The sequence below is a fragment of the Vigna umbellata genome, chromosome 6, assembly GCF_029865625.1.
Source record: "Vigna umbellata cultivar VRB3 chromosome 6, Vumbellata_1.0, whole genome shotgun sequence".
Classification (NCBI taxonomy): domain Eukaryota; kingdom Viridiplantae; phylum Streptophyta; class Magnoliopsida; order Fabales; family Fabaceae; genus Vigna; species Vigna umbellata.
In genome coordinates this window covers 1,277,305-1,349,393 of record NC_142170.1, presented here as the reverse complement: position 1 = coordinate 1,349,393, position 72,089 = coordinate 1,277,305, and the positions used below count along the sequence as shown (strand labels likewise).

The 72,089-nt window shown below is 36.6% G+C and overlaps 3 protein-coding genes and 1 pseudogene across 4 annotated transcripts; 2 read left to right on the top strand and 2 right to left on the bottom strand.

The window, feature by feature from the left end:
* Positions 1 to 38,803: 38,803 nt before the first annotated feature.
* LOC124825355 (olee1-like protein) lies at positions 38,804 to 39,767 on the top strand. The gene is made up of 2 exons (XM_047297954.2): positions 38,804 to 39,005; positions 39,290 to 39,767. The coding sequence occupies exons 1-2, from the start codon at positions 38,846 to 38,848 to the stop codon at positions 39,619 to 39,621; spliced, it is 492 nt and encodes a 163-aa protein (XP_047153910.1). The 5' UTR covers positions 38,804 to 38,845; the 3' UTR covers positions 39,622 to 39,767.
* Positions 39,768 to 39,896: 129 nt separating this feature from the next.
* On the bottom strand, positions 39,897 to 41,810 carry LOC124825354 (AAA-ATPase At3g50940-like; annotated as a pseudogene). The gene is made up of 2 exons (XR_015780384.1): positions 40,573 to 41,810; positions 39,897 to 40,316 (listed from the first exon to the last, which is right to left on the bottom strand). The product of XR_015780384.1 is annotated as an AAA-ATPase At3g50940-like (transcript).
* A 2,329-nt stretch (positions 41,811 to 44,139) lies between these two features.
* Positions 44,140 to 45,548, top strand: LOC148196557 (uncharacterized). The gene is made up of 3 exons (XM_088092861.1): positions 44,140 to 44,169; positions 44,251 to 44,542; positions 44,731 to 45,548. The coding sequence occupies exons 1-3, from the start codon at positions 44,140 to 44,142 to the stop codon at positions 45,546 to 45,548; spliced, it is 1,140 nt and encodes a 379-aa protein (XP_087948987.1).
* A 77-nt stretch (positions 45,549 to 45,625) lies between these two features.
* LOC148196556 (uncharacterized) lies at positions 45,626 to 68,569 on the bottom strand. The gene is made up of 3 exons (XM_088092859.1): positions 67,549 to 68,569; positions 57,977 to 58,177; positions 45,626 to 45,636 (listed from the first exon to the last, which is right to left on the bottom strand). The coding sequence occupies exons 1-3, from the start codon at positions 68,567 to 68,569 to the stop codon at positions 45,626 to 45,628; spliced, it is 1,233 nt and encodes a 410-aa protein (XP_087948985.1).
* Between the last annotated feature and the right edge of the window lie 3,520 nt (positions 68,570 to 72,089).

The following is a 72,089-nucleotide window of genomic DNA, read 5'->3' as shown; positions in this document are numbered from 1 at the left end:
AAAGTGACAGGTTCCACTAGTGCTTTTCCTATCTATCTTACAACCTCCATAATTAGCATCAGAAAATCCTACAAGACTAGGCTCAGCTCCAGAAGGATACCATAAACCAAAGGATGTTGTCCCCTTAAGGTATTTAAAAATGCGTTTTACTGCAGTAAGATGAGACTCTCTAGGGCTTGACTGATACCTAGCACACACACATACACTTTGCATGATATCAGGTCTACTAGCAGTAAGATATAATAGAGAGCCAATCATACCTCTATATTTGGTCTGACTTACCTCTTTACCTGTCTCATCTTTGTCTAAGTAGCAGGATGTCCCCATGGGGGTTGATGCTTCTTTGGCATTGTCCATCTCAAACTTTTTAAGAATTTCCCTGCAATACTTGGTTTGAGATATAAAGGTTCCTTCCTCCATTTGTTTGATTTGAAGTCCGAGGAAGAAAGTAAGTTCTCCCATCATTGACATCTCAAATTCTCCCTGCATGGACTTAGCAAAATTCTCGCAGAGAGTTGCCACTACTACAAAAAAGTGCATAGATAGCGCTTTTTTTTATCATAAATAGCGCTTAACCGCTATCTATGCGTACGCTATCTATTAATAGATAGCGCTTCTAAAAAAAGCGTTATCTATTGTGATGAACCAATATTTTCCTCACTTCACTTAGTTTAATGTGCTAGAATTAGTTGGGGAATTATGCATAAACGTCCGGTATTTTCCTGTTTTTCCTAATTGTGCTTAATTTGATCGGAAATTCTTATTTTAACTAATTTGAATTATCTGAGCTTATTATTTTGCATTATTAATTATGGGAAAATTTTGGATAACTTTTTGGGACATTTGAAAGCTGGTGCTCAAGATATCCCCAATCGGTAACGGATCTCAGAGGAAGAGAGTCCTTCCAATCCTTAGCTGCTCCTTGTAATGAATGCGGAAATGCGCTCAAGAAAATGTAATCAAGAGGGACATCTGGAGGTTTCATTGAAGAGCACATGATGTGGAGCTCCTCCAAATGTCTGTGTGGGCATTCTCCTACAAAACCATGAAACTTAGGCAGCAAATGTATCAGTCCAGGGGTGAGATCGCAATGAAGATCATCCTCTTTAAGTGAAACCGGCTCACAAAGAGCACTCTCAGAAATTAGAGGATGAGTCGTATTGTTCTCAACATAGAAATCAGCAGAATATGAATTACAATCAAAGTAACATGCAGAAGGAGAATCATAATCAGAGGCACTGGCAGAATAAGCAGTATTCACAAAATCAAAATAGGTAGACATGGAAAAAGAAGAATACTAAAAATCACGAAACAAATAAAACACAACACATTTATACATGCAACACGCACACACAAAACAGAACATCACATCACATCACATCACAACACAAGACAAAACACAACACACACAAACACAACAAAAACCTAAGACCGAACCATTGGTCCCCGGCAGCGGCGCCATTTTGATGAGAGGGTCGCACCTCCCACAAAAGTTGATTGCAAAATTAATGCAGTATAGACTAGGAAGTGACTCCTAGGTCGTCTCTCAAGGACCAAATGTGGTTCGAGTCTTAGGTCTAACACGAAGTGGGGGGGTTTGGAAGTTTTGTTTTTGATGCGGAAAAATTAAATTAAACTGGAAACTAAATAAAACCATAACCAGAATTGAAAGCATTGAAATAAAAGAAGACATTAAAATGAACAATGCAAATTAAATACTCAACATGACAAATTAAAATGCAAGAAGTAAGCTTGTGGAACTCTCATAAAAAAGGCTGAATGTGGTAGCCATGCTCTTTTTCAAAGATAAATCACTCAAATTGAATATACCAGTGTGCTTTTCCTCCCCCAATACGTAACAACACCTCCAAAGTAATGAATAAGAATTTTTTTTTTTACTAAAAGCAAAAGTGAACTAACACCTCTTTTTAAGGCCTCCATAACCGTGTGTGCATTTCTTAAGGAAACAAAATAAAATGCATCCTAAAGCTAATAAATAAAATGCATCCTAAAGCTAATAAATTAAATGCATGTAATAAAGGCAATGCATCCTAAAGCTAATAAATGAAACGCTAAGTTATCACCTGAAAAATATAAAGAAAAGGACATAGAAATGGATTAGAATTATGGAAAGTTAATGATGAACATTGAAAAACGTGAACAGTGATTTATAACAAATAACTTCAAAACCGGTGGCCCATTGCTTTTAGTAGTTCAACAATTGGAAATTAATATCAAATTCATTCTCAAGCAAATTGGTTCAGCGTTGCAAAGAAAAAAAAAACACTTAATACTAAATAAAATAAAATAAAACAATGCAAGGTTTTGACGTGACCATAATGAAAAGAGAGAAAACGTTACTTCCAATTGAAAATGAGCACCCTTTTTTTTTTCGTTCCAGCCATGAAGTAGTGACGCGCTTCGATCAAAGTGCATAGAAAATAAACAAAATGAAAAAGGCAGAGTGTGCTTCCTCCTTCCAAACTCAATCACAATTCTCTGCCTTAGCCGTCTGGACCGTAACCCTCAATGCATGCTCCCTCAGTGTGCTTTCAATTCATCCTATGTGTCTCTTTCAGCTAGCCGTAGCCCTCCATGAATTGATGTCTGTGTTTTCTTTCTCCAAGTTTCTTCTTCTCCCAAAAAGTGAATGAATCCTCTCTCCCCTTGCTGGACCGTGTGCACTACACCCACAAGCTATTGTTGGACTCCTCTTCCCTCCATGTGTTGCTGTGCTGGAATGATGGACACTGCTGGAACGTGGTGAAGCCCTTCGTGCACCTCCTATTCTCTCCCCGCACCCCTCTAGAGATGCTGGCAGCAGGACCGTGAACGTCTGTTGATGGGCTGTGTGGACGTGGCAGCATGTGGACGTAGCAGCTCCTTTTGGTCTTCAGCCCGTGAGCGTGCACCTCTCCAATCACACACCTCCCTTGCTGCCAGCGTGTGAATCTCTGCTGGACACATGAATGAAGATAGTTGGGCCTGCTGCCCCTTGTTTTGCTGCACCCCATCTGCTGGAAGCCAAACCCGTGTGCTGGACCACGTGAATGAGACGTGAGTGCCTCCCCATTCACGTGTTGGACCGTGAGTCTCCCTGTGCACCCTCCACTTTCTCCGCGTGAAGCTGTTGTCCGCGTGGATCCAATTGAAGGACGTGAAGGCTTCCTCTGCTGGGCTCTCGTGTTGCTGCTTTCCAGGTGTGGGCCGAATCTCTCCAAGCACACACCTCCCAGATGCTGATGCACTTCCTGGACGCGCTGGACGCTCCCTCCAAGCTGCTGGACGTGAAGGCTTCTACTAGACCAAGCTGCTGCTTCTGGATGAGAGTTGGTCCGTGTGGTTGCTTTCAGCCCATCTTTTTCTTTAAAGTGAAATGTGCCTCCGCATGTTCTTATTTCTACTATGTGCACCCCATAAAAAAATTAAATCTACGCCACCTCTCTTGTATTTGATGTGGCATTTTCTCTTTAAATCCCAAAATATTATCCAACAATTTTCCTACAATTAATAATGCAAATAATTAGCTCAAACAATTCAAATTAATTAAAATAAGAATTTTTGGTCAAATTAAGCACAATTAGCAAAAACGGAAAAATACCGGACATTTAAGCACAATTCTTTGATTAAATCTAGCACAATAAGCTAAGTGAAATCAAGAAAATATTGATTCATCAATTATTTAAGACTTGTTAACGATTGATTGTAGGGTTTAAATGCAAAAGACAGTAATTAAACATGTATGCATGAATTTGATCAATGGAAAAGAGGAAAACAAACACTTTAATGAATTAGATGGATGAGTATGTTGTTGGGGTTATCAATTTCATCTTATCCACTCTCATATACTTTTAGGAATTCATCATTCTTTTCATCAATTGCTAATGCCACTCTCTAAATCACCTTGCAAGAAGGCCTATCCTTAATTATGAGTTCATACAATTCCTAGCATTCCTAGTAATTAGTTCTGAAGTGCAGGAGCTTAAAGGCAACCAATATGCTATTGGGAGAAATTCCCCGGATCTAGATTTCCCCGTACGTTCCCATATCGACAAAATCAATAATCACGGCAATGAATGAGTTAAACAAAGCAAGCATTAAGCAAAGAGGAAAATCCCTAACTAAAGATGAAAGAAAGCATGTATCTTAATATAAGATGTTAAAACAAATTCCATATATGAGAGTTTCACAAGACTACATTGATTCCCCAACAACAATACAAGGTTTAGTTCACCATATTCATGGTGAAACTAGATGAACAATAATGAAAGAATGGAAGAGATAGAAAAACCCTAGAAAGAGAAGAGGAGAGCTGTCACCATCTCCCAGTCTACCTACCCCCAAGGGGTGAAAAGTGTGTTTCTGCTTCCTCCCAGCCAAAGATACAAGCCGTAGGACGTCCTAAAGCTTATATACTATTCTAAAAATACAGAAAATTAGGCCCAAGCCCATAAAAACAAAAGAAAACTGGTCCAAGCCCACTTAGAATGGCGCTCAGCAGTATTTTACCGTTGAGCGGTAATAGCGCAAGATCCATTTTGCCCCCAGCTGCTGTTTTTGCCCCTCAGCGGTGATTTTGGCACCTGAAAAGTGCCGCTCAGCGGAACTTTTTCTGCATTCTGGTTGACTTTTCAGCATTCTGGTTGACTGGTTGACTTTTCTGGTTGACTTATTGACTTTTCTGGTTGACTTATTGACTTTTCTGGTTTCTGGTTGACTTTTCAGCATTCCAATCATTCGGTATTTCAATTCTTCTTTCAAATCATTCAATTAGCCTACAAAATCAAGGGAATCTTGCAAAAAACCATTAAATTCACCTTTAACTCTCTTATTCACAAAACTAAAGAAAAAATATGAGTTCAAGCTAGTTTCTAAGTCTTAAAGGTTGCTTTTGGTATCAATTTTAAGCATAAAAATAACAGTTTTTCAACTGTTATCAACCATCAGCTGCCAGTGCGACCTATCACGAAGGACAAATAATTATTCAACTAATTAAGGAAACTATAATAATGAACTGACCACATATAACAACACCTACCCCTCAATGTATGGCACAGGGTATACCTCTCTTTTTGACTCATCCATCCATGTTTGCAAATAATGTTGTCTGTTTTGAAGTGTGTTACCAGACGGTTGAATGGTCTGAGGTTCAACAAATCCGTACATGGAAGACCGACCTTGGTCTACAACGATTGTGTCCATGTACCTAAAACAACAAAGTTAAGTTGTTAGAAACTATAACAATGTAAATAGAAGTAATATGAAAGACCAAATTGACTATCTTACATGCACCACAGCTGAATGATGGAAATATTTGATAATAGTTGAAAAACTGTTATTTTCATGCTTAAAATTGATACTAAAAGCAACCTTTAACACTTAGAAACTAGCTTGAAATCATGCTTTTGGGTATATTTTTAGAAATAAGAGAGTTGGACAGGTTTATGCTTGATTTCAGTGTTTTATGCAGGTTTTAAGGTGAATTTGGTGAAAGAAGTGAAGAAGGATAGAGATGGAATCAGAAAAGACATCAAAAAGTGCAAAAGGAGAAGCCGCAACTGCCACTCAACGGCAGTTTACCGCTGAGCGGCACTCAGGCAGTCATGTTGGCTCCGTTGAGGGGTGAAAAGGCCGCTGAGGGGAGAAAAACAACTCACGCACTTACCGCTGAGCGGCACTATTTTGGGCTTGGGCCTAATTTTCTGTAATTTTACGAATAGTATATAAGCTTTAGGTGTTCCTAGGGTTTGTATCTTTGACAGAGACGAAGCAAACACTCTCTTTTCCACCCCTTAAAGGAAGATCTTGGATGCTCAGGCTACCTTCTCCTCTTTCTAGGGTTCTATCTTTCATTCTTTCATCATTGTTCATCTAGTTTCACCATGAATATGGTGAACTAAACCTTGTATTGTTGTTGGGGAATCAATGTAGTCTTGTGAAACTCTCATATATGGAATTTGTTTTAATATCTTATATTAAGATACATGCTTTCTTTCATCTTTAGTTAGGGATTTTCCTCTTTGCTTAATGCTTGCTTTGTTTAACTCATTCATTGCCATGATTATTGATTTTGTCGATATGGGAACGTACGGGGAAGTCTAGATCCGGGGAATTTCTCCCAATAGCATATTGGTTGCCTTTAAGCTCCTGCACTTTAAGAACTAATTACTAGGAATGCTAGGAATTGTATGAACTCCATTGATCAAATTCATGCATACATATTTAATTACTGTCTCTTGCATTTAAACCTACAATCAATTTGTTCTTAAGTCTTAAATAATCAACAAATCACATAGCTAAACTAGGCTGTGAGTCCTTTGGGAAAACGATACTTGGTCTTACCTTGTTTTATTACTTGATACGATTCGGTCACACTTGCCGATTGTTAAACAAGTTTGTGGCGCCGTTTTTCGGTGTTCATAAATTTGTCATCAATCACCAAACCAAAAATAAAAGTTCTTAAATCACTGGGTTGCCTCCCAACAAACTCTCTTTTAACGTCACTAGCTTGACCAAATAAAGTTCAAGGATCAGCCAACTTCATCACTGTGGACAACCGCTCTACTTCTCCTCCCAGATAATGCTTAAGACGTTCACCATTCACCATCCAGCTTCTCTGTTGATCACTAGTAGATGGGTCAACCAATTCAAATGTTCCATGTGGACGCACACTTTCAATATAAATGGTCCTGACCATTTTGACTTCAACTTTCCAAGAAAAAGCTTCAATCTTGAATTGAACAATAACACCTGGTGCCCTAGATTAAAGACTTTTTTTTATCAATTTCCTGTCATGATAGAATTTTACCTTTTCTTTGTAACTCCTGGATGAATCATATGCATGCAACCGCATCTCTTCAAGCTCCAGCATCTGCCTTCTGCGCTTGTTTTGAGTTTCAGCAGAATCAAAATTCAAAACTTTTAGAGCCCACAAAGCTTTATGCTCCATCTCCATTGGCAAATGACATGCTTTCCCATAGACTAGCTGATAAGGTGATAAACCCATAGATGTCTTCATTGCAGTCCTGTATGCCCAGAGAGCATCATCCAGTTTCTGCGAGCAGTCCTTTCTTGATGCAACAACTGTTTTCTCTAAGATTCTCTTGATCTCTCTGTTAGACACCTCAGCTTGCCCATTGGTTTGTGGATGATAAGGTGCAACTACCTTATGTCTCACACCATAATGTTTGAGTACTTTTGCTAGCTGATAATTACAAAAATGAGAACCTCCATCACTAATAAGTACTCTTGGAGTTCCAAAGCGTGAGAAGATCTGTGATGGACAAATTTATGAACACCAAAATATGATGTCACAAACTTGTTTTTCAATCGGCAAGTATGACCGAATCGTTCAAGTAATAAACTTGGTAAGACCAAGTATCGTTCTTCCCAAAGGACTCACGGCCTAGTTTAGTTGTGTGGTTTATTGATTAGCTAAGACTTAAAGACGAAATATTTGGATTTTTATATGCAAAAGACGAAAATTAAATATGTATGCATGAAGTTTTGATCAATGGCAAAAAGCAAAAGATAAACACTTTCAATGAAATATATGTATGAATATGTTGTTGGGGATCAATTTCATCTTATCCACTCTCATATATTTTAGGAATTCAACATTCAAATCATCGTTGTTAATGCCACTCTCTAAAGTACCTTTCAAGAAGGCTTCTCCCTAATCACGAGTTCATACAATTCCTAGCATTCCTAATGATCAGTTCATAAGTACAGGAGCTTAACGACAACCAATATAATATTGGGAGAAATTCCCCGGATCTAGACTTCCCCGTACGCGCTCGTATCGACAAAACCAATAATCATGCATCGAATGAGTTAAACAATGCAAGCATTAAGCAAAGAGGAAAAACCCTAACTAATGATGAGAAAGCATAGGTCTTAATTAAAAGATGTAAAAACAAATTCCATATATGAGAGCTTCAAAAGATTACATTGATTCCCCAACAAACATACAGAGTTTAGTTCACCATATTCATGGTGAACCTAGATGAACAATAATGAAAGAATGAAAGAGATAGAAAAACCCGAGAAAGAGAAGAGGAGAGCTGTCACCATCTCCCAATCTACCCCCAAGGGGTGAAAAAGAGAGTGTTTGCTTCGTCTCTGCCAAAGATACAAACCCTAGGACGTGCAAGTCCTTAAATAGTGCATAAAAATAACATAAAACAAGTCCAAGCCCATAAAAACAAAAGAAAACCGGTCCAAGCCCACTTAGAATGGCGCTCCGCGGTATTTTACCGCTGAGCGGTAATACCGCATGATCCATTTTTCCCCCAGCTGCTGTTTTTGCCCCTCAGCGGTGATTTTGGCACCTGAAAAGTGCCGCTCAGCGGTATTTTACCGCTCAGCGCCACTCGGTCACACGTTTTCTGCGTTCTGGTTGGTTTTTTAGCATTCTGGTTGACTGGTTGACTTTTATGGTTGACTGGTTGACTTTTCAGCACTCCAATCATTCGGTATTTCAATTCTTCTTTCAAATCATTCAATTAGCCTACAAAATCAAGGGAATCTTGCATAAAACCATTAAATTCACTTTCAACTCTCTTATTCTCAAAACTAAAGCAAAAATATGAGTTCAAGCTAGTTTCTAAGTCTTAAAGGTTGCTTTTGGTATCAAATTTAAGCATAAAAATAACGGTTTTTCAACCGTTATAACAACCCCAAACTTAAAACTTTGCTTGTCCTCAAGCAAACAAGATGTAACTCAATCTTCCATCAATCCATATAATGGTTCACCACATTCAAAAATCCTTCTTTCAAGACAAGTAAATACTCAATTTAGCTCATCATCAAGACTTCAATCAAGATGTGCACATGCTTTTAGTGATCACTCAAACACATACTATCCAACAAATGCTATTTTCATGAATGATCAATTAACTAAGCAAAGATGTTCTTATGTGTTCATGGAATCTATCCTCACTAGATAAAGTGTTTCACTCAAACACACAAGTGTATAGGAGATATTCACTCATTCACTCTACTATTACAATATCACATGAATCAACTTTGCCTTTCATTTAACCACAATCAAAAACACTTACCAGCAAGCATCATCACAAGGACTTTTCTATGGCTTATAACGTGGCTAGGCTAACAAGAAAATTGGTTTTTCTAGATCACAAAACCCTTGAGTTAAGAGAAACATATAAACACAATCATTCTTATTTATTCCCAACTTTCTTTTGCATTGAGCTTTGTTTTTTCTTTTCTTTTCTTTCTCTTTTTCTTTTTCTTTTCACATACTTAATTATTAGCTCTTAGCTCAATGCTTTCAATTTCCCTTTCTATTTTCCAACAACCCCAAACTTGAACATTCATCAATACCACAAAATATTTTCTACTTAACTCAAGGTAAAGCTTTTCAACAAGGGTTTTCAAATCATGTTCAAGGCTAGAGGTTCAAAGGATATAACACATAGTGTTCTCTTTTAGTGGGCTCAATTTATGAATTTGGCTAATAGAAGGGTTATCAACAAATGGCCTTGATCATATGATGCAAACAAGAAAGTAATTCAATCATAGAAAAACTTGGGCAAAGTCATTCATGCTTTCACAATAATAGTATTCAACAATAACAACTCTGGAGCTCAAAACCTCACATATAAGCTCATTCACATTCCACATATAACATCCTGCTTAGAATCATAATCACAATCATAACATCTTGAATTTGTTCACAATGCTTGTGAACCACCTGTATAAGCATATAATGTGCACATTCTCAACATCAATCAATATCAAAGCATCATTAGGTATTACTTATCAAACAACAATCATAAGCAAACCATCATAACATACAAAGTTTCCAATTGAGTACATCAAATCCTATTCCAAAAACAAAAGTGATTGATAAAACAAATCCTACTCTAGTGCTTTGAAAAACTCAGACCCATCAATGGTGCTCTCTCCCAACCCCAAACTTAGATGGAAAACTAGTGAGAAAGTGAGTGGAAGGGAGATTTTCTAAAGAGGAATGAAAGGAAAAATGTAGAGAACCTTTGGAAAAATGTTTAGGAGTGTGTGTGCAGAGAAGAATCTAAAAATAGAGGCCAAAGCGTGACTTAGGGTATAAAAATACCCTAATGGGCTCGGGTTCCGCTAAGGGGCAACCTAAGCCCCTTTTACGATACCACCGCTCAGCGGCAATTTGCCGCTCACCGGCACTTTCGTGTTGTGCTTTTCTTCTTCCTAGCTTACCCTAGGTGCCTTCTACTCATGCCCCTCACTTGCTCCCTGCAATTAATTTCTCAAATCACTCCAACATTCAATCCCTATCATGCAACTAAAGCATAATCAAAACAAACAATACAGATAAAATCAATCAACTGGGTTGCCTCCCAGGTAGCGCTTGTTTAACGTCACGAGCCTGGCCCAAAATCCTCCAGCACCCTTCAGTAGATGCAAATCTTTCTTACCAACACCCATCAGTAGATGTATACAAACATAGTATCCTTCAGTAGATACTCTTCCGCCTAACATCCATCAGTAGATGTAAACCCTGTAACAAACTTATAACAAAAACAAAAATACCCAAAAGTTCAAAATTACATCACCAAACCAAAAATTAAAAGTTCTTAAATCACTGGGTTGCCTCCCAGCAAGCGCTCTTTTAATGTCACTAGCTTGACCCAATAAAGCTCATGTTCCATCTTCTTTTTCTTCTTTCTACTAAACTTCTTCAGAAATTTGATTAAACCAGGAACCTGTTGCAGTGTCTCAATCATAGGAACTTTAATCTCCAATTTCTTGAAGATTTCCTTGAGGCACTTAAATTTCTTTTCCTTCCTATGATACTTCTTTGGATGAGGAAGAGGTTTTTCATATGATTCTTTCTTTTTTTCTCTCGTCCTCTTTTTCTTTTCTCTCACTTTCTTTTTTTCTTTTCTTTTTCTACTCACTTTCTCAATCTTCACACAAATTTTCTCTTCTTCTTTCTCTTCTCTCTCTTTTCTCTCTTCTCTCTCTTCTTTTTCCAACTCAACTTTTTCAACATTTACACTCACTAGCACTTCACACTCTTCCCTGGGGATAACCTCAGTATTAGCCCCAAAATTTTTGTCAGGCCTTTCTTCCAATTGCTTGGTAATCTGACCCATCTGAATCTCCAAATTCTTGATAGCAGCTTCAGTGCTCTTTTGGGTAGACTCAGTTTTCTGTATGAAATTATTAAGAGTGTCTTCCATCCTCATGGACCTTTCATTAAGCATAGAAATATGCTGCCATAAGGTGGGTTGCTGCTGCTGCTTATTAAATTGACCAGCTTGCCCAGTTTGCCCTTGACCAATGCTTGGGTGTGGTTTCCACCCTTGATTGTAGTTCCCTTGACGGTATTGATTGGTCATGTAATTCACATCCTCCACGGCTTCTGCTGGAAAGGCACATTGACCATTGATATGGTCGCCTCCACATAATTCACACAACTGAGATTGAACCTGTGCAACAGTCTTTAACTCTTTTGGCAGTTGTGCAAGTATCTTTGTGAGATTCTCCAATTGTTGAGTTAGTATCTTGTTCTGTGCAAGCAAGGCATCATTGGTTTGTAACTGTAGAACTCCTTTTTGTTGAATAGGAGCTCCTCTTTCACTGTTTAGTTCATTATCACTTGTAGCCATATTTTTAATGATTTCTGTAGCTTCCTCTGGAGTTTTCCATTTGATATTTCCTCCAGCTGAGGCGTCAAGCATCATCTTGGTTTGTGAACCAAGACCTCCAAGGAAGATTAGGACTACTTCCACTTCGTCAAATCCATGCGTGAGAGTCTTTCTTAATAGGCTTTTATATCTGTCCCATGCATGACCTAGTGATTCCTCCATGCCTTGCCTGAAAGATGAGATCTCTTGCTTTCTTTGTTGACCTTGGAAGAATTGAGTGCCCATATAGTCAAATTCTTGACCGAATTGCATCCTGCAAGCATTAGGCACAAAACTCTAAAAAATATTTGTTAGCACAAAAAGATAGAGAAGATACAAAGAATAAATGATAAGAAGATAAAAGATAGCAAGATAGAAGATAAAAACATAAAATAGAAAAATGAAAACAGAAAACAGAAAAAAAATAAAAACAGAAAATGAAAAAAAAATAAAAACAGAAAACAAAACAAAATAAAATAAAATAAAATAAATTTAATAAAATAAAATAAAATAAAATAAAATAAAATAAAATAAAATAAAAACAGAAAAAATAAAAACAGAAAAATAAAAACAGAAATTCAAAATTAAAGTCAAAGATAATCAATAATCACACAAATTAACCAGTTAAACCACGAGTCCCCGGCAACGGCGCCAAAAACATGATAGACAAATTTATGAACACCAAAATATGATGTCACAAACTTGTTTTTCAATCGGCAAGTATGACCGAATCGTTCAAGTAATAAACTTGGTAAGACCAAGTATCGTTCTTCCCAAAGGACTCACGGCCTAGTTTAGTTGTGTGGTTTATTGATTAGCTAAGACTTAAAGGCGAAATATTTGGATTTTTATATGCAAAAGACGAAAATTAAATATGTATGCATGAAGTTTTGATCAATGGTAAAAAGCAAAAGATAAACACTTTCAATGAAATATATGTATGAATATGTTGTTGGGGATAAATTTCATCTTATCCACTCTCATATATTTTAGGAATTCAACATTCAAATCATCATTGTTAATGCCACTCTCTAAAGTACCTTTCAAGAAGGCTTCTCCCTAATCACGAGTTCATACAATTCCTAGCATTCCTAATGATCAGTTCATAAGTACAGGAGCTTAACGACAACCAATATAATATTGGGAGAAATTCCCCGGATCTAGACTTCCCCGTACGCGCCCGTATCGACAAAACCAATAATCATGCATCGAATGAGTTAAACAATGCAAGCATTAAGCAAAGAGGAAAAACCCTAACTAATGATGAAAGAAAGCATAGGTCTTAATTAAAAGATGTAAAAAGAAATTCCATATATGAGAGCTTCAAAAGATTACATTGATTCCCCAACAAACATACAGAGTTTAGTTCACCATATTCATGGTGAACCTAGATGAACAATAATGAAAGAATGAAAGAGATAGAAAAACCCGAGAAAGAGAAGAGGAGAGCTGTCACCATCTCCCAATCTACCCCCAAGGGGTGAAAAAGAGAGTGTTTGCTTCGTCTCTGCCAAAGATACAAACCCTAGGACGTGCAAGTCCTTAAATAGGGCATAAAAATAACATAAAACAAGTCCAAGCCCATAAAAACAAAAGAAAACCGGTCCAAGCCCACTTAGAATGGCGCTCAGCGGTATTTTACCGCTGAGCGGTAATACCGCATGATCCATTTTGCCCCCAGCTGCTGTTTTTGCCCCTCAGCGGTGATTTTGGCACCTGAAAAGTGCCACTCAGCGGTATTTTACCGCTCAGCGCCACTCGGTCACACGTTTTCTGCGTTCTGGTTGGTTTTTCAGCATTCTGGTTGACTGGTTGACTTTTCTGGTTGACTGGTTGACTGGTTGACTTTTCTGGTTGACTGATTGACTTTTCTAGTTGACTGGTTGACTTTTCTGGTTTCTGGTTGACTTTTCAGCACTCCAATCATTCGGTATTTCAATTCTTCTTTCAAATCATTCAATTAGCCTACATAATCAAGGGAATCTTGCATAAAACCATTAAATTCACTTTCAACTCTCTTATTCTCAAAACTAAAGCAAAAATATGAGTTCAAGCTAGTTTCTAAGTCTTAAAGGTTGCTTTTGGTATCAAATTTAAGCATAAAAATAACGGTTTTTCAACCGTTATCAATCTGCCTCTTTAGAAATTTAATCACAGTGCTGGCATCATTTTTAGGACACGCCAATGCTTCCACCCAATTACTCACATAGTCCACTGCCACCAGTATGTATTCATTGTTGAAAGATGGTGGAAATGGTCCTAATAATCAATGCCCCAGCAATCAAAGACTTCAACCTCTAAAATGCCTTGTAATGGCATCTCATGGCGTCTTGAAATAGTCCCAGTTCTTTGACACTTGTCACAATTCCTGGCATGATTATGAGCATCTTTAAATAAAGTAGGCCAATAAAAACCTGATTGGAGAACTTTTGTTGCTGTTCTTTCTCCATTGAAATGTTCTCCATAGGGTGAGTCATGACAATGCCAGAGAATTCCTTCTGATTCTTCATTGGTCACACACCGCCTGAAAAGGTTATCTGCTCCAATTTTGAACAAATAAGGATCATCCCAGATAAACTGCTTGGCATCATGAAAAAATTTCTTTCTTTGTTGCCAATTAAGATCTTCTTGAATTACTCCTACAGCTTTAAAATTGGCCATATCAGCAAACCACGACCTCTTTTGAATGTACATGAGTGTTTCATCTGAAAAAGATTCACATATTTCTGCTTCCTTGCCAGTAACCTCAATGTTAACCAACCGAGATAAATGATCAGCAATCAAATTCTCACTTCCCTTCTTATCACGGATTTCCACATCAAATTCCTTCAATAGTACCCATCTAATCAGATGTGGCTTAGAATCTGGCTTTGTCAAAAAATATTTTATAGTTGCATGATCGGTATAGATAATCACCTTAGACCCAATGAGATAAGGTCTAAATTTCTCCAAAGCATAAACTATGGCTAGGAACTCCTTCTCAGTAGTAGCATAATTCAGCTGGGCATCATTCAAAACTTTGCTAGCATAATAAATTGTGTGAAATACCTTCTCTTTTCTCTGACCAAGCACGACTGCTATTGCATAATCACTAGCATCACACATTAATTCAAAGTTTTGATTCCAATCTGGAGCTACAATCACTGGAGCCGACACCAGTTTACTTTTCAAGATGTCAAAGGCTTTCAAACATTCTTCATCTATCACAAAAGGTGCATCTTTAACTAGCAGATTACTCAATGGTTTGGCAATTTTTGAGAAATCTTTAATAAATCTTCTATAGAATCCAGCATGGCCTAGGAAGCTTCTGATTCCTTTCACATTTGTTGGTGGAGGAAGTTTCTCAATGACCTCAACTTTGGCTTTATCCACTTCAATCCCCTTAGCAGAAATCTTGTGCCCCAACGCAATTCCTTTTGTTACCATGAAATGACATTTCTCCCAGTTAAGCACAAGATTCGTTTGAACACATCTTTTGAGGACAATATCCAGATTCGCCAAACACCTTTGGAAAGAATCTCCAAAAACTGAAAAATCATCCATGAAGACTTCAATGCAGTTCTCTATGAGATCTGCAAAATTTGCCTGCATACACCTTTGAAATGTGGCTGGAGCATTACATAACCCAAATGACATCTTTCTGTAGGCAAAGACACCAAAAGGACATGTGAATGTCGTCTTCTCTTGATCTTTTAGATCTACCATAATTTGGTTGTATCCAGAGTATCCATCCAGAAAGTAATAAAAAGCCTAACCTGTCAATCTCTCCAGCATCTGGTCCATGAAAGGAAGAGGAAAATTATCCTTCCTAGTGGCTTTATTTAACTTCCTGTAATCAATGCACATTCGCCATCTAGTAACAGCCCGAGTAGGAATAAGCTTATTCTTCTCATTATAAATTACTGTCATCCCACCTTTCTTTGGAACTACTTGTACTGTCTTCACCCATTCACTATCAGAGATTAGATAAATAATGCCAGCTTCCAAGAGCTTCAATACTTCTTTTCTAACCACCTCCTTCATGACAGGATTTATCCTTTTATGTGGTTGAGCACTCGGCCTATAGTCATCTTCCATAAAGATCTTGTGCATGCAATAAGTTGGACTTCTACCTTTGAGATCTGAGATTGACCACCCAATAGCTTCTTTGTTGGCTTTAAATATTTCTACCAACTTTTCTTCTTCTTCAGGAAGCAAAGAATTATTAATCATGACTGGCCTTGTTCCATCTTCTTCTAGAAAAACATAGTTCAAATGTGATGGTAATATTTTTAATTCTAACTTATTTGCTTTGATACGATTCGGTTACACTTGCCGAGGGTTAACAAGTTCTTGATTTCGTTTTCGAGGATCTAAGATTTGTTCATCAAGTTTTTGGCGCCGTTGCCGGGGACTCGTGGTTTAACTAGTCTATTTGTGTGATTTTTGATTATTTTTGACTTCTTGTGAATTTTGTTTTCTATTTTTATTTTTCTGTTTTTATTTTTCGGTTATTATTTTATTTTATTTTATTTTCTGTTTTTATTTTTCGGTTATTATTTTATTTTCTGTTTTTATTTTTTGTTTTTATTTTCTACTTATCTTTTCAATTATATCTTTTGATTATTTCTTCTCGTTTCTATCTTTTTGTGCTAACAAAATTTTTCTAGGGTTTTGTTTCCTTGTGTATACGGGGTAATATTTAGACTAGAAGCAAAAAGATTTTTGAACCTCTTCTTGAAGGCCTAGACGAAAGTAGAAGGAGGAGGAGAGTTCGAACTTCAAGAGAACTATTCCCATCTCCTGAGACACTCTTACAACCTTCACCACCAAGGTCTTACCAATGCACTGAAAATATGACAGAGGAGAATAATGGTAGACGGACTCTTGCAGATTACACCACTGTGGTTGGCCCTCAACATTTTAACAATAAAGCAAGGCCGAGGGTCAATGCTGCAAACATGGAGGTAGACTATCACATGAAAGCCCATATGAACATCTCACCACCTTCAATGAAATCTATAGCATCGTGAAGATAAATGGAGTGCCAGATGAAGCAATCAAGCTTAGCTTGTTTCCTTTCTCATTGGGAGGCAATGCTAAGTTATGCTTAAATTCTTTTCCAGAAGGTAGTTTTATAGAATGGGAAGTTGTGGTTGCAAAGTTTTTGAATAAGTACTTCCCACAATCTAAAGTCAACAAAGGGAAGCAAGAGATCTCTTCTTTCAGACAAGGCATGAAGGAGACATTAGGTTAAGCATGGGACAGGTACAAAAGCTTTTTGAGAAAGACTCCCATGCATGGTTTTGATGAAGCAGCAGTAGTTCTACTTTTCCTTGGAGGTCTTTTGATGGACAAATTTATGAACACCAAAATATGATGTCACAAACTTGTTTTTCAATCGGCAAGTGTGACCGAATCGTTCAAGTAATAAACTTGGTAAGACCAAGTATCGTTCTTCCCAAAGGACTCACGGCCTAGTTTAGTTGTGTGGTTTCTTGATTAGCTAAGACTTAAAGACGAAATATCTAGATTTTATATGCAAAAGACGAAAATTAAATATGTATGCATGAAGTTTTGATCAATGGCAAGAAAAACAAAAGATAAACACTTTCAATGAAATATATGTATGAATATGTTGTTGGGGTTCAATTTCATCTTATCCACTCTCATATATTTTAGGAATTCAACATTCAAATCATCATTGTTAATGCCACTCTCTAAAGTACCTTTCAAGAAGGCTTCTCCCTAATCACGAGTTCATACAATTCCTAGCATTCCTAATGATCAGTTCATAAGTACAGGAGCTTAACGACAACCAATATAATATTGGGAGAAATTCCCCGGATCTAGACTTCCCCGTATGCGCCCGTATCGACAAAACCAATAATCATGCATCGAATGAGTTAAACAATGCAAGCATTACGCAAAGAGGAAAAACCCTAACTAATGATGAAAGAAAGCATAAATCTTAATTAAAAGATGTAAAAACAGATTCCATATATGAGAGCTTCAAAAGATTACATTGATTCCCCAACAAACATACAGAGTTTAGTTCACCATATTCATGGTGAACCTAGATGAATTACAATGAAAGAATGAAAGATAAAACCCTGAAAAGGTGAAGAGGAAGCCTCAGCATCCAAGATCCTCCTTCAAAGGGGTGGAAGAGAGAGTGTTTGCTTCGTTCCAGCCAAAGATACAAACCCTAGGAAACCCTAAAGCTTATATATTATTCGTAAATTACAGAAAATTAGGTCCAAGCCCATTAAAGTGCCGCTCAGCGGTAAAATACCGCTCAGCGGTAAGTGCGTGTCACGTTTCTTCCCCTCAGCGGCTATTTTGCCCCTCAGCTGTCCTCCCGTGAGCTCCTGAGTGTCGCTCAGCGGTAAACTGCCGCTGAGCGGTGACTTCGGCTTCTCCTTTTGCACTTTTTGATGTCTTTTCTGATTCCATATCTCTCCTTCTTCACTTCTTTCACCAAATTCACCTTAAAACCTGCACAAAAACACTGAAATCAAGCATAAACCTGTGCAGCTCTCTTATTTCTGAAAATATGAAGAAAAGCATGATTTCAAGCTAGTTTCTAAGTATAAAGGTTGCTTTTAGTATCAATTTTAAGCATGAAAATAACAGTTTTTCAACTGTTATCATCTTTGTTCACAAACCAAGTTGATGTTAGATGCCTCAGCTGGAGGTAATATTAAATGTAAGACTAAAGAGGAAGCAACAGAATTGATAGAGAACATGGTTGCTAATGATAATGAAATGCATAGTGAAAGAGGAACTCCTATTCAACAGAAAGGGGTTCTAATATTGCAGTCAAATAATTCCTTGCTTGCTCAGAATAAGATTATAACTCAACAGTTGGAGAATCTAACAATGACACTTGCTCAATTGCCGAAGGAATTAAAAATTGTTGCTCAAGTTCAACAACATATGTGTGAACTATGTGGTGACCATATCAATGGTCAATGTGCTTTTCCAGTGGAGGCCCTAGAAGATGTAAATTTCATGAACAATCAATTTCCATACCTCCAAGGTAATTTCAACCAAGGGTGGAAACCTCACCCAAGCATGGGTCAAGGTTAGGGACAATCTGGACAAGCTGGGCAATCAGGACAATTTAATAGGCCACAACAACAACCATCATTATGGCAACAGATATCTACACTCACTGAAAAACATACAAAGTTGGAAGAAACTCTTAACCAATTTATACAGGTAACCATCTCATTTCATAACAGCACTCAAGCATCCACTAGAAATATGGAGATGCAAATCGGACAATTAACTAAGAAGTTGGAAGAAAGGCCTGATAAGAGTTTTGGGGCTAATACTAAGGTTAACCCTAGAGAAGAGTGTAAAGTTTTAGTGAGTGTAGATGTTGAAAAAGTTGAATTAGAGAGAGTAAAGGAAAAAGAAGAGAGACTGGAGAAAAAAGAGGTGGTTGAGAGAGAAGAGAGAAACAAAATTTGTGTGAAAATTGAGAAAGTGAATAAAAAAAGAAAAGAAAAAAAGAGAGTAAGAGAAAAGAAAATTTTTGTGAATCTTAAGAAAGTTAGAGAAAAGAAAAAGAGGATGAGAAAAAAAAAGAAAGAATCGTATGAAAAATCCCATCCTCATTCAAAGAAGTATCATAGGAAAGAGAAGGACTTTGAGCACTTTAGGGAAATCTTCAAGAAATTGGAGATTAAAATTCCTATGATTGAGAAATTGCAACAGGTTCCTGGTTTGATCAAATTTCTGAAGAAGTTCAGTAGAAAGAAGAAGAAAGAGAAGATGGAACTTAAGCTTTATTGGGTCAAGCTAATGACATTAAAAGAGCGCTTGCTAGGAGGCAACCCAGTGATTTAAGAACTTTTCTTTTTGGTTTGTGATAACAGTTGAAAAACTGTTATTTTCATGCTTAAAAGTGATACTAAAAGCAACCTTTAGACTTAGAAACTAGCTTGAAATCATGCATTTTGTTTATATTTTCAGAAATAAGAGAGCTGGACAGGTTTATGCTTGATTTGAGTGTTTTTGTGCAGGTTTTGAGGTGAATTTGGTGAAAGAAGTGAAGAATGAGAGAGAGGACATTAGAAAAGACAAGAAAGAGTGCAAAAAGAGAAGTCGAAGGCACCGCTCAGCGGCAAACTACCGCTGAGCGGCACTCAAGAGGTGGCGTTGGAACCGCTGAGGGGCAAATGGCCGCTGAGGGGAAGAAAGAAGACGCGTAACCACCGCTGAGCGGTAAATGGCGCTGAGCGGCACTTTTTGGGCTTGGGCTTTTGTAATCTTTTGTAACTCTAGATTAGTATATAAGGGCTTGCACGTCCTTTAGTTAGGGATCTTTGGCAGAAACGAGGCAAACACTCTCTCTTTCACCCCTTTGAAGGAGGATCTTGGATGCTCAGGCTACCTCTTCACCTTTATTGGGTTTATTCTTTCATACTTTCATTGTTATTCATCTAGGTTCACCATGAATATGGTGAACTAAACCTTGTATGTTTGTTGGGGAATCAATGTAATCTCTTGAAGCTCTCATATATGGATTTGTTGAATACATCTTTGAATTAAGACATATGCTTTCTTTTCATCATTAGTTAGGGTTTTTCCTCTTTGCTCAATGCTTGCATTGTTTAACTCATTCTAATGCATGATTATTGGTTTTGTTGATACGGACACGTACGGGGAAATCTAGATCCGGGGAATTTCTCCCAATATTTTACTGACAACATTATATTGGTTGCCTTAAGCTCCTGCACTCATGAACTAATCATTAGGAATGCTAGGAATTGTATGAACTATTTGATTAGGGAGAAGCCATCTAGAATGGTACATTAGAGAGTGGCATTAACAATGATGATTTGAAAGAGGAATTCCTAAAATATATGAGAGTGGATGAGATGAAATTGACCCCCAACAACATATTCATTCATTTAATCCATTGAAAGTGTTTATCTTATGTCTTTGCCATTGATCAATTCATGCATACATGTTTATTTTCGTCTTGCATATTAAAATTTCAATCATTGTTTTCTTAAGTCTTAGCTAATCAAGAAATCACATAACTAAACTAGGCCGTGAGTCCTTTGGGAAGAACGATACTTGGTCTTACCAAGTTTTATTACTTGAACGATTCGGTCATACTTGCCGATTGTGAAACAAGTTTGTGACATCATATTTTGGTGCTTACAAATTTGTCCATCAAGTTTTTGGCGCCGTTGCCGGGGATTCGTGGTTTAACTGGTTAATTTGTGTGATTATTGATTATCTTTGACTTATTTTTTTTATTTTTAATTTAAATTTCGAATTTTTATTTTATCTTATTTTATTTTTCTGTTTATATTTTTCAGTTTGTATTTTATTTGATTTTATTTTATTTTTCTGTTTTCTGTTTTTCTGTTTTCTATTTTTATTTTCTGTTTTTTATTTTTCGGTTTTTATTTGATTTGATTTTATTTTAGGTTAGATTAGATTAGATTTTTTTTTAGGTTAGATTTTATTTTTATTTTTTTTAGATTAGATTTTATTTTATTTTATTAGATTTTATCTTTTTATCTTTTTAGGTTAGATTTTATTTTATTCTTATTCTATCTTTTAGGTTAGGTTAGATTTTATTTTATTTTATCTTTTAGATTAGATTTTATTTTTTAGATTAGGTTTTATTCTATTTTATTTGATTCTATCTTCTAAATCTTTTATCTTCTTATATCTTTTAAATCTTTAGTTTTTTTCTCTATCTTTTTGTGCTAACAATTGTTTTTAGGGTTTTGTGCCTAATGTCTGCAGAATGCAATTTGGTCAAGAGTTTAACTATAGGGGCACTCAATTCTACCAAAGTAATCTCAACCAATGGTGGGAACCTCACTCAAGCATGGATCAAAGCCAATTTTGGCAAGCTGCTGGACAATTTGAGAACCAACCACAACAACAATGGCAGCAACAACCCTTTCTATCAGGAAGTTTGGATAGGTTGGAGGACACCCTTCAACGATTTTTGAAAAATTCCGACTCTACTCAGAAAAGCATTGAAGAATCATGTAAAAGAATGGAGATGCAACTTCGTCACATTAGTCAGATATTAAATGATGATGTTAATACTGATGTTAACCTTAAGGAGGAAGGGCAAGTCATTATCACTGAAAGTGACAAGATTCTTGATGAGGAAAAATTAGAGGGAGATGAGGAAAGGGTAGAGAGAAAAGAGAAAGAAGAGTTGAGTGAGAAAGATAAAGATGAAGAAAAAGAAAAAGAATTGGTTGAGAGAAAAGAGAGAAAGAAAATTTGTGTGAAGATAAAGAAGTTGAGGAGAAAAAGAGAAAGGAAGAAAAAAATAAAAGAAGAGAAAAAGAGAAAATTTAGGGAGAGAAAAAGGAAGAAAAAGAAGATGAGAGGAAAGAAGAAGAAATCACATGAAAAATCACATCCTCATCTAAAGAAGAATCATAGGAAGGAAAAGAAATTTAAGTGCTTCATGGAAATCTTCAAGAAATTGGAGATTAAAGTTCCTATGATTGAGACACTGCAACAGGTTCCTGGTTTGATCAAATTTCTGAAGAAGTTCAGTAGGAAGAAGAAAAAAAAGAAGAAGGAACTTGAGCTTTAACAGGGTCAAGCTAGTGACGTTAAAGAAGCGCTTGCTGGGAGGCAACCCAGTGGATTTACAAACTTTTGATTTGGTTTTGTAATTTATAATTTGTGAACATTATTCTGGACATTATTTTGTTGGATCTAGCATCTACTGAAGGATGCTAGGTGATTAAGTATCTACTGAAGGATACTAAGTTTGTAACACCTACTGATGGGTGTTGGTGAGAAGATTTTGCACCTACTGATGGGTGCTGGTAAGTTTGAAACACCTACTGATGGGTGTTGCTGGATTTTGGGTCAGGCTCGTGACGTTAAACAAGCGCTACCTGGGAGGCAACCCAGTTGATTGATTGTTTTCTGTTTGTCTATTTTAGTTAGGGTTTGCATAAGCATTTTTAACATTGAATTGCAGGGAACCTATGAGGGGTATGCTAGGAAGGCACGTAGGTCAAGAAAAGAAGGAGAAGGGCACATCACGAAAGTGCCGCTGAGCGGCATTTACCGCTGAGCGGTACTAACGCAGATGGGCTTAAGTTCCCCTTAGCGGAACCCGAGCCCATTGGGGTATTTTTAAACCCTAAGCTGCGCGTTTTTACACTCTTTCAAGTTCTTCTCTGCATAAACACTTCCACACCTCTTCTCCTAGGTTTTCCACATCTTTCTACTCTTCCCTCTTTAGAAGATTTCTCTTCCACTCACTTTTATACTAGTGTGCCATCAAAGTTTGGGGTTGGAAGAGAGCATTCTAGTTTGGAAGCATTCTCATATCATCTAGCATCTCCACCCAAGAATGGCATCCTCTTCAGGAAAGAGATTGAAAACCATGGCAACCAAGAGAAAGGAAAAGGAACCAGAGCAGCCCCATAATGGCAGGTTCCTCTCTAGGAAACATGAGAAGCACTTTAGGGTGGTTCAGGACAGGAGACTTCTAATGGAGAGAAAGGTTGGAATGATACCTAACTTTGCTCCTCAATTTGGAGAGCAAGTGTTAGGGAATGATTGGGGAAAGCTAGCCACCTATCCAGCACCTGCCAACATAGCTGTGGTCAAGGAATTCTACACCAATGCAAAGAAGATTGGTGATCATCCAGCTGAGAATTATTTGGGCTATGTTAGAGGCCATGCTATCAGGTATGATCCTGACTCCATCAATAACTTCCTGGATACTGTGTGGGCTGGTGAGCAATGCCAGTTTGCTCTTAGCATGGAGGAAGGTGCTGACTTTGAGGATGTTGAGAGAGTATTGTGCATACCTGGAGGACACTTCCAAAGGAATAGATCTGGCTCAGTGGTTAATATTAGGAGGACAGACTTGACTCCTCTTGCAAAGTATTGGATGGCATTTTCTCATGCCAACATTCAGCCATGCTCACATGTGTCAGATATCACTCTCAGCAGGGCACTATTCATCTATTGTGCTATCAGAAACTTGAATGTTAATATTGGGCAGGTGATAGCTGATGAGATTAGTGTGTGTGCTAACACCTCAAACAACAAAGCACCACTGGGACATACTTCTTTGATCACTCACCTTTGCAAGCTAGCTGGGGTGGATACTTCTGTTCCACCATTTGAGAGGCCAAGAAAAGCTATAGATGAGGCCTATTACAGACAGTACTGTGGAGGTGAGGAGGCAGCCCAGCCAGTTCCACCACGCCAGGCTCGTAGAGAGAGAAGGCCAGCACAGGGCAGGACTTCTGCTGATACTCATGAGGCAGAACCATTCCAGATGAGGGACATGTATATGTCTCTTATAGGTGCTCAGTTGCAGTCCATCCACAGAGGGCAGGTGGCCACGGCTGAGATGATAGTGGGGATGTATGATACCCCTCCAGCACACAGGTGGACTATGGATGAATTCCATAATGTGGTAGCTTGGCCAGAAGAATCAGTATATGGAGGAGCTGGAGCAGCTGAAGCTTCAGCCAGAGATATGGAGGAAGATGAAGCAGAGGAGGAGGATGCATTTGATGAAGATGATGATGAAGAGGAAGAGGAAGATACAGAGAGCTCGGACTGATGAGGAGCTGAGATAGCATTTACTGATGAATGCTATCATATGATTATGCTTTTATGGTTTAAGTTTTCTGAATTTTTTTTTGTTTTTGTTTTTAGATTAGGGTTTGATGTACTCTATTGAACACCTGGTTTGTTATGATGGTTTGCTATTAACTGTGATTGTGTGATAAGTAATGCTTGATGATGCTTATTGATTGATTGATGTTGAGATGATGTGCACATTAAAATGCTTATACAGGTGATTCACAAGCTTTATGAACAAATGCATAATATCATGATTGTGATTGTGAAATTAAGCAGGATGTGCATGTCAAATGTGAATGAGCTTATATGTGAGGTTTTGAGCTCCAGAGTTGTTATTGTTGAATGTTATTACTTTGAAAGCATGAATGACTTTGCCCAGGTTTTCTATGATTGAATCAATTGCTTGTTTTGCATCATATGATCAAAGGCCGTGTTTTTAAAACCCTTTTTATTGGCCAAATTCATAAAGTTAGCCTTCTAAAAGAGAACACGTTGTGTTCTATCCTTTGAACCCTTAGCCTTAAATATACACTGAACACCCTTGATTGAAAATCTTTACCTTGAGTTAAGTAGAAGATCTTGTGTGGTATGGTTAAATGTTCAAGTTTGGGGTTATTGGGGAAACATGAAAAAGGAAAAAGCATTGAGCTAACAGCTAAAAAATAAGAATATGCAAAGAAAAGAAAAGAAAAAGAAGCAAAGCTCAATGCAAATGCAAAAGCAAAGGCAAAAGAAAGTTGGGAATGAATAAGAAGATTGTGTTGTTATGATTCTCTTAACTCAAGGATTTTGTGATCCAGAAAAACCAATTTTCTTGTTAGCCCAGCCACATTATAAGCCATTGAAAAGTCCTTGTGATGATGCATGCTTGTGAATGTATTTGATTGTGGTTAAATGAAAGGCAAAGTTGATTCATGTGACATTGTGATAGTGGAGTGAATGAGTGAAACACTTTACCTCTTATACACTTGTGTGTTGAGTGAAACACTTTACCTAGTGAGGAAAGATTCCATAAGCACATGAACATCCATGCTTAATTGATTGATCATTCATGAAAAATAGCATTTGTTGGAATTTAAATGACTTTGTGAACACTAAAGCATGTGCACATCTTGAATTAACTCTTGGTCATAAGTTTGAGTGAAGTTATTACTTATCTTGAAAAGAGGATTTTGAATGAGTGAACCATCATATGAATTGGTTGGAGATGGAGTTACATTTTGTTTGCTTGAGGACAAGCAAAGTTCTAAGTTTGGGGTTGTGATAACAGTTGAAAAACTGTTATTTTCATGCTTAAAAGTGATACTAAAAGCAACCTTTAGACTTAGAAACTAGCTTGAAATCATGCATTTTGTTTATATTTTCAGAAATAAGAGAGCTGGACAGGTTTATGCTTGATTTGAGTGTTTTTGTGCAGGTTTTGAGGTGAATTTGGTGAAAGAAGTGAAGAATGAGAGAGAGGACATTAGAAAAGACAAGAAAGAGTGCAAAAAGAGAAGTCGAAGGCACCGCTCAGCGGCAAACTACCGCTGAGCGGCACTCAAGAGGTGGCGTTGGAACCGCTGAGGGGCAAATGGCCGCTGAGGGGAAGAAAGAAGACGCGTAACCACCGCTGAGCGGTAAATGGCGCTGAGCGGCACTTTTTGGGCTTGGGCTTTTGTAATCTTTTGTAACTCTAGATTAGTATATAAGGGCTTGCACGTCCTTTAGTTAGGGATCTTTGGCAGAAACGAGGCAAACACTCTCTCTTTCACCCCTTTGAAGGAGGATCTTGGATGCTCAGGCTACCTCTTCACCTTTATTGGGTTTATTCTTTCATACTTTCATTGTTATTCATCTAGGTTCACCATGAATATGGTGAACTAAACCTTGTATGTTTGTTGGGGAATCAATGTAATCTCTTGAAGCTCTCATATATGGATTTGTTGAATACATCTTTGAATTAAGACATATGCTTTCTTTTCATCATTAGTTAGGGTTTTTCCTCTTTGCTCAATGCTTGCATTGTTTAACTCATTCTAATGCATGATTATTGGTTTTGTTGATACGGACACGTACGGGGAAATCTAGATCCGGGGAATTTCTCCCAATATTTTACTGACAACATTATATTGGTTGCCTTAAGCTCCTGCACTCATGAACTAATCATTAGGAATGCTAGGAATTGTATGAACTATTTGATTAGGGAGAAGCCATCTAGAATGGTACATTAGAGAGTGGCATTAACAATGATGATTTGAAAGAGGAATTCCTAAAATATATGAGAGTGGATGAGATGAAATTGACCCCCAACAACATATTCATTCATTTAATCCATTGAAAGTGTTTATCTTATGTCTTTGCCATTGATCAATTCATGCATACATGTTTATTTTCGTCTTGCATATTAAAATTTCAATCATTGTTTTCTTAAGTCTTAGCTAATCAAGAAATCACATAACTAAACTAGGCCGTGAGTCCTTTGGGAAGAACGATACTTGGTCTTACCAAGTTTTATTACTTGAACGATTCGGTCATACTTGCCGATTGTGAAACAAGTTTGTGACATCATATTTTGGTGCTTACAAATTTGTCCATCAGTTTGGTGATGTAATTATGAACTTTTGTTATTTTTGTTTTAGTTATAAATTTTTTTTCTACATTGTATAGCATCTACTGATGGATGTTAGGTGGTTAAGTATCTACTGAAGGATACTAGGTTTGTTAACAAGTTTGTTACACCTACTGATGGGTGTTGCTAAGGTAAAATTGCACCTACTGATAGGTTTTGGTGGATTTTGGGTCAGGCTCGTGACATTAAACAAGCGCTTACTGGGAGACAACCCAGTAAATTTGTGAACTTATTTGCTTCTGTTTTTAGAATAGGGTTGATGTACTCAATTTGAAACTTGTCTGTTTTGATGCTTTGCTTATGACGTATTGCATGATGAGTAATGATTGATGTGTTTTGATCTTGATTGATGTTGAGAATGTGCACATTATATGCTTATACAGGTGGTTCACAAGCCTTGTGAACAAATGCAAGATGTTATGATTGTGATTATGATGCTAAGCAGGATGTGTATGTGGAATGTGAATGAGCTTATATGTGAGATTTTGAGCTCCAGAGTTGTTGTTGAATGTTATTACTTTGAAAGCATGAATGACTTTTCCCAGGTTTGCTATGATTGAACCCCTTGTTTGCTTGTTACATATGATCAAGGCCATGTTTTCTTCTCCCTTAGAGCCAATGCCAATAGGTGAACCCAATAAAGATCAATGTTTTCTCTAACCTTTGCACCTTGAGCCTAAATTTCAAAAGTGGAAAAACCCTTTTTGAAATCCTTACCTTGAGTTAAGTAGAGTATGTTTCGTGGTAATAGAGAATGGTTCAAGTTTGGGGTGGTGAGAAACCAGAAAGAACTTTGTGAAATTCATTAAAAAGCATTGGGCAAAAGTAAAAAGTGAAAGCAAAAAGTAAAGGAGAAGAAAAGAAAGAAAAGAAAAGGTTAAGCTCAATGCAATTAAAGTTTGGGAATGAGTTGAATATTGGTTTCTCACATAAAAGAAGAAAGAGAGTTGAGATTTAATGAGAATAAATGAATTTTACACTCTCTTAACTCAAGGAATTTTGTTGTTGAAAAGTCCTTGTGATGATGTTTTCTTGTAAGTGTTTTTGATTATGGTTAAATTAAAGGAAAAGTTGATTCATGTGACATTGTAATAATAGAGTGAATGTGTGAATATCTCTAATACACTTGTGTGTTTGAGTGAAACACATAAGAACATCTTTGCTTAGTTAATTGATCATTCATGAAAATAGCATTTGTTGGATAGTATGTGTTTGAGTGAACACTAAAAGCATGTGCACATCTTGATTAAAATCTTGATGATGAGCTAAATTGAGTATTTACTTGTCTTGAAAGAAGGATTTTTGAATGTGGTGAACCATTGAATGGATTGGTAGAAGATTGAGTTACATCTTACTTGCTTGAGGACAAGCAAAGTTCTAAGTTTGGGGTTGTGATAACAGTTGAAAAACTGTTATTTTTATACTTAAAATTGACTTCAATTACAACCTTTATGACTTAGAAATTAGTTTGAACTCATGATTTTATTGAATTGTTGGAAATAAGAGAGTTGGACAAGTTTTATGCTTGATTTCCTTGTTTTTGCAGGTTTAAAGATGAATTTGATGACAGAAGTGAAGTAGGAAAGAGATGAAGACAGAAAAGGACACAAAAAGTGCAAAAGAACCGCTAAGGGGTAAAATGGCGTTGAGGGGAAGAATTGACACATACTACTATCGCTGAGCAGTATTTACTGTTGAGCGGCACTTTTATGGGCTTGGGCCTAATTTTCTGTATTTTTTAGAATAATATATAAGCTTTAGAACGTCCTAGGGTTTGCATCTTTGGCTGGAACGAAGAAAAAAAACACTTTTCACCCCTTGGGGGTAGAATTGGAGATGGTGACGTCTCTCCTCTTCTATTTCTCGGGTTTTTCTATTTCTTCCATTCTTTCATTCCATTGTTCATCTAGTTTCACCATGAATATGGTGAACTAAACTTATCTTGTTGTTGGGGAATCAATGTAAATCCTTAGAAACTCTCTTGTGTGGAATTTGTTCTTCAAGATCATATTTATGATACATGCTTTCTTTCATTAATAGTTAGGGTTTTTCCTCTTTGCTCAAAGCATGCATTGTTTAACTCATTCGATGTTATGATTATTGGTTTTGTCGATATGGACACATATGGGGAAATCTAGATGTGGGGAATCTCTCCCAAAAGTATATTACCAACCTAGACATAGGAGTATGATAGTTGGTTGCCTTTAAGCTTTTGTTCAGTATAATGCATGATCAATTGCTACGGAGGCAAGACATTGTAAACTAGTGATTATGATTAGGCTTTCTTCGCCGAGACATCGGGTTTTTAGTAATGTAGAAAGAGAGTGGATAGGATGAAATTGATAAACCCCAACAACATATTCATCCATATATTTCAATTCACGTGTTTTGTTTCTTCTTGCCCATTGATCATTGATGACAAATTTATGAACACCGAAAAACGGTGCCAAAAACTTGTTTAACAATCGGCAAGTGTGACCGAATCGTATCAAGTAATAAACTCAGTAAGACCAAGTATCGTTCTCCCAAAGGACTCACGGCCTAGTTAGTTATATGATTTATTGATTATTTAAGACTTGTGAACAATTGATTATAGGTTTCAAATGCAAAAAGACAATAAGTAAACATGTATGCATGAGTTTGATCAATGGAAAAGAGGAACACAAACACTTGAACGAATTAGATGGATGAGTATGTTGTTGGGGTAATCAACCCTAGCATCCCTAATAATTAGTTTTGAAGCATAGAAGCTTAAAGGCAACCAACCCTCATATCCCTATGTCTAGGCAATATGCTATTGGGAGATTTTCCCCGGATCTAGATTTCCCCGTACGTTCCCATATCGACAAAATCAATAATCATGACATCGAATGAGTTAAACAATGCATGCTTTGAGCAAAGAGGAAAAACCCTAACTAATGATGAAAGAAAGCATGTATCTCAAAATAAGATGTTTAAACACAAATTCCATATATGAGAGCTTCAAAAGATTACATTGATTCCCCAACAACAATACAAAGTTTAGTTCACCATATTCATGGTGAAACTAGATGAACAATAATGAAAGAATGGAAGAGATAGAAAAACCCTAGAAAGAGAAGAGGAGAGTCGTCACCATCTCCCAATCTACCCCCAAGGGGTGAAAAGTGTGTTTTTGCTTCCTCCCAGCCAAAGATACAAACCCTAGGAAGTCCTAAAGCTTATATATTATTCGTAATATTACAGAAAAGTGGGCCTAAGCCCAAAAGACCACCTCTCAGCGGTAAACTTCCGCTCAGCGATACCAGCGCGTAGTCAATTTTCCCCTCAGCTGCACTTTCACCCCTCAACGGAGCCAACGGGTGTTCCTGAGTGCCGCTCAACGGTAAACTGTCGCTGAGTGGTACTTGCGACTTCTCTTCTTTTGCACTTTTTGAGTTCTTTTCTGATTCCATCTCTATCCTTCTTCACTTCTTTCACCAAATTCACCTTAAAAACTGCATAAAACACTGAAATCAAGCATAAACTTGTCTACTTCTTTTATTTCCAAAAATATGAACAAAAGCATGATTCCAAGCTAGTTTCTAAGTGTTAAAGGTTGCTTTTGGTATCAATTTTAAGCATGAAAATAACAGTTTTTAAACTGTTATCAATCATCACATGCATACATATTTACGTTTCAGTCTATTGCATTTGAAACTTACAAAAATTTGTTCACAAGTATTAATTCATCAATAAATCACATAACTGTCTAGGCCGTGAGTCCTTTGGGAGAACGATACATGGTCTTACCAGGTTTATTACTGGATACGATTCGATTACACTTGCTCAGAGTTAACAAGTTCTTGACTCCGTTTTCGGGGATGTAAGATTTGTTCATCGATATCTTCATTGAAAAAGGGATTCTTTGAGATATTTGTTTTGAATAGACAAAGTTTATAATTACGTTTTGCTTCCGCATTTTAATCAAATAAAGTTTGATTGTCTGAAAGGATTATTTTATGGAAATACTTTGTGAAAGATTTTTACACCGTGACATCTTAAAGAAAAAATCGGGGTGTTACACTTTCTTCGCCGAGGGATCGGGTTTTAAGTAATTTAGAGAGTGACGTTAACAATTTAATGAAGAAGATGAATTCTTATATGCATGAAAGTAAGGAAGGTGAAATCTAAACCCCAACAACATTATCATCTCATATTATCAACATCATCCATTCACTCTTGTGTTTTAGCCTCAATTGATCAATTTGCATTCATATTTACTTTTGTTGCATTTGCATTGGCATTTAAAAACCAACAAAATATCTTTTCAGTCTTAATTAGTTAAGTAATTACACAATTGTTTAGTGTCGTGAGTCTTGTGGGATGCGATACTTGGTCTTACCATTTTATATTACTTGATACGATTTGGTACACTTACCAATGTGTTAACAAGTTTTTGGCGCCATTGTCGGGGACTCGTGGTTTAAACTATACTTTTGTGTGATTCTTAACCAGTTAGACTTTATCTTTAATTCTGTTTTTAATTTGATATTTTGTTATTTTTGGGCTAATTGGGTGCTCTAGTGCAGTGTTCTTTAGTGTGTGCAGGATAAAATCTGAAAATCTATACTACGAGCACAAGATCATCAAAATCTTTCTTTTTAGGTCTGGAAGTAGAGAAGACTACTAATAGTAGATGAAGAAGACAGATAATTAAGACAGGCTAGTTCACCAGTGAGATACAAGAACAGGTTATGGGTGATTAAAGCTATTGAGATTGAGGCTCCTTATTCTAGGAGAGTAAAGATGGTAACTAGGAAGTTGTTGAAGTTATGTTGGTGTGATGAAAGAGAGAAAGCACCAGCATCAAAAATTTGGAGTGTGCTTAATGGTGTCAGGCTAGTGACGTTAAACAAGCACTTATTGGGAGGCAACCCAGTTTCTGACTTTTTCTTTTTAATTGATTATTTGTGTGGTTTGGATTTGATTTTGTTTTGCAGTAATGACAACATCGATTGAGGGATGCTAGGAGGACTCAGATGACAACATCTACTGATGGATGCTAGGAGGATTTAGATGATAACATCTACTAATGGATGCTAGTAGATTAAAGCATCTACTGTTGGATGCTAAGATGATGAAGATTCATATGAGAGCATCTACTGATGGATGTTACTGATAGCATCTACTGATGGATGCTACTAGATCAGGATTTATTTTGCTTTATTTTTATGCTTATTTGAATTTTGTTTATTTTGTTTTTATTTTAGCTTGCTTATGTACTTGGTTTAATGAACTGTGGTGCAATGGTTTGGTATGATGTGATAAACTATTGTTTGTGATGAGTAATATTCTTGTGTTTGCCCTATTGTTCTATGATGCATGTTGAGCTAATGATTGGTGAGGCTTTTAAGCATAGATGGTGATTGCTCATAGTTTTTTTAAAAACAGATGCATGATTTCAATTGTGATTAATATGTTGGGCAGGATGTTTATCAAATTAAGGAACTTGAATTAACCGGTTAGAGGTTGGACTTTAGAGTTTTTGATTGATTGAATGCTATTGCTTTGGAAGCATGATTGATTTTTCCTAAGTTTCTATGATTAAACCTCTTGCTTGCTTGTTACAAATGATCAAGGCCATTTGTTCTTCTCCCATATAAGTCAATGTAAATATGTGAACCCAACAAAGAACAATGTTTTTTTCTATCCTTTGAACCTTGAGCCTAAATTTGAAATTTGAAAAAACCTTTTTGAAATCCTTGCCTTGAGTTGAGTAGACTATGTTTATATAGTAATGGAGAATGGTTCAAGTTTGGGGTTGTGGGAAACCGGAAAGAACTTTGTGAAAATCTTTAAAGAGCATTGAGCAAAAGCAAAAGCAAAAGAAAAATAAAAGAAAAGAAAAGAAAGAAAAGAAAAGGGTAAGCTCAATGAAAGGAAAGTTGGGAATGAGTTGAAGATTGGTTTCTCACATAAAAGGAGAAAGATAGATTATTATTAATGTAAATAATTGAATTATTCACTCTCTTAACTCAAGGAATTTTGTTGTCTAGAAAAACCAATTTTCTTCTTAGCCCGACCATGTTACAAGCCTTGAAAAGCCCTTATGATGATAACTTGCTTGTGAGTGTGTTTGATGGTATTTAAATGAATTGCAAAGTTGATTCATGTGACATCATGATAGTAGAGTGAAAGAGACACCGACACCACACTATACACCTATGAGCTTGAGTGAAACACTTTATTTGGTGAGGAATGGTCCCATGCATTACAATTTGACATTCTGCTTGGTTGTTGATCACTTATAAGGTTTTTGCATCTATCGTGTATGTCTTGATTATGTGAGCACCATAGTTGAAGCTTGATTGGCTAAAGCATCATTATATCTTGATTAATCTTTCTATGATGAGCAGACATGAGTGATTTACTTGTCCTAGAGGAAAATGCTTTTTGGTGTGCTAGACCATTGTAGTATGATTATTTTGTTTAAAGCCAAATTACATTTTGCTTGAGGACAAGCAAAGTTTCAATTTTAGGGTTGTGATAACGGTTGAATTTACCGCTATCTATGATGCAATTTTGATACTAAATCAACCCTTTTTGACTTAGAAGCTTGCTTGAACTCATGCTTTTAGTTTAATTTTGTGAATAAGTGAGTAGATGGTATACTTAATGATTTTATCTCTAAATTTCCTTAATTTTGTAGGTTATTGGTATGATTTGGAAGAAGAGCAAAAGTATCAAGGAGTTGGAACTCAAGAGGGATAGATAAAGTACCAGAGAAGAAGGCTGAAGAAGGTTGTAGGGCGCCTAGTTGCCCCTTTAAAGGGCCCTCAGCGCAGGATGTCACGCATCACCGCCTTGGCGCCCCATTAAGGGCTCTGAGCGCTAGCCTTCAAGTGTCGCTCCACGCCTAGGCGCCCCCTGAGGGGCCCTGAGCGCCACTCCTCTTGCAAGCTCTCGCCCGGTTGCCCTAAGTAGGGGCGTTGAGCACCAGTGTTATTGGGCTTGGACTTTATTTTTCCTCTATTTAAGAACTTGCACGCCCTAGGATTGGTATCTCTTGATGGCTTGAGCACAGAAACACATGTTTTGCCCCTTTGGAGGCATATTTGGGGATGCTAGAGCTCTCCTCTTCAGTTTCTAGGGTTTTTCTATCTCTTTCATTCCATTGTACACCTAATTTCTTCATGACGATGGAGAAATAATCCTATTTGTTGTTGGGGAAGCTGTAACCTCTAAACTCTCATGTATTTGAATTTGTTTTGAATTATTATATGCTTCTTTCATTAATTGTTAGGGATTTTCTCCTTTGCTCTATGCTTATTATATTTGGCTTTCTTTGTTATTGGGAAATACCTAGAAACCAGGATCTGGAGAATTTCTCCCAAAAGCAATATTGCCCAGGGATGGGGATAGGTGGTTTGGTTGTCGTAAGCTTCTATTCGTAATGCAAAATTAATTATTAGGGATGCAAGGGATTATGGTCTAATAATTAAGGATAGGCTTTCTTTGCCGAGGGATCGGGTTTTAAGTAATTTAGAGAGTGACGTTAACAATTTAATGAAGAAGATGAATTCTTATATGCATGAAAGTAAGGATGGTGAAATCTAAACCCTAACAACATTATCATCTCATATTATCAACATCATCCATTCAATCTTGTGTTTTAGCCTTAATTGATCAATTTGCATTCACATTTACTTTTCTTGTATTTGCATTTGCATTTAAAAACCAACAAAATATCTTTTCAGTCTTAATTAGTTAAGTAATTACACAATTGTTTAGCGCCATAAGTCTTCTGGGATACGATACTTGGTCCTACCATTTTATATTAATTGATACGATTTGGTACACTTGCCAATATGTTAACAATTATTCGTATATAACTTATATACGGATTATCGATATATAACTTATATATGGATATATCCGTATATAACCTTATCTACACCCCTATTATATATGGAATTTTGGCTGTATGTAATCCGCATATAATACCACTTTATATACGGATTATGCAGGTTATATATGGATTTTGGCCGTATATAAATGCAATTTTTCTTGTAGTGAGAGGATGAGTCGCTTGAGAGCAATGGAGGCGACGAACAAATCCAACGAGCCGCTGTAGAGAGCAATGGAGGCGGGGCAGGGAAGAAGAAAGAAGAGCAGTGCGGATGCAAGGAAGAAGAAAGACGAGCAGTAACACAAATTTTTTTATGCGTTTTGGATATAAGTAAGTTATACTACCTCAGTTTTCCCATTAGCCAAGGCAATAGAGATATATATGCTTTGGTTCATCCACTAACTAATGCCTATACGCCTCAGAAAAAAAAAACTATATATGAAATGGTATTTTTGCAATTATCTTCAAATTATACGCCTCGGTTTGCTGCTTAACCGAGGCATAAACCCCTTTTCACACTAATTTTGAATGAACTGAGGTCGTAGGGGTTGGGCAAAAAGATTGGAGCATTCCATATTTTGACCTGTCAATGCTGGACAAGACATACTGCCTCGGTTCGTTGGGAAACCGATGTAGCATATCAGGATTCAAAAAGCTGTCAGACGAAAAGTCAAATCTGCAGGAATTTTTCAGGATGTTAGGCATTGGTTGGCTTTGTAACTGAGGTAATAGAGGGTATATGCCTCGGTTCCCCTTAAATCGAGGCAGATAAGTTCAACTAAACTACGAAGATGTCATCTCATTCTGATAGGCTTAGATTTCTTTCAACTGAAACCTATTGTACGAGTTTAAAACCTTGTTTTTTTACTAATCAAGAATATATTTTTGAAGAAAAAAATTCCTACTTATAGAAGCAATTTATTTCAAAACTCAACTTATTTGACGAACTCAAAATGTATTTATGAAGTACTTGGAGAAAGATAATCTTAATTACTTTTTATAAAACATAAATTATGCTATCTTTGTTTATATTTTATTTTTTTATAAGACCTTTATATTTATTCTTAGAAAAATATTATTTTTAATTATATAATAATTAATTATATTATTCTAGGATTCAGAATAATCAACCATTATTTTAACTAATAATTAATTATCTAGATACATAATATTTAAAATAATTTTGTATAATTTATTATTATTTTTTAATATAGTTGACTATTTATTTATTATATTCTTAAAAAACTTCTTTAAACACAATCTATTAAAATAAGACTGAAATATATTAAAATAAGGAAAACACGCTTTTCCATTTTATAAAAATAATAGAAAATTTATATTTTGTCAAATAAGACTGAAATATATATTAAATTTTTTAATACACTCAATCAAGGAATTATAATAATCTAAGATAAGTAAGGACATTTTTCCTTATCCCAAAAGAGAGTATTAATCATTTATATTTTACCATCATATTTTAAATAATTTAATATTAATAAACTAAGGTTTAAATATATTTTTAATACTTATAAAATTAGAGAATTTTGATTTTGATTTCTATAAAAAAATATTGTGCTTCCATTATTATAAAATTTGAAATTATTCTTTTAGTTTTTATAAAATAGATCAATTTTGATTTAGTTCTTTTATAAAAAAAAATCATTAAATATAACTTCTCTAAATTTTTGAATATTTATTTTTAGTCTCTAATATTAATGTTAAAATGTAAATAAACAATTAGTATTCTTTTTAAGATTTAAAATGTTATTCTTAGTGGTACAAATGCCTACAACAATATATGTAACTTATAATAGTTATTTAACTCTCTTTTTTTTTCAATAGACAGTAATTAATTAGTGTTATATAATTATAAAAGAAATCAATTTACAAAAAAAATTATAAAAACTAAAATAAAAGTTTGCTACTAAAATAATAGTTAACTCATAAATTAATTACTCGGATATGAATCTCATTAATTGGTTTCATTATTTGAGTTTGTGACTTTTCATGGAGTCAAGTTAGAGTCATGCCAAAACAAATTTATCGAAAGACATAACATCTAAAATAATTTCAGCAGACAAAAACGAAGCTTCCACTAGTGCAGAATTGGCTTTTAACGTCCCCCATAGACGTCCGTCCACAAAAGCCCCAACGTAAATAATTGACCGGTGGCATATTCGTAAATAAGTGAAACTCTAGACGTCCGTTGTGAGGGGAGACGGACGTCTATAATACTATAGACGTCCGTGGGAGGGGCCCGGACGTCTAAGAGGCTGAAAAAATGAACGTTCAACTCCCCTGTCAGCCCATCAAACGTCCGTGCAGGAGGGGCATGGACGTCTATAATATTATAGACGTCCGTCCCCCTCCACACGGACGTTTAAGTGGCTGAGAGACAATTAATTCTTCAAATACCTGTCAGCACCCGAAACGTCTGTTGTAGAGAGGGACGGACGTCTATAATATTATAGACGTCCGTGCCCCTCCTGCACGGACGTTTGATGGGCTGAAGACAATTAATTCTTCAATCACCTTGTCAGCACCCGAAACGTCCAATATCGGGGGACGGACGTTTATATAATTATAGACGTCCGTCCCCCTCCACAACGGATATTTGGGGTGCTGACAGGTATTTGAAGAATTAATTGTCTCTCAGCCACTTAAACGTCCGTGTTGAGGGGGACGGACGTCTATAATATTATAGACGTCCGTGCCCCTCCTACACGGACGTTTGATGGGCTGAAGACAATTAATTTTTCAACCACCTTGTCAGCACCCGAAACGTCCAATATCGGGGGACGGACGTTTATATAATTATAGACGTTCGTCCCCGTCCACAACGGACGTAGAGAGTTTCATTTATTTAGAACCCAGCCCCCCCTTCTGATCCAATCATTTCTACAAGCAGGGGGGCGATCTTATCGCCTCTCTTTCTTACCGGGAGGGCAGTCTTATGGCCTTCACCTCCCGCCCGGCCCGGAAATGTCTGCTTCAACCGCAGTTTCACCTCCCAAAAAGCAAAGTTGGCTTGACGAGCGCAGATGCGAGGAAGCGGGAGCAAGATAAGCGCTTTTGCTACTGAGAAAGCGAACGCGCGACGATTCAAGACTTAGCCGAGCGTTATCGAAGCTAGATTTACCGAGAGGCTTCGAGTTAGCGAAGCGCTGTAGTAGCGCCGGCCGATGCTGAGCCAAGGACGCTCCGCCTTATCTATAGAAGCAGTCAACCGAGTGCACAAAGGACGTCTGGCAGTGCACAACGAACGTCAAACCCCAGCCCTACCACAAAACAATTCAGGCAGGTGGTCATCGCGGTCCTGTGTTAGGTCGGACGTCTATATAGACGTCCGGCCTGACACAACGGACGTTTATATAGACGTCCGGCCTGACACAACGGACGTCTATATAGACGTCCGGCCTGACACAACGGACGTCTATATAGACGTCCGGCCTGACACAACGGACGTCTGAGTAACGTCACCCATAAAGACGTCGGGGGAACGTCGGACGTCAAAAGGCCAAAAGAACGGACGTCTAAAGCCCTTTCTGCACTAGTGTTCAAATTTGAATGTTAAAAACTTTATGATTAAACCTTTTTAATGTGTCTATTTTAATAATGCAACATCGAAAGGCAATTGATTAATCGCTATTGGGTGTTGGCTAGCTAAGTTGCATGGAAGAAGTGGTTGCATATATAGGAAGACAAATAATGGTAGAGAAAAATTATGAGAAAAGTGTTTGATGAAATACCTAGACGAGGTTCATTTATAAAAGCTTTTGCTAATTTTCTGTGGTGATTATTTTTGTACGAACGTGATTTTAAATAGTTATAATTTTGTCCACGATATTTACTTTCAAAAATGATAAGATGGTTGTTCACTAAAATTAGAAGATAGAACCAAAATTATCTCTAAATCAGTTAGCAAATATGAAGAAAAAACCAAGTTTGAACAGGTTTTTGAGCTTCCAAATATGGTAGAACCACATAGACACCACACAAAAATGGAACAGAACCTCGTGCATGGGCTATAAAAGGATTCCATAGCACCCTCATTCTCTCATCACAAGGGGAGCAACATCAATAACCAATAAAAACAATAACACATTAATCACCATGGCAAGGTCATTTGCTGTTGTTGCCCTCTTTGTCTCAGTTGTGTGCTTCTCGTCTGCCTTAGCTCGCAAAACACCTGAAAGATTCTTCGTTGAAGGCAAGATTTATTGTGATCCTTGCCAGTTTGCATTTGAGTCCAGACTCAGCTTCCCCTTGCCAGGTAAATTTCCTTAATCACCATCATATTATCATGCATTTATATCTGTGTTACAAGTGTTCATAAGCAAGTTTTACTTGGAGCAGTAGCTACTAACTAGGCTTAAATGTACATGCATGAGCTATAAAAGTCATAACTTAATCAAAGTTTTACTTGTAAGAGATTTTCATAACATTCAGAAACTGGGGTTTGTGATAAGTATCCATTCTAGTACATGAGATTAAGAAAAAGGAAGGTGCAGGAAGTGAAGAAGGATAACTAACAAATGTTTGAACATGTGTCTACAGGTGTGAATGTGACTTTGGAATGCATAATGGAAGAGAATGATACAGTGTCATATTCGAGGAAGAGCTCAACTGATGCAAATGGCTTGTACAGCATCCCTGTCCGTGGTGATCACGAGGAAGAGATCTGTGTGGTTGTTGCAAACCCACCAAATGAGGGACAATGCAGACAGGCAATGCCAAACAAGTCCGACAGAATCATTCTCACCAAAAACATGGGTGCCGCATCTCAGACTCGTTATGTCAATCCCCTTGGGTTCATGACACAGACAACTGATCCACAATGCACTGACGTTGTTCAGGAGCTAGGACTCGACAAACTTTTTGATGATTAAGTGGAAGAGAGAAATGAATTAAACTCAATCCACAAGAGAGAACAAAATATCATGTGATGTTGGATCAGTTTGTCTTGTATCTATTATAATTAACCATTATCCGTGATGTGTTGTCTGCAAACACTTTATTTATCAAATAAATGATATTTGGATTTTGGTACAGACATTAGTTATTGATTTGTTCTTTCTCTTTAAGGAATTACAATGTAAAGATGATTGATGAATCAAATATCCTATTTGTTGCCTTCAACTGAAGATATTCTTCTCTGGTTTATCTTATCTGCCATAATTCCAAGCCAGTTCATGGTCTTTGATATTGTGGTCAGTCACACAGTCTGTTCCTGAAGCATTTTCTCGTTGTGGAGGAATTTTACAATGTCTTGTAGGCCTTCTCTAACATCAGAGATCTTTATTAGCTCTCCTGCAATTTCAGCTGGAGTCACTTGTACTTCTCCGAGAAGCCCTTCAATCCGGTGAAAGAGTTCGTGCTTAGAAATTCCAAGGTAATTGAAGGCCAATTGCTCAAAAGCAGAAAAGTTACAGTATGACAGATGAATATGCATGTCCATTCTGCCAGGTCTTAACAGAGCAGGATCCAGCTTCTCTTTGTGATTGGTTGTCAAAATAAAAATGCGTTCCTCTCCGCAGCATGACCATAGACCATCTATAACATTTAACAGTCCTGAAAGTGTTATCTGTTGAAAATTAATAATCACAGCATTAGTCTAAATAAGTTCATGTTAAACATCATTATCATTATTAGTCCTTGCGGCAATATACTTTTTAATGTAAACTTTACATAAACAAAATAATAAGAATTGCAAGCATATAGATGTTGTTAACATGGATAGAGATAGATGCACACACTCATGTTCCTATATTTGTTATCATGTTATAAATCTGAGGATTGTGTAATGAAAATTGACACAGCTTTTGAGAAGAAAAAAGAACCTTATTGTCTCCATTCTTAACTGCTTCTCCATCTTCTTCTCGGTTCTGCAGCTTTATAGTGCAATCAATGTCCTCTATCACAAGCATGAGCGGTTAGACATGGCTAGGATCAAATTTTTTAATTCATTATTGTCTTGGACAATGGTGAGATCCAAGTCATATATATCATAGTTCAGATAATCGGACATGGAAGCAATAAGGCTAGACTTGCCAGTGCCAGGAGGGCCATACAAGAGGTAACCACGTTTCCAAGCTTTCCCAGTTCTTTTATAGAACTCTTTTCCGTTCACAAACTTGTCCAAATCATTCACTATTTCCCTCTTAAGTTCTGCATCAATTGCAAGAGTCTTGAAAGTCATGGGGTGACCAAGTTTGATACCAGGAACTTTCCAATAATAACTTGTAAAGCTTCACTGCCTCATTTTCTTGTTTGATGTCCTTGGCTCTCTCCAACACGTATTGAAAATATGAACTGAATATCTTCTCCTTGTGTTTCTTTGGAAAACATAGCTCATAGTACCTTATTTCTGACCTCAAAGAGGAATTCATATCACGATGCTTATTCCGGATTGACTCCGCTTGTTTACATATGTATTTCCATCTTATTTCAACCCCTTCAAATTCATCATTCACTTCTTCATCTCTGTCTACACCGAATGATAGATTTTTATCATTCTCTGATTTGCTTGCTTTAACTCTTTGAGCTGAGAGAGTGGCTTTGGTGGTGAGATAGGCGTCAGCAGCCTCAAACACTTGGTTTCTGGACATGCCTTGAAATTCTTCGATGATGACCGTGAGTCGGGTGGATAATTTGCGAGATAGATTTTGAAGTCCTGAGTGAAAATATTCCAAGACTTCATTAGGAACAAACTCATTGGTAATACTTCTGAACAGCACAGCTGAAGCAGCAAGGGAGGCCACAGCAGTTAAAAGGGTCTTGCTATCGGACATGCTTTTGGTTAATGGAAAACAAGGTAACACAAAAGATTGACAAATTGTTCAAAACTTCAACTCAAAGATCAAGTCTGAACCAAAATCAGTTCCTCAACATGAAACTAAACTTTAAACCCAACCAGGCAACAAAACTCTTTGTTTGGACCTTGTATGAGATGATCTCAATATGCAGGTTTTTGCACATGGGCAAATTTGCCTACTATATTACCAAAATAGGCAAAGTCAAACAAATTTACGTAAATGGGGAAGTCGTGGGGGGCCCAAACGACTTCAAATGAAGAAGTCGTGCCCCCCTGCACGACTTCACACTGTAGATTACTACAGTGCTGAAGTCGTGCACCCCAAAAACGACTTCAGAGGACTGTAATCGATTACAGTGTGTTGGTAATCGATTACAACGTGTTGAAATCGTGGTCACCCAGCACGACTTCAACTTGAATGGGAAAAATGCACTGGTAATCGATTACGGCAGGTGTGTAATCGATTACCAGGTTGTTTTTTGTGGAAGATTGACACTGGTATGCGATTACAGGGTCGTGGTAATCGATTACCAGTGTGTTTTTGGTTGATTTATGAAATTTTGTATTGTAATTGTGGTGGATATTTTGAAGTATATTAAGTGTGTTGATATGAAGTTGTGTAAGCACGCATCGTTGTTAATTACATTGTGATGTATTGTTTTGTATAGGAAGAGTATATCATTTGATTTAATAAAAATAAGAGAATGTCATAATATGAAAAGACAAAGTATTTTATTGAATGAAAAGTGCATTACATAAAGAAGAACAACCTAAAATGTAAAGAAAATGACAGTAGAAATTGAAAGACATCTAGGAAGATGATCCACCGTGTGGACCAAAATGACGACGCAGATACTGGATGTCGTGCTCCACATTTTCAACTCTAGCATCAATAATATCAAACCGGTCACCCATATTCAGCTCCAATTGTTCAAATCTTGCATTCATCGTTTCATTAAGTGTATTGAAGCTGTCGCCAACAAATGTTCGGAGATCGTTTATCCCTGTCATGACTTCATCAAATCGATTACGAGGAGGTGGTGGTGGTATGTATAGTTCAGGAGGTGGGTCACGGTGACGTTGAGGTGGAGGAGGAGAATTTCTGTGCACCCATCTGTTGTCAGCATTCTGGATGAGTCCAAATGATTGTATGACTGCTCCTGATATCATCCAATGCCTAGTTGGTGGGACCGATATTTCATCCTCCAGTGGAACTTGAAAATGTTCCAAGATGCGGGTGACCAATGTTGGATATGGAAGTGGAGCACCGTCCCTCAAACCCTTCTTCATCCTATGTCGGATTAGATGGGTCCAGTTGATCTGCTTTGCCGTCATTATGACCCACATAATCAGAATATCTTCCTCGGTTGCCTGTGCAAAGTTAGAAACACGAGGAAACAAAACACGACATATAGTATAATGTAAGACTCTAGCCTCAGCTGTCATATTCCCGGCTAGAAATCTAGTGGTGGGGCGATTGTGTGGCAAACAAAATAATTGTCTGGCTGCGTTCATATTAAAATCATTGGCCCAATCCTCACATAATTTCCCTTCAAAGGGCAACCCAACAGAGGGAAGATTGGCTATAGCAGCGAAAATGCTAGGTTTGATAATAATTTGGACATTGTTGACCTCACTTTTCATTGTGCCATTTTCAGCAAATTTTAGGTTACTATAAAATAGACGCACCAAATGAGGATTATATGCACTAAAATCGCAGCAAAATTCATCCAATCCCAAATTTTGAAGCATCCGAAAAAATTCAAAATCATGGCTCTCAAAATACTGCTCATCTAGATATTTTGGCTCAATGATTGGGCGGTCTTTGTATAGTGATAAATACCTTTGGGCTTGTGCAGGAGTTGAAAACTGAACATTGTAGTGTTCAGCGGTGGGTGACGGCGGTGGTGAGGGTGGCGGAGAGTTTTGTGGCGGTGAAGGTTGACGGCGGCGACGTCCCCCACCTGTAGAAGATGATCCCCTTACTCTTTGCCTTTTCGAAGATTCCGCCATTTGAAAATCCAATCGGTGCAAAGTGAAGAGAATTGAAAGGGGAGTGGAGTTATGGTGTTTTAGAGTGAAAAAGGTGGAAGATTAGGTGATTTTTGGAGGTTGGAGAGGGTGGAAGAACCCTTGGTGGCGCTGCAGCTGGAGTGGTAGGGGTGGTTGTGCGTGAGGAGAGAGAAAAAGTTGAATATATAGAGTAGGGTTAGTCGCGTAATCGATTACATGTTTGATGTAATCGATTACACGAGACCTCTAGTAATCGATTACGAAAACCAGGTAATCGATTACCAGTCAGTCTGGTGTGGCCCAGTGTGGAAAATCCTGGAAGTCCTATCATGGAAATGTGGTAATCGATTACGGACAGAATGTAATCGATTACCAGTGTGGCTTGTTATGCATAGTTCAAAAAATCCTGCAACTTCTAACACTGGTGGAGTAGTAATCTATTACGAAAGACCTGTAATCGATTATCAGTCATTCTTGTGTGTGGATTTAGATAATTTTTGACCTGTTACGTTAAATTAGTTATTGAATGCATTATGTATTAAAATTGGTTTGTATATAAAGTTCAGTTGAATAAGGTAATATGACGATAATAGTTTATGATGATAAAACTGTTTTTTAATTACTTTAAGAGAAGTAAACAAATTACATATTTATAAATAAAGAAGGCAACCATTCTATCTATGTCCTCCAGTTCCACACGGTGGTCGTCGTCGAATTCGTTGGGCTCGCCTTTGTGATCGTTGTTTCGGTGTGGGATCGTGCGTTGGTTGGTCTTCATCCGTCGGATCACTTTCATGGCAATAGAAATATTTTTCCCCTGGCCTTTGCCATTGTAGAAGGTGAGACAAAGGAGGCCTTGATATGGTTCTTTCAACTACTTCGAGAACATATTTGTCATCAACAAAATATTTGCATCATCACTGACAGAGGAAAGGGTATATTGTCCGCCTTAAGATCAGATGAAGTTGGTTGGGAACAAGATGGTTTGAACTTTGTTTATTGCATACGTCATCTAGCATCCAACTTCAACACCAAATTCAAAAATCACGACCTAAACAAACAATTCATCAATTTAGGTACTCATACAAAAATTCTTCTAACACTTATATACTTTTATAATTTTGTTAACATTATTATTCTTTAATTTATTTTTTTTATTACCTTATTACAGCTTACGAGGTGAAGCAACCAACTGTCACAGCAAAACTTGCTGCTTTGAGAAACCAATACCCACAACAAGTTCAATGGATAGATAAAATTCCATTACAAAAGTGGTCTCAGGCTTTTGATGGAGGGAGAAGATATGGACATATGACGACTAATCTTGCTGAGTGCACCAACTCCATTTTAAAGGGAGCACGTTCATTACCAATATGTGCTCTCATCAGAACAACATTTGAGAGGACACAACCATGGTTTGTTGAACGCGGATTAAAGGTCAACTCTATGATACAAGCAGGACACCAATATCCTGAACAGATCGCCGACATCATTAGGAAAAATCAACAACAATCCGCATATTGTCATGTTCATCGCTACAATCGTGAAAATTCTGAGTTTGATGTTCAAGAAATTTCAACACCTCACCACTACCGCCCAGTTCCACTTTCGTACAAGGTCAGTCTAAATGAATGGTGGTGTGATTGTGGACACTTCCAAGCTACTCGTCTCCCATGTCATCATGTAATTGCTGTTTGTGCATTTTCGCATATCCCCCTAACCCAAGTAATCGATCAAGTATACAGTCTTCACAACATTTTCAAGGCATACGAAGTACAATTTCACCCAATCCAAAATGAAGACTATTGGTCTCTGTATACAGGTCCAAACTTCATACCAGATCCTAAAATGCGACGCAAGGCATTCGGAAGACCATCTACAAATAGGCTTCATAATGAAATGGATCAATCCAATCCAGATAAGCCAAAAAAATGCTCTTACTGCCGCAACGAAGGTCATCATAGGGGAAATTGTCCTTTTCGCCAATAGTTTTTTCTTAATGTTACCAAATTGTAATCAAATCCATTACTCATATATTACTATAAATATTTCCTAGATATATTTATTTACTCTTTTCCTATAACATAACCAATACATAACATATGTCAAATACAAAATCATTTTCATAAACCAAACAAAAACCCACTGGTAATCGATTACACAAACCCTGTAATCGATTACCAGAGTGCTTCTTCCTACTAAACCAACCTGGTAATCGATTACTCACATGCCGTAATCGATTACCAGTACGTTTTCTGTCTACACATTTCAAAATCTGAAGGGTCTCCATTTCAACACTGTGTAATCGATTACAATGAAATTGTAATCGATTACAAGCCCCAGAAGTCGTTTTTAGGGTGCACGACTTCAACACTGTAGCTATGAACAGTGTGAAGTCGTGCAGGGGGGGCACGACTTCTTCTTTTGAAGTCGTTTTTACCCCCACGACTTCACTTTTGGTCAATTTTTGCCTAGTTCCGTAATAAATTGCTCATTTTTGCCTACTTTGGTGAAAAAGCCCAATATGCATATCAAAGACTTGCAATGTCCCTTTATATAATAGTACAAAACAAGACTAATTTATTGTTGACTCTGCTTTTTGGTCGTGGAAAGTGGATCTTGACGTGTTTACCACTCATATTGACTTTATGGTCATTTTGAAACTTTCCGAGTACTTTCACTCCATGATCTGTTGCAAGTTAGAAACTTTCCAAGTGAAGGGTAAAAAAAAGTATATGTATATGCATGCTTAATACTTCATATATACATGGTTTTGTTTAGCCAGAAGATTTCATGAACAGCGATGCAGAAGAACTGATAAACATAGCAGTATTAATATCTGGTTGATGCAGTACATATGTGTAATAGCAGTATTGTATCAGTTACAAACTGAACATTCTAGTGTAACACTCTTTCTGTATTCTCTCAAGCAATAACATACCTGTTCGGTTTCCATTCAATTTTTAGAATTCCTACTCCCTTTGTTGTTCTTCGAAGCCCTTCCTCTTCGTAGAACATTCGTATTAAGTGGTATCAGAGCCTCATTTCGATCCAGGGACTTGTGGATTATGAGACCTTTTCTACGATGAACTAAAATAACTTTTTGTAAGGTGTTAAGAAGTTGAAAGAAAAATTCAGTATAGTTGGAACATTCCCGTGTTCGCGTTTGACACTGGTCCAAGATGGTGAGATATAGATTTGTTACGTGTACGACTAGTCCAAGACGATGTTGCACTGTTTGAAACCAAACTTTTCAGTCATTGGTTGATGTTGACGCACCATTTTTGAACATTCATCAGAGAGGAGGAAGCTCTAGGGTTTGGATTGGAGAGTGGATTTGATAGAGGGGATTGTGGAAAATGCTAGGAATTTGTGATGTTATTTGAATTAAAGAATTTGAATGAAGGGACGAAGATATTTGAAAGAAAAAGTTTGTTAGAATTTGTATAATAGATTAAAAAATATTTTGATTGATAAAAATAAATGATTATTAATTTAGTCCAATGTAAAGATGTGATACAAATTTAAATATAGAGTGTGAAAATTATATTAAAATAAGATTTAATTTGTTACTTATTATAAAATATTTAATTAAAAATTAAAATTAAAATTTATAAAAGGAATTTAGAGGAATAAATACATTCTATTAAATAATTTATTTATATTATTATTAAAATTATTGTTAGTATTAATATTAATTATAGTTATAATTTGTTATTATTAATATTAGTTATAATTATAGTTATTAATACTAAAAATGGAATGTATTTTATTATAATAAATTCAAATTCAATACTATCAAGAATCAATTCTATCATCTTTCAAATCATCTTTTAAATGAGAATAAATTTCATTATAATATAATCGATTCCAATATTATTTAGAATCAATTTTGTTATCTTTCAAATACTGAATCAATTTTAACATTTATAGAATCGATTTCAACCTTTCTAGTTGGAATCGATTATTTCAACCCTTCTTTAATATTCAGATTTCACATTTCTAGAATTGATCCCATATTCCCAATTTCATCTCTACCACAACACACCAAAATTGAATCCATCTCCCTTTTAGATAGCCAAGACTCCATGCTCTCTTCATAATCAAAAGCTTTTTGTTGATCGAAAACGAATTCGGTTGTAGCGGTTTGTATAAAGAGCAATTCTCATATGAAAAACTATAATTCAAATAGACACAAAATTTTAAAACTTAGAAGATTTTGACATGTCTAAAATTTGAATGTTTTGATTTCAGCTTTCTCTTACTTTTAGATATTCACTAGTGCAGTCAAGGGAAACGACAACGGTTATTTTTGCCCATAGGCAGCGGTTCTTGAACTAAAGCATATATAGGCGAAGCAAAAAGGGGTACACTTTTTGTCTCGGTTGTGAACTGATGCAAAAAGGGGTAGGATTTTGCCTCGGTGCACAGGTAGCCGAAGCAGTAGGGTTTTTTCTTTTTTTATTTTATTTTTTCGAAGGACTTTTCGCCTCGAATCCCTCTGAACTGAAGCAGTATCTCGGACTCTACTGCCTTGGTTGGGACTTGAACCGAGGCAGTAAAGTGTTTTCATTTTTTCTTTTTTTGCTTTTTGATAACGGTTGAAAATACCATTATCTGTGATTCAATTTTGATACTAAATCAACCCTTTTTGACTTAGAGGCTTGCTTGAACTCATGGTTTTAGTTTAGTTTTGTGAATAAGTGAGTAGAGGGTATACTTGATGATTTTATCACTAATTTCCCTTGATTTTTGTAGGTTATTAGTATGATTTGGAAGAAGAGCAAAAGTATCAAGGGTTGGAATTCAAGAGGGACAGTTAAAACATAAAAAAAAAGGAGCACAGGAGGTCATGCAGGGCGCTAGGCGCCAGTTTGTGTAGTGCAGGTGATGGACAAATTTGTAAGCACCAAAATATGATGTCACAAACTTGTTTCACAATCGGCAAGTATGACCGAATCGTTCAAGTAATAAAACTTGGTAAGACCAAGTATCGTTCTTCCCAAAGGACTCACGGCCTAGTTTAGTTATGTGATTTCTTGATTAGCTAAGACTTAAGAAAACAATGATTGAAATTTTAATATGCAAGACGAAAATAAACATGTATGCATGAATTGATCAATGGCAAAGACATAAGATAACACTTTCAATGGATTAAATGAATGAATATGTTGTTGGGGGTCAATTTCATCTCATCCACTCTCATATATTTTAGGAATTCCTCTTTCAAATCATCATTGTTAATGCCACTCTCTAATGTACCATTCTAGATGGCTTCTCCCTAATCAAATAGTTCATACAATTCCTAGCATTCCTAATGATTAGTTCATGAGTGCAGGAGCTTAAGGCAACCAATATAATGTTGTCAGTAAAATATTGGGAGAAATTCCCCGGATCTAGATTTCCCCGTACGTGTCCGTATCAACAAAACCAATAATCATGCATTAGAATGAGTTAAACAATGCAAGCATTGAGCAAAGAGGAAAAACCCTAACTAATGATGAAAAGAAAGCATATGTCTTAATTCAAAGATGTATTCAACAAATCCATATATGAGAGCTTCAAGAGATTACATTGATTCCCCAACAAACATACAAGGTTTAGTTCACCATATTCATGGTGAACCTAGATGAATAACAATGGAAGTATGAAAGAATAAACCCAATAAAGTGGAAGAGGTAGCCTGAGCATCCAAAATCCTCCTTCAAAGGGGTGAAAGAGAGAGTGTTTGCCTCGTTTCTGCCAAAGATCTCTAACTAAAGGACGTGCAAGCCCTTATATACTAATCTAGAGTTACAAAAGATTACAAAAGCCCAAGCCCAAAAAGTGCCGCTCAGCGCCATTTACCGCTCAGCGGTGGTTACGCGTCTTCTTTCTTCCCCTCAGCGGCCATTTGCCCCTCAGCGGTTCCAACGCCACCTCTTGAGTGCCGCTCAGCGGTAGTTTGCCGCTGAGCGGTGCCTTCGACTTCTCTTTTTGCACTCTTCCTTGTCTTTTCTAATGTCCTCTCTCTCATTCTTTACTTCTTTCACCAAATTCACCTTAAAACCTGCACAAAAACACTCAAATCAAGCATAAACCTGTCCAGCTCTCTTATTTCTGAAAATATAAACAAAATGCATGATTTCAAGCTAGTTTCTAAGTCTAAAGGTTGCTTTTAGTATCACTTTTAAGCATGAAAATAACAGTTTTTCAACTGTTATCACAACCCCAAACTTAGAACTTTGCTTGTCCTCAAGCAAACAAAATGTAACTCCATCTCCAACCAATTCATATGATGGTTCACTCATTCAAAATCCTGTTTTCAAGATAAGTACAAACTTCACTCAAACTTATGACCGAGAGTTAATTCAAGATGTGCACATGCTTTAGTGTTCACAAAGTCATTTAAGTTCCAACAAATGCTATTTTTCATGAATGATCAATCAATTAAGCATGGATGTTCATGTGCTTATGGAATCTTTCCTCACTAGGTAAAGTGTTTCACTCAACACACAAGTGTATAAGAGGTAAAGTGTTTCACTCATTCACTCCACTATCACAATGTCACATGAATCAACTTTGCCTTTCATTTAACCACAATCAAATACATTCACAAGCATGCATCATCACAAGGACTTTTCAATGGCTTATAATGTGGCTGGGCTAACAAGAAAATTGGTTTTTCTGGATCACAAAATCCTTGAGTTAAGAGAGTCAACACAATCTTCTTATTCATTCCCAACTTTCTTTTGCCTTTGCTTTTGCATTTGCATTGAGCTTTGCTTCTTTTTCTTTTCTTTTCTTTGCATATTCTTACTTTTTAGCTCTTAGCTCAATGCTTTTTCCTTTTTCATGTTTCCCCAATAACCCCAAACTTGAACATTTAACCATACCACACAAGATCTTCTACTTAACTCAAGGTAAAGATTTTCAATCAAGGGTGTTCAGTGTATATTTAAGGCTAAGGGTTCAAAGGATAGAACACAACGTGTTCTCTTTTAGAAGGCTAACTTTATGAATTTGGCCAATAAAAAGGGTTTCAACAACACGGCCTTTGATCATATGATGCAAAACAAGCAATTGATTCAATCATAGAAAACCTGGGCAAAGTCATTCATGCTTTCAAAGTAATAACATTCAACAATAACAACTCTGGAGCTCAAAACCTCACATATAAGCTCATTCACATTTGACATGCACATCCTGCTTAATTTCACAATCACAATCATGATATTACACATTTGTTCACAAAGCTTGTGAATCACCTATATAAGCATTTTAATGTGCACATCATCTCAACATCAATTAATCATAAGCATCATTCAGCATTACTTATCACACAATCACAGTTAATAGCAAACCATCACAAGAAACCAGGTTTCAAATAGAGTACATCAAACCCTAATCTAAAAACAAAAACAAATAAGTTCAGAAAACTTAAACCACAAAAGCATAATCATATGATAGCATTCATCAGTAAATGCTATCTCAGCTCCTCATCAGTCCGAGCTCTCTGTATCTTCCTCTTCCTCTTCATCATCATCTTCATCAAATGCTTCCTCCTCCTCTGCTTCATCTTCCTCCATATCTCTGGCTGAAGCTTCAGCTGCTCCAGCTCCTCCATATACTGGTTCTTCTGGCCAAGCTACCACATTATGGAATTCATCCATAGTCCACCTGTGTGCTGGAGGGGTATCATACATCCCCACTATCATCTCAGCCGTGGCCACCTGCCCTCTGTGGATGGACTGCAACTGAGCACCTATAAGAGACATATACATGTCCCTCATCTGGAATGGTTCTGCCTCATGAGTATCAGCAGAAGTCCTGCTCTGTGCTGGCCTTCTCTCTCTACGAGCCTGGCGTGGTGGCACTGGCTGGGCTGCCTCCTCACCTCCACAGTACTGTCTGTAATAGGCCTCATCTATAGCTTTTCTTGGCCTCTCAAATGGTGGAACAGAAGTGTCCACCCCAGCTAGCTTGCAAAGGTGAGTGATCAAAGAAGGATGTCCAAGTGGTGCTTTGTTGTTTGAGGTGTTAGCACACACACTAATCTCATCAGCTATCACCTGCCCAATATTAACATTCAAGTTTCTGATAACACAGTAGATGAAGAGTGCCCTGCTGAGAGTAATATCTGACACATGTGAACATGGCTGAATGTTGGCATGAGAAAATGTCATCCAATACTTTGCAAGAGGAGTCAAATCTGTCCTCCTAATATTAACCACTGAGCCAGATCTATTCCTTTGGAAGTGTCCTCCAGGTATGCACAATACTCTCTCAACATCCTCAAAGTCAGCACCTTCCTCCATGCTAAGAGCAAACTGGCATTGCTCACCAGCCCACACAGTATCCAGAAAGTTATTGATGGAGTCAGGATCATACCTGATAACATGGCCTCTAACATAGCCCAAATAATTCTCAGCTGGATAGTCACCAATCTTCTTTGCATTGGTGTAAAATTCTTTCACCACAGCTATGTTGGCAGGTGATGGATAAGTGGCTAGCTTCCCCCAATCATTCCCTAACACTTGCTCTCCAAATTGAGGAGCAAAGTTAGGTATCATTCCAACCTTTCTCTCCATTAGAAGTCTCCTGTCCTGAACCACCCTAAAGTGCTTCTCATGTTTCCTAGAGAGGAACCTGCCATTATGGGGCTGCTCTGGTTCCTTTTCCTTTCTCTTGGTTGCCATGGTTTTCAATCTCTTTCCTGAAGAGGATGCCATTCCTGCATTCAAACATAAATCCAAAACCACAGAACATGATGTTAATCATTAGTAAACACAAAACAAAACTCCTTTTGAAGCTAAACCACCGCTGAGGGCCAGAATTTCCCCTCAGCGCCACCAGTGCCACATTCCCACACGCAAAAATCAGAAAAAAGCAAATCTGGCAGAGTGCCGCTCAGCGGTAATTTACCCCTCAGCGGTAACTCTGCAGATTTTTGAAAAATCAGTTTTAAAGCTTCCCTAACTCCACCCAAATGCAATTTTCAGTTTTCCAGTTCATAATCATGCAGTTTAATCGGTTCAAACATCAAATATATCATCAAATCATGCATAGAAATCAAAACCCCTAAATATTCATGCTTTGACAATCACATTCAAATTCAAGAACCCTAGAATGAACAAAATGCATTTTACTTACTTGGGTGGAGATGCTAGATGATATGAGAATGCTCTCTTCCAACCCCAAACTTTGATGACACACTAGTATAAAAGTGAGTGGAAGAGAAATCTTCTAAAGAGGGAAGAGTAGAAAGATGTGGAAAACCTAGGAGAAGAGGTGTGGAAGTGTTTATGCAGAGAAGAACTTGAAAGAGTGTAAAAACGTGCAGCTTAGGGTTTAAAAATACCCCAATGGGCTCGGGTTCCGCTAAGGGGAACTTAAGCCCATCTGCGTTAGTACCGCTCAGCGGTAAATGCCGCTCAGCGGCACTTTCGTGATGTGCCCTTCTCCTTCTTTTCTTGACCTACGTGCCTTCCTAGCATACCCCTCATAGGTTCCCTGCAATTCAATGTTAAAAATGCTTATGCAAACCCTAACTAAAATAGACAAACAGAAAACAATCAATCAACTGGGTTGCCTCCCAGGTAGCGCTTGTTTAACGTCACGAGCCTGACCCAAATTCCACCAACACCCATCAGTAGGTGTTTCCAACTTACCAACACCCATCAGTAGGTGCAAAATCTTCTTACCAACACCCATCAGTAGGTGTTACAAACTTAGTATCCTTCAGTAGATACTTAACCACCTAGCATCCTTCAGTAGATGCTAAATCCAACAAACTAAATACAAAAATAAGGTTCACAAATTAAAAATTACAAAACCAAAATAAAATCAAAAGTTCTTAAATCAACTGGGTTGCCTCCCAGCAAGCGCTCTTTTAACGTCATTAGCTTGACCCAGTAAAGCTCATGTTCCTTCTTCTTTTTCTTCTTTCTACTGAACTTCTTCAGAAATTTGATCAAACCAGGAACCTGTTGCAATGTCTCAATCATAGGAACTTTAATCTCCAATTTCTTGAAGATTTCCATAAAGCACTTAAATTTCTTTTCCTTCCTATGATTCTTCTTTAGATGAGGATGTGATTTTTCATGTGATTTCTTCTTCTTTCCTCTCATCTTCTTTTTCTTCCTTTTTCTCTCCCTAAATTTTCTCTTTTTCTCTTCTTTTATTTTTTTCTTCCTTTCTCTTTTTCTCCTCAACTTCTTTATCTTCACACAACTTTTCTTTCTCTCTTTTCTCTCAACCAATTCTTTTTCTTTTTCTTCATCTTTATCTTTCTCACTCAACTCTTCTTTCTCTTTTCTCTCTACCCTTTCCTCATCTCCCTCTAATTTTTCCTCATCAAGAATCTTGTCACTTTCAGTGATAATGACTTGCCCTTCCTCCTTAAGGTTAACATCAGTATTAACATCATCATTTAATATCTGACTAATGTGACGAAGTTGCATCTCCATTCTTTTACATGATTCTTCAATGCTTTTCTGAGTAGAGTCGGAATTTTTCAAAAATCGTTGAAGGGTGTCCTCCAACCTATCCAAACTTCCTGATAGAAAGGGTTGTTGCTGCCATTGTTGTTGTGGTTGGTTCTCAAATTGTCCAGCAGCTTGCCAAAATTGGCTTTGATCCATGCTTGAGTGAGGTTCCCACCATTGGTTGAGATTACTTTGGTAGAATTGAGTGCCCCTATAGTTAAACTCTTGACCAAATTGCATTCTGCAGACATTAGGCACAAAACCCTAAAAACAATTGTTAGCACAAAAAGATATAGAAGAAAATAAAGATTGAAAAGATATAAGAAGATAAGAAATTTAGAAGATAGAATCAAATAAAATAAAATAAAACCTAATCTAAAAAAAATAAAATCTAATCTAAAAGATAAAATAAAATAAAATCTAACCTAACCTAAAAGATAGAATAAGAATAAAATAAAATCTAACCTAAAAAGATAAAAAAATAAAATCTAATAAAATAAAATAAAATCTAACCTAAAAAGATAAAAAGATAAAATACAATAAAATAAAATAAAATCTAATCTAAAAAGATAAAATAAAATAAAATAAAAACCGAAAAATAAAAAAAACGGAAAATAAAAACAGAAAACAGAAAAACAAAAAAACAGAAAAAATAAAATAAAATCAAATAAAATACAAACTGAAAAATATAAACAGAAAAATAAAATAAAATAAAATAAAAATTCGAAATTTAAAATAAAATAATAAAAAAAAAATAAGTCAAAGATAATCAATAATCACACAAATTAACCAGTTAAACCACGAGTCCCCGGCAGCGGCGCCAAAAACTTGATGGACAAATTTGTAAGCACCAAAATATGATGTCACAAACTTGTTTCACAATCGGCAAGTATGACCGAATCGTTCAAGTAATAAAACTTGGTAAGACCAAGTATCGTTCTTCCCAAAGGACTCACGGCCTAGTTTAGTTATGTGATTTCTTGATTAGCTAAGACTTAAGAAAACAATGATTGAAATTTTAATATGCAAGACGAAAATAAACATGTATGCATGAATTGATCAATGGCAAAGACATAAGATAACACTTTCAATGGATTAAATGAATGAATATGTTGTTGGGGGTCAATTTCATCTCATCCACTCTCATATATTTTAGGAATTCCTCTTTCAAATCATCATTGTTAATGCCACTCTCTAATGTACCATTCTAGATGGCTTCTCCCTAATCAAATAGTTCATACAATTCCTAGCATTCCTAATGATTAGTTCATGAGTGCAGGAGCTTAAGGCAACCAATATAATGTTGTCAGTAAAATATTGGGAGAAATTCCCCGGATCTAGATTTCCCCGTACGTGTCCGTATCAACAAAACCAATAATCATGCATTAGAATGAGTTAAACAATGCAAGCATTGAGCAAAGAGGAAAAACCCTAACTAATGATGAAAAGAAAGCATATGTCTTAATTCAAAGATGTATTCAACAAATCCATATATGAGAGCTTCAAGAGATTACATTGATTCCCCAACAAACATACAAGGTTTAGTTCACCATATTCATGGTGAACCTAGATGAATAACAATGGAAGTATGAAAGAATAAACCCAATAAAGTGGAAGAGGTAGCCTGAGCATCCAAGATCCTCCTTCAAAGGGGTGAAAGAGAGAGTGTTTGCCTCGATTCTGCCAAAGATCTCTAACTAAAGGACGTGCAAGCCCTTATATACTAATCTAGAGTTACAAAAGATTACAAAAGCCCAAGCCCAAAAAGTGCCGCTCAGCGCCATTTACCGCTCAGCGGTGGTTACGCGTCTTCTTTCTTCCCCTCAGCGGCCATTTGCCCCTCAGCGGTTCCAACGCCACCTCTTGAGTGCCGCTCAGCGGTAGTTTGCCGCTGAGCGGTGCCTTCGACTTCTCTTTTTGCACTCTTCCTTGTCTTTTCTAATGTCCTCTCTCTCATTCTTTACTTCTTTCACCAAATTCACCTTAAAACCTGCACAAAAACACTCAAATCAAGCATAAACCTGTCCAGCTCTCTTATTTCTGAAAATATAAACAAAATGCATGATTTCAAGCTAGTTTCTAAGTCTAAAGGTTGCTTTTAGTATCACTTTTAAGCATGAAAATAACAGTTTTTCAACTGTTATCAGCAGGGCGCTGAGCGTCCCATTCTGGGCACCTGAGCGCCAGCTTTTCCTGCACACCGCCTGGGCGCCCCACTTAGGGCACTGAGCGCCAATGACGTGGACTTGGACCCGTTTTCTGTTATTTTTTAGCCCTATTTAAGGATTTGCTCGACCTAGAGATAGTATCTTTTGACAGAATTGACACAAATTCAGATTTTCTTCAACTCTCTGGAGGCAGAAGTGGATGCGGAAGCTCTCCTCTTCAGTTTTTAGGGTTTATCTTTCATTCTCGTTCCATTGTTCATCTAGTTCCTCCATGACAACGGGGAACTAAATTCAATTTGTTGTTGGGGATGATGTAACCTTGTGAACTCTCATGTATTTGAATTTATTCCAATTTATTTATGCTTCTTTCATCAATTATTAGGGATTTTCTCCTTTGCTCTATGCTTGTTATGTTTTAATCACTCATGGCATGATTTTACGGTCTTCTTTGTTATTGGGAAATACCTAGAAACCATGATCTAGAGAATTTCTCCCAAAAGCAGTCTTGCTCAGGGATGGGGGTATGAGTTTTGGTCATCTTAAGCTTCTAATCGTAATGCATAATTAATTATTAGGGATGCAAGGGATTGTGGTCTAGTAATTAAGGATAGGCTTTCTTCGTCGAGGGATCGGGTTTTAAGTAATTTAGAAAGTGATGTTAACAATTGAATGAAGAAGATGAATTCTTATATGCATGAGAGTAACTAGGTGAAATCTAAACCCCAACAACATACTCATCTCATAATTTCAATATCATTCATTCACCTTTGTGTTTTTCTTAAATTGATCAAAAGTGAATTCATATTTATTTTCTTGTTTTTGCATTCAATGTTTTTCTTAAATTGATCAAAAGTGAATTCATATTTATTTTCTTGTTTTTGCATTCAAAATTCTCAATTGTTCTTCAAAAGTCTTAATTAGTTGAGTAATCACATGACTGTTTAGTGTCGTGAGTCTCTTGGAAAACGATACTTGATCTTACCATTTATTATTACTTGATATGATTCGGTGCACTTGCCGACATCTTAACAAGTTTTTGGCGTTGTTGCCAAGACTTGTGGTTTAAACTGTACTTTTGTGTGATTCTTAACCGATTAGACTTTATTTTTTATTTTTATCCTTTTATCTTTTTATTTTTTTTATCTTTTATTTTTATCTTTTTATCTTTTTATCTTTTTATCTTTTTATCTTTTTATCTTTTTATCTTTTTATCTTTTTATCTTTTTATCTTTTTATCTTTTTATCTTTTTATCTTTTTATCTTTTTATCTTTTTATCTTTTTATCTTTTTATCTTTTTATCTTTTTATCTTTTTATCTTTTTATCTTTTTATCTTTTTATCTTTTTATCTTTTTATCTTTTTATCTTTTTATCTTTTTATCTTTTTATCTTTTTATCTTTTTATCTTTTTATCTTTTTATCTTTTTATCTTTTTATCTTTTTATCTTTTTATCTTTTTATCTTTTTATCTTTTTATCTTTTTATCTTTTTATCTTTTTATCTTTTTATCTTTTTATCTTTTTATCTTTTTATCTTTTTATCTTTGGTTTAATACATCATTTGGTCCTTACTTTTATGGGTTTGGTTCAAAATGGTCCTACCTTTTAAAAAAGTTCAACAAGGTCCCATAATTTGATAAAAAGTGTTCAATCCGGTCCTTTTTGCTCACGCCGTTAAAAATCTAACGGTGCAAATGCCACCGTGACCAAACTTGATTGAGCTATGAAATTTGATGAATACGTGGCACGTTGCACTGTTAAATATTTTAAAAAATTTAAAATAACGTATTTCTTCAGCCACTTGAAGTTGCAGGGCCACCGCTACTGTCACCGCTATGGCTACGGCCACTGCCACTGCCACCACCAAATTCTTCACAAAACCTTCAAGCTTTCTCACCGTCTTTCTTCTCCACTTTCTAGGGCCATTTCCTTCAGGGCCTACTGATGAATTGTCATCATTCTCCTCTTCATCCTCCGCATCCAAAGCTGAGCTGAAACAAGGAAGAACAAATCAAAAAGAGCAGTCCAAACCAATCTTAAACCTGTCAAGAAAGACTGTTTTGATTTCACACATGTGTTAAGTGAATCTTGTTCGAAACACTCTCAGGTACTAAATGAAACACACCTCTTTTAGTAAAATTCTAAACCTTGATTTTTCATGTAACAAGAGATTAACCCTTTCACCAGACTCACCTCGCGTTAGTAAATAAAGGGTAACAAATTATCAATAGTTGGGGTTGCTAAATCATTCGGGAAAATGGTTTCATTCCAACAAGACCTCACCGCAAACACTCATAAAAAAAGCAACACACTCTGCAACCACTGCCAATCACAATCTTTTTTCAATTAACTAAAATAATAGAAAAGGAAATCACTTTATTGGTTGTACGTTCCGCCTCCATTCAGCAAAGACATGGTATAATATAAGCATAAAAATAAAAGATAAAGACACACAAATTCAAATCGAATTAATAATTAAAAATAACGGAAGAGAGAAAAGGGGATCTTTTAATAATTTATTAGATAAAAAAAGGAGAAAAGCAGAGGTGGAGATGGGAGAAGAGGTCAACAGGGAATAGAAGGTCACCGGAATCGGGAAATGGAGCGACGTGGTCGGGGATGGGGAAGTGATCGGCAGCGAAGAGGTCCATAAAATGGTAAAAAAAAAGGGAAAAAAATAGCGGCGTGAGGGTTTTGAGAAGAGGTGAAAAGTGAAGGAGAAATTCATGACAATCGATTTGGGGGTTGTTGATGGACAAATTTATGAACACCAAAATATGATGTCACAAACTTGTTTTTCAATCGGCAAGTGTGACCGAATCGTTCAAGTAATAAACTTGGTAAGCCAAGTATCGTTCTTCCCAAAGGACTCACGGCCTAGTTTAGTTGTGTGGTTTCTTGATTAGCTAAGACTTAAAGACGAAATATTTGGATTTTATATGCAAAAGACGAAAATTAAATATGTATGCATGAAGTTTTGATCAATGGCAAAAAAAAAACAAAAGATAAACACTTTCAATGAAATATATGTATGAATATGTTGTTGGGGGTCAATTTCATCTTATCCACTCTCATATATTTTAGGAATTCAACATTCAAATCATCATTGTTAATGCCACTCTCTAAAGTACCTTTCAAGAAGGCTTCTCCCTAATCACGAGTTCATACAATTCCTAGCATTCCTAATGATCAGTTCATAAGTGCAGGAGCTTAACGACAACCAATATAATATTGGGAGAAATTCCCCGGATCTAGACTTCCCCGTACGCGCCCGTATCGACAAAACCAATAATCATGCATCGAATGAGTTAAACAATGCAAGCATTAAGCAAAGAGGAAAAACCCTAACTAATGATGAAAGAAAGCATAAGTCTTAATTAAAAGATGTAAAAACAGATTCCATATATGAGAGCTTCAAAAGATTACATTGATTCCCCAACAAACATACAGAGTTTAGTTCACCATATTCATGGTGAACCTAGATGAATTATAATGAAAGAATGAAAGATAAAACCCTAAAAAGGTGAAGAGGAAGCCTCAGCATCCAAGATCCTCCTTCAAAGGGGTGGAAGAGAGAGTGTTTTCTTCGTTCCAGCCAAAGATACCTAACCCTAGGAAACCCTAAAGCTTATATATTATTCGTAAATTACAGAAAATTACGTCCAAGCCCATTAAAGTGCCGCTCAGCGGTAAAATACCGCTCAGCGGTAAGTGCGTGTCACGTTTCTTCCCCTCAGCGGCCATTTTGCCCCTCAACGGTCCTCCCGTGAGCTCCTGAGTGCCGCTCAGCGGTAAACTGCCGCTGAGCGGTGACTTCGGCTTCTCCTTTTGCACTTTTTGATGTCTTTTCTGATTCCATATCTCTCCTTCTTCACTTCTTTCACCAAATTCACCTTAAAACCTGCACAAAAACACTGAAATCAAGCATAAACCTGTCCAACTCTCTTATTTCTGAAAATATGAAGAAAAACATGATTTCAAGCTAGTTTCTAAGTATAAAGGTTGCTTTTAGTATCAATTTTAAGCATGAAAATAACAGTTTTTCAACTGTTATCAGTTGTGGAAGGTGTTGCCGTCGATTCGGAAGAAATAGGTGGTGGCGGTGGTGGCGGTGGTAGTGGTCGTAGCGGTGACAGTGGCGGTGGCCGTGCTGCAACTTCAAGTGGCGAAAGAAATACATCATTTCTTATTTGTTAAAATATTTAACAGTGGCATTTGCACCGTTAGATTTTTAACGGCGTGAGCGAAAAGGACCGGATTGAACATTTTTTAACAAATTATGGGATCTTATTGAACTTTTTTAAAAGGTAGGATCATTTTGAACCAAACCCATTAAAGTAGGGACCAAATGATGTATTAAACCTTTATCTTTTTATCTTTTTATCTGTTAGTGCTAATTGGGTGCTCTAGTGCTTTATTCTCTAGTGTATGCAAGGTACAATTCAGACTAGAAGCACAAAAGTTTCTGAACCTCTTCTTGCAAGTCTGGACAACAGTAGAAGAAAAAGGAGAAACATGACGTCTAGAGAACTTTTCCCTTCTCCTAAGACTCTTTTACAGCCTTCACCTCAAAGATCTGACCAAGGAACAAAAAATATGGCTGAAGAGCAGAATGGTAGACGTACCCTGGCAGATTATGCAACAGTCATTGGCCCTCATCATTTTAGTAGCATTGCAAGGCCGAGGGTTAATGTTGCTAACATAAAGATGAAGCCTGCTTTGATTTCAATTGGTGAAGAGCAACCAATTCAATGGATTGTCACATGAAAATCCATATGAGCATCTGACCACATTCAATGAGATATGCAATATTGTAAAGATCAATGGCGTGCCAAATGAAGCTATTAGACTGAGCTTATTTCCTTTCGCTTTGGGAGGCAATGCTAAGATGTGGTTGAACTCTTTTCCAGAAAACAGCTTTATTGAGTGGGAAGTCGTGGTTGCAAAGTTTCTGAACAAATACTTCCCATAGTCAAAAGTAAACAAAGGTAAACAAGAAATTTCTTCTTTCAGGCAGGGCATGGATGAAACATTAGGTCAAGCATGGGACCGATTTAAAGGCTTGTTGAGAAAGACGTCTACTCATGGTTTTGATGAACCTACAGTATTCATTCTATTCCTTGGAGGACTTCAAGCAATTGGAAATTACTATGCCCTTGACTGAAGTACTATAACTAATTCCTGCTTATGCGAAGCACATGAAGCAATTCCTCAGTAAGAAGAAGAAATATCTAGATGAGGAAACAATTGAAGTGCAGGGCAATTGCAGTGCTATTATGCAGAAGACTCTCCCTCCAAAATTTAAGATTCGGGGAGTTTCACCATTCCTTGTACCATTGGGAACCATGATATAGGGAAGACTCTTATTGATTTAGGGGCTAGCATCAACCTGATTCCCCTATCTATGCTTAAAAAGATTGGTGGTCTTAAAGTCAAGCCAACAAGAATGATGCTTCAGTTGGAAGATAGGTCCATCAAATACCCTTATCGTGTGATAGAAGATGTGGTGGTGAAGATTGATAAAATCCAATTCCCGGTGCACTTTGTAGTGATGGAGATGGAGGAAAATGCAGAGGTACCACTCATCCTTGGATGACCATTCATGAAGACAACAAAGGTTTTTATTCATGTAGATGATGGAGTTTTAACATTGAAGGACAAAGAGAGAGAGGTAACTTTCAATGTTTTTGAAGCCAGGCAGCCAATTCAAGAGAAGTAGACTAGTCTTAAAACAATAGATGAAGTTCTATCAGTGACTAGTTTACCCGTTAAAGTTGCCAAGTTGGTCAAAAAGAGCCTTAGTTGTTTCTCTATAAATTTGGAAGGGGAGGACGAAGAGAAGGAAGAAAGACTGGTTGACCAACACCCTCATGTGAAAAGTGATGAACCCAAACCTGGCACACCAGTGAAATTCAAGAATAGGTTATGGGTTATCAAGGATATTAAAGCAAAGGGAGTTTTTGAGATTGAGGCTCCTTACTCTAGGAGAGTCAAATTGGTGACAAGAAAATTGCTGAGATGTTGTTGGTGTCATGAAGGAAGGAGGAACTCCAACATTAAAGATCCAGATTGAGCTTAATGGTGTCAGGTGATAACAGTTGAAAAACAATTACTTTTATACTTAATTTTGACATCAAAAACAACCTTTATGACTTAGAAACTAGCTTGGAATCATGCTTTTGTTTATGTTTTGGAAATAAGAGAGTTGGATAGGTTTTATGCTTGGTTTTCCTTGTTTTTGTAGGTTTTAAGATGAATTGAATGAAAGAAGTGAAGTAGCCAGAAGTTGGAGTCAGAAAAGGAAGAAAAAATGCATAGAAGAAGAGTCGCAAGTACCGCTCAACGCCACTTTTACCGCTGAGCGGCACTCTGAAGTCCTGCAGTCACCGCTGAGGGGCAAAACTGCAGTTGAGCGTCAAATAGAAGAACCGCACTTACCGCTGAGCGCCATTTTATTGGGCCTTGGGCAATTTTCTGTAATTTTTAGAAGGCTATATAAGGTTTTAGCCGAATTAGGGTTAGTATCTTTGGGAAGAACGAAGCAAAATCACACTTTCTTCACCCCTTAGAGGAGGATTTTGGATGCTCAAGCTCCACTCTACAAATTCTAAGGTTCTATCTTTCATTCTTTCATTATTTCACTACAAAAAATACCTTATTTAGAGGGGGTTATTTTAGGAAGGTTATAAAAAAACCCCTTAAATTAACATACTTTAAGATGTTTAATTTAAATTATCTAATTGACAAGATTTATGGGGGTTTTAATTCCTTTCAAGAGAGGTTTATAACCTCTTCAAATAAAAATATATTTTTATTCATCATTTTCTAATTCTTTTACATTTTTCCCTCTAAAAATTTTAGACTTAGTTTCATTTTAGCAATTCTAAAATTTTATTCCCTCCAGATCTAAAACCCATCTCTGCCTAAACCCATTATTTTTCTAAAAGTTAATTTTCCTCTAAAAATCTTCTGACAATTTCTCCCTTCATTTCACCACCTGAACCCTAGTTTCTCCCTTCATTCCATCCGCTCTCTCCCTCTTCTTTCATTTCTCCTTTAGATTGCCCAATGTTTTCCTTTTTCTTTCAGATTCGTAGTCGGCGGACAGAGCTGCAACGGTGGTTCTGCAGACCGGCAGACAGCGGAGCTCATAACGTCACGGTCGATAGGTACATCGTTCTACAACCCTTTGTGCTTTTATTTGGTGCAGCGTTTTAGTGGGATATCTTCTTCTCAGTCTCAATCATGTTTTTCATGAACGAGTAAATTGAGTTCTTGGTTAAGGAATTCAACTTCATATCCACATGGACCAACACATTTGGTTTTCCTTTTAGTTTTTGTACGTTCAAATGAATATTGACTTGAAAGTGTCTAATTCATCAAGTTTATGCATTTTATTGAGTGATGTATGTGTTTTATTGTGTGTGTGCGTGTATATATTACTTATTTTGTAAATAGCTTTCCTTCATCATGTAAGGGAACTTTACGGAGGAAATCCATTGTTCGGTTGTTGTTCTCTACATCATCATGTTACCGCTAATTAAAATTACATTGTAATGTTAGTAATTTATGATATGTTTTTCATCTAAAATATGGCAAATGATCTACTTCATCTTACCTTAAACCTTATCATTTTTGTAAATTCTGCATAATTTAGTTTTAAGTGGTAAAGACTTGTTACTTTTGTTACAAGAAGAGTTATATGAAAACGAACCATACCAAGATCAAGAGTTGGACAAATTTTATAGTAATGACAATGAATATGTTCAATTGGCTACAAACCATTTAGACGAGGATATCAATTAGTCAAATGTATAATTGACTCATGGTTGATTTCTTAAGGTGATGATATGTACCACATGTTTGATTTCTCAGTTTCAGGTTAAGAAGAAGTTACCTTTTCAGAATTGTGACTCTTTATTAGCTCGTTCTCTTATTTGTAAAGGTAATAAGATCCTAACTCATTCATATGTGCGATGTATTTGGCTGGATGGCATAGATTATCATTCATATGTGCTATTGTTATTTCAGAATTGATTTTCTTGAATCTGATTGCATGAGATGAACTTGTAAATTTTACAAAGTTAATTATCAGTTATTAGATCATTGACAGATATGTGTTAGTGTAGTTTAGGTACTTACAAAGTTACATAGACAGATCATTGACAGATCATTGCTGTTTTGTTTCACATTTTTTCCTTAGTTTACTACCAGAAAGCCATTTAACATTTAAATAATGAAGAATCATTTCTAAGCATGAGTCTACGAGACCTGTGAGAGTGTGCAGAGTGATATTAAGCCAAATACAAACTAATAAGTGGGCTTGAAGCAGCATGTCTATGAACAAGAAGCTTCAACAACTAAACTCTTTGCTACTCCTTTACATGGATCTCTGAATGTATTAATTGATTGTTCAATTCTACAACTGCTTCATCCAATGCAGCCCTGTTAAAAGATGCTCTTTAGAGTAAGTATAATCCGAATGGAAAATTAGCTACTGTAGTTTCCATGTTTAAAATTAGCTACACAAAAGACATGTATGAACTTCTTATTTAAAGAAAAAGCAAGGATATCACCTTCTGCACAACGGATAGAGCCTTATTGCTACTGCAGTTTCCATGATTAAAGTTTCCACAAGTCCCATGAGGTGTTCCAAAACTTGCAAATTTAATGGAGGAGATCACCTGATTAGGATAAGGGCATTCCAGTAACATTAGTAGGCTTTTCACCACATTTTTCAAGGAGACTAGTTAGAGTTAGGGTGTAGAAATACCTTTACCTGATTTCTTTTCATCCAGTTCTTGCTCAGAGTTATTTCCAACAACATTATTATAGTCTTCTTGTATGACAAACATGTCATTAATTTATTTATCTTTCTCCTCTGTTTCTCTCTATCTGTCTTTCTTTCTTATTGTAAAAATTTGTGTCATCTTTTGCTGGGTATGAATAACTTTCCAATTAAAGACAGTCCACGCTTGGCTAAAAGAAAATATGCAAACAGATCTCTTACTTCTTAAAGTTTAGATTGTAATCTATACCAGAAAAGTCTTATAAAGAATGCAACTAACTACAAATACAAAAACATTGTTGGAACAATCGGTACCGTTATAGAGTCGCGCAGCGGAATAAAATACTTAGAAAGCGTGTTACGGTCACAAATCAAGTTTAATGGTCCGTTTTAGAAAAACAATTTTCTTAGAGAAAATTTATCAAATAGTTGATATGCGTAAAAGATAAAGAGTGTAGGGAATAGAAAATCACACAAGCAATTTTTATCCTGGTTCGATTCAAAAGAATCTACGTCCAGTCGTTAATCACTATAAATAGTGATTAACCTTTTTCACTAAAAAGTTATTTAACAGATTACAAGAAATAGTGAATAAAGCAGATAAATAAACCTTCCTTCGACGAACGAACCAGAAGAAGAACACTCTGCCAACTCGAAGAGAACCGCTCCGACTATCGACAAACGAAACACGAGCTTCTCCTATTCACGAGACCAGGCAGAGCACCTTGCTAACTCGAAGAGAGCTTGCTCCGACTATCGACACACGACACGCGAGCCTCTCCTGTTCACGAGACCAAGCAAGGGTACTTGAACTATAGCTTCTGAGAACTTCCTCTGACAAACAGTATTCTGCAAGAGCTTCTGTTCAACAACGTTACTATTGATCTTCACAGAAACCCAATATATAGCTAGTTGTTCTGAATATCTAAGGTTAAGTCTCAACTGCCACGAATAATCGATTATTGTAAGTGATAATCGATTATTTAAGTCCGTTACAGGGTTTTCAAAATGTGATAATCGATTATATGAAGTGATAATCGATTATTCCTGTATGACTCTGTGATAATCGATTATTGCCATTCCATAATCGATTATTGCAGTTAAAAATGCAAGTTTACAAGGTTTACAAGAATTTCCTACTACATTTAATTTCTACAAATTGCTTTTAACTAATTCTAATATCTTCTTCAACTAAAACTTCTTGTAGCATCATCAAAACAAATTTCTTCAAGATTTACCAATACTCCTTATTGGTAACAATCTCCCCCTTTTTGATGATGATCAAAAATTCAATTTTAAAAGCAAGTTTGGCTTACCTGCAAAACATACAAGCTAACAAACAACAAGGTTAGTAATACCTGTAATAATTTATACTTCTCTCCTTGTATTATTCTTCTCCCCCTTTTTGATCAGAAGCAAAAAGACCGGATGTTAAAGGCTCCCCTTAAATATGATCTCCCCCTCAATTAAACAAAGGATGCATATGATCAAGAGATCATTTTATTTATGAAAATAAAGATTACATTATAAGAAGACACATAACAGACAAAATTATAACATAGATGAAAGGGCAAGTAAACAACAAAACAGTCTCCAAAAAAAAAAAAAAAGTTTTTTTTTTTTTTACGCTGTGACTTAAGATAATCGATTATTACTTTAAATAATCGATTATGTGCGAGCCAAAATGTTAAAATCCAAATTTTTGAGGACGAGATAATCGATTATTACCTTTAGTAATCGATTATTTACGTTAATTTCCGAAAAACACAAATTTGGGCCAAATTTTCAACTTTAAGACACATCTAACATTCATAAATCATTTCAAAGCTCTTAAAAATACCAGGATACCATAGAGTCTTCTTTTCCTTTTGAAAAATTAACCTGCAAAACCAAACAATAGAGTTTTGGTCCCCATAATCTCATTTGGGTCCTTTAAGATTAGAGACAATTTACTTTATAACAGGAATCCAAGCATATTTTCCATTTGGAACATCAAAATGTTTAATTCTACATTTGTTAGAAGTGTGCCTCTTTTTCATACAATAAAAGCATGTGACAACATTTGGGTTTCTATAAGACACAATTCCTTTTTCAACCCATACCCTACGAGTTCTTATCACTTTAGACTTTTTGTGTAAATGCGTGTTTCCACTTCTAGCATTGCTTCTCTCAAAGTTTGTTTTGGCATGTGACTTAGACTTAGTTGCCTTTGCAAGTAAATTCTCAAGAATGTCAATATCAAACATATGACTTTTACACGATAAACATTCAACAGGTTGTACAACAACATCAGATTCAGATAACTTAGTTTCTAGATTACTAACTTTGTTTCTCAAAACAACTTCGTCATCTAGTACTTTTTCATACTTCAATTTCAATTCATTATGCTCTTTCTTTAACTTTTTATGAGCAACATCAAGTTTTTCAGATTCATTTAACAAATCAAGAAATGCCTTTTGTAAATCAAATTCATCACTTGACTCTAAGCTAGAATCACTTACTTGGCTTCCTGCATCTTCTGAGTCTGCCATTAAGCACAAATTAGCTTCTTCATCTGAATTGCTTGAACTTGAAGAACTAGAAGCATTGTCTTCCCAAGCTATGTAAGCTTTCTTCTTCTTTGAAAATTTTCTCTCCTTCTTTTCTTCACTTTTCCTATTATTAGGACAATCAGTCTTCATATGTCCTCTTTCTCCACATCCATAACATTTAACGCTTGATGGAGATCCTTGATTTTCTTTCCTTTCTCCACGGTATTTGTCTTTTCCCTTTGCTTTCATAAATTTAGCAAACTTCTTAATCATAAGACTCATGTTTTCCTCATCGTTATCGGAATCATCATCCTCAATTCTCTTATAACTTTTTCCTTTTGAAATTTCAGATTTGAAGGCAAGTGTCTTTCTTTTGCCTTGATCCTCTTCTGTAGTTAATCTTTTCAGCTCAAGCTCATGCTCACGAAGCTTTCCAAAGAGAATCGCCGTTGACATCTGAGTGAGGTTTTGAGACTCCGAGATGGCAGTCATCTTTGGTTGCCAAGACCTGTCTAATGATTTCAAAATTTTCACATTCAATTCATCAGTGTCAAAAGTCTTACCTAAACCTGTTAGGTGGTTCACAATGTGAGTGAAACGCTTCTGGACATCAGAAATTGGTTCTCCAGGTTGCATTCTGAACATCTCATACTCCTGGATGAGTGTATTCTTCCTTGCACGTTTCACGTCGTCTGTACCCTCATGTGTGACTTTGAGGACCTCCCACATTTCCTGTGCTGTCTTACATATTGAAATTCTATAAAATTCATCAAGTACAACAACAGATGAAATAATATTACGAGCCTTAATATCAAATTGGGCTCTTCTATTTTCCTCAGGAGTCCAGTTAAAGTATGGTTTTTCTACTTCTACACCATCAACAGTTCTTTTAGGAATATAGGGACCATTTAGCACAGCTTCCCAGATGCCTCTGTCAACAGACCCCATAAAAATTTCCATTCTGACTTTCCAGAATGCATAGTTATCACCAGTAAAGAGTGGTGGTCTGTTGATGGAAGCACCCTCGGCATATACTTGATTTTGATTGTGACCAGCCATTTTCGCAAATTTTGAAAAACTATCAAAGCAAGCTCTGATACCAATTGTTGGAACAATCGGTACCGTTATAGAGTCGCGCAGCGGAATAAAATACTTAGAAAGCGTGTTACGGTCACAAATCAAGTTTAATGGTCCGTTTTAGAAAAACAATTTTCTTAGAGAAAATTTATCAAACAGTTGAGGAAAGTGAATTTAATGGTTTTGTGCAAGATTCCCTTCATTTTGTAGGCTAATTGAATGATTTGAAAGAAGAATTGAAATACCGAATGATTGGAGTGCTGAAAAGTCAACCAGAAACCAGAAAAGTCAACCAGTCAACCAGAAAAGTCAACCAGTCAACCAGAATGCTGAAAAACCAACCAGAACGCAGAAAAAGTCTGACCGAGTGGCGCTGAGCGGAAATTTGGCGCTGAGCGGCAGTTTTCAGGTGCCGAAATCACCGCTGAGGGGCAAAACAGCAGCTGGGGGGCAAAATGGATCAACCGCTAGTACCGCTCAGCGGTAAAATACCGCTGAGCGCCATTCTAAATGGGCTTGGACTGGTTTTTTGGCACTTTTATGGGCTTGGGCCTAATTTTTCTGTATTTTTGGAATAGTATATAAGCTTTAGGACGTCCTAGTGTTTGTATCTTTGGCAGAGACGAAGCAAACACTCTCTTTTTCACCCCTTGGGGGTAGATTGGGAGATGGTGACAGCTCTCCTCTTCTCTTTCTCGGGTTTTTCTATCTCTTTCATTCTTTCATTATTGTTCATCTAGGTTCACCATGAATATGGTGAACTAAACTCTGTATGTTTGTTGGGGAATCAATGTAATCTTTTGAAGCTCTCATATATGGAATCTGTTTTTTACATCTTTTAATTAAGACTTATGCTTTCTTTCATCATTAGTTATGGTTTTTCCTCTTTGCTTAATGCTTGCATTGTTTAACTCATTCAATGCATGATTATTGGTTTTGTCGATACGGGCGCGTACGGGGAAGTCTAGATCCGGGGAATTTCTCCCAATATGATATTGGTTGTCGTTAAGCTCCTGCACTTATGAACTGATCATTAGGAATGCTAGGAATTGTATGAACTCGTGATTAGGGAGAAGCCTTCTTGAAAGGTACTTTAGAGAGTGGCATTAACAATGATGATTTGAATGTTGAATTCCTAAAATATATGAGAGTGGATAAGATGAAATTGACCCCCAACAACATATTCATACATAAATTTCATTGAAAGTGTTTATCTTTTGCTTTTTGCCATTGATCAAAAACTTCATGCATACATATTTAATTTTCGTCTTTTGCATATAAAATCCAAATATTTCGTCTTTAAGTCTTAGCTAATCAAGAAACCACATAACTAAACTAGGTCATGAGTCCTTTGGGAAGAACGATACTTGGTCTTACCAAGTTTATTACTTGAACGATTCGGTCATACTTGCCGATTGAAAAACAAGTTTGTGACATCATATTTTGGTGTTCATAAATTTGTCCATCAGGAACCCATTTGTATTTTCCCTTTGGAACACCAACATTTCTAAAATAGCAGTTTCTTATTGTGTGACCAAGTGTATTGTAGTAAAAGCATGCATTAGTAGGTTTACTTAGATCAATAAATTTCTTTGAGTTTATCCTATTACTTTGAGCCTTATAACCAATACCTTGTTTGTAGATAGCTCTTCTAGATGATCTCAACACAACATCAAGATTTTCTTTTCCTTGAGTGAATTTTGCCAATGTGTTGGTTAAGTACTCAATCTTCTTAACATGTAGAGGATAGTTATCACACTCTTTCTCAACAACTTGTACTTTGGTCTTTACTGTCTTTGCAGATTTCAAAGCTTCTTCATGATCTTTTTCAAGCTTTTCATTATCCTGCACAAGATTATCAATTTTGTATTCATAATCTCTTCTCTCAGATGATAATTGATTCACTTTGTACTGAAGTCGCATGACCTCTACATGAATTTCCTGAAATGCATCCAATAACATGTAATACTTGACTTCTATTGGTTCATTTTCAAATTCACGATCACTATCATCGTCTGATTGTGCAGAGCCTGCCATGAAAGAGATATTTGATTCTTCTTCGCGATGACAACCTTCATCACTTGAAGAATCTGTACAACTGTATTCCCAAGAAATATATGCGCTTTTCTGCTTCTTGCTCTTATCTTGAGGAAATCTCATGCTTCCTCTTTGCTTGATATTCAGGTCTGGACATTCAGGCTTGATATGTCCTTCTTTGCCACACTCATAACACTGAACAACATTTGATCTTGCAATTTTCTTTCCCTTTCCAGTACCTACATGGTCAGTAAATTGACTTTTTTTTTTCATGAATCGATTGAATTTTCTTACCACCATGCTAACCAATTCTTTGTTGTCCAATTCTGCCTCTGATTCAGCTTCAGAATCCATTGTCTTTGAAGCTTTTTTTCTTGTGGCTTTTAAGGAAATAAACTTCTTTTCTTCAATCTCTTACTCTTCCTTTAGCCTTCCAAGTTCAAGCTCATGTTCCCTTAACTTGCCGAACAAGGTAGCCATATTCATGCTTGTTAGATCCCTTGACTCAGAAATTGCTGTGACCTTCGGTTGCCAGCTTCTGTTCAGACTTTTCAAAATCTTGATGTTGATCTCTTCCTTGTCAAAAAATTTCCTAGAGCCATGAGGTTGCTCACTATATGCGTGAATCTTTCATGCACCTCGTAGATAGTCTCACTAGCCTCCATTTTGAATAATTCATACTCCTGTATCAGTGAGTTCTTTCTGGCTCTGTTAACTTCATCTGTTCCTTCATGAGTCACCTCCAAGACTTCCCACATTTCCTTAGCCGTTTTGCATTGGGATATCCTGAAAAACTCATCCATAGTTAGTGCAGAAGCAATTCAATTTCTAGCCTTAACATTATATTGTGCTTTACGGTTCTCATCTTGAGTCCACTCAAAAAATTTTTAAAAACAACTGTGCCATTCAAAACATGAGTGGGTTCATATGGACCGTTTATGATTGCATCCCAAACACCTTTGTCCACTGTTAAGACTCTGACAAGTGTACCAAATCGTATCAAGTAATATAAAATGGTAAGACCAAGTATCATATCCAAAAGGACTGACGACACTAAACAGTTATGTAATTGCTTAACCAATTAAGACTTCAGAAGAACAATTTTTGGGGTTTTTGAATGCAAATGCAATAAAAATAAACATGAATGCAATTTGATCAATTGAGGCTAAACACTAGAATGGATGGATGAATTTGATAATATGAGATGAATATGTTGTTGGGGTTTAGATTTCACCATGTTTAATCTCATGTATATACGAATTCTACTTCTTCATTAATGTGAATGTCACTCTCTAAAATACTTAAAACCCGATTCCTCGGCGAAGAAATCCTATCCATAACTATTAGTTCATACAATTCCTAGCAATCCTAATAATTAATTCTGAATAACAGAAGCTTAAGACAACGAGAACTCATACCCTAATTCCTGAGCAATAATGCTTCTTGGAATAATTCTCCGGATCAT

Excerpts from the sequence above, each read along its gene's own strand:
- LOC148196556 (XM_088092859.1), bottom strand. The coding sequence starts at position 68,569 with ATGGCTGGTCACAATCAAAATCAAGTATATGCCGAGGGTGCTTCCATC. Across the intron at positions 58,178-67,548 it reads CAATGCTTCTAGTTCTTCAA|CTTTGGATGCGGAGGATGAA; the intron begins GTTCAAGCAATT and ends GTTTCAGCTCAG.
- LOC124825355 (XM_047297954.2), top strand. The coding sequence starts at position 38,846 with ATGGCAAGGTCATTTGCTGTTGTTGCCCTCTTTGTCTCAGTTGTGTGC. Across the intron at positions 39,006-39,289 it reads ACTCAGCTTCCCCTTGCCAG|GTGTGAATGTGACTTTGGAA; the intron begins GTAAATTTCCTT and ends ATGTGTCTACAG.
- LOC148196557 (XM_088092861.1), top strand. The coding sequence starts at position 44,140 with ATGACGATAATAGTTTATGATGATAAAACT. Across the intron at positions 44,170-44,250 it reads TAGTTTATGATGATAAAACT|TTCCACACGGTGGTCGTCGT; the intron begins GTTTTTTAATTA and ends TATGTCCTCCAG. Across the intron at positions 44,543-44,730 it reads AGTTGGTTGGGAACAAGATG|CTTACGAGGTGAAGCAACCA; the intron begins GTTTGAACTTTG and ends ACCTTATTACAG.